Genomic DNA, 72,089 nt, shown 5'->3' with positions numbered 1-72,089 from the left:
TATTAGATTATACACTTTAGAAACTGCATTGCTAATGATATACTTGAGAACCAAGTGTCCACCTGCAGAATGAAGGAAGGTATTTGCAATGTGGTTTTCTCAAGAGATCCATATTCAAAATCAATTTGACGATATTTAATGGGGGGAAAGGCAACTGTCTTAGAAAGAGCAATTCACAAACAGGCTATAAATATGGTCAATCAATGTATCTAAAATTGCCCGATGATGTCTCAATTCTCCATGGGTAGGGAATAAAACTTCAAGCACATCCTACCAAGAAAGGGTCACTTCTGATTGTCAGTTTAAGTGGATTAATAAACACCTAAGGCATTTATGAAGCATCGTCAAATTGCTGGTGAAGGCATTTATAGAGCAGATTAACTTAAGAAGACTCACCCTGAATGTTGGTGACACCATCCCCCAGGATGGGGTCCCATTCTGAATAAAACTTGAAAAAGGACACTTTGAGTTGAGTATTCCCTCTTCTTGCTTCCAAGTTGGTACCAAAGCCAATCTGTTGCCCCCTCCATGCCTTTAAAGACATGAGGGGCTGCATCCCCCTCATTGTAAGTAAGAATTAACCCATTTCCCCTCTGGGTGCTTTATGTGAGGTATTTGGTGAAAATAAAGGGGGAAAAAGGAACTAATAGACACCACTAAGGTTAAAATGCAAAGTTTGAAAATTTTAAATGTTGGCATGGCTATGGAGCAAATGCAATCCTGATTCACTGCTAGTGGGAATATAAAAGGCATAAAAGATAATATCTAAATTAACAAAATTAAAGATGAAAAGAGGGGGTATAACAACATACACCTAGGATATCCAGAGGATCATAAGGACATACTTTAAAAATCTGTATTTCACCAAATTGGAAAATCTAAATGAAATGGATCATTTTCTTGATACAGGGCCAGATAGTTTTAGCATAGAATTCTATCAGACTTTCAAAAAAGTGTTAATGCCAATACTCTGCAAACTATAATACCTCCCCAAATAGAAACAGAAATAACATTTACCAATTTGTTTTATGAGGCCACAGTTATCTTAATACTCAAACCACAGAGTCACCCAATGAAGAAAGAGAATTACAGAGTGATTTGCCTTAAAAACATAGATACAAAAATTCTCAATAAAATACTTGCAAACCAAATCCAGGAACACATTAAAAAGATCATCCACTATGATCAAGGAGACTTCATCTCAGAGATGCAGGGATGGTTCAACATATGTAAATTGTTTGATTAATTCTGTGACTAAACTAGGATTTTTTCCCTCCTAAAGACAACATATACTCTTAATCATATTTCTCTATTTTTAAAATACAGGTAAATGAAGAACTGGGTCATAAAACAAAAGACTGTTTTTGGTTTCTTTTCTAATCAGCATGGTTCAGTGATCAAACGAGTTCTACCTGAATGGTTAAAAAACAAACAAACAAACAAACAAACAAAAAAAACCAGTTTCCATTATCCGAGCAAGGATGGGTTTTGCTTGAATGTTTGTTAATAGGAAGACAAAGACCTTGTCTGTCCCAACTTAGGAAAATTTCCCTTTGAATCTTTATCCAGGAAGTTGCTAGAAGATAGTCAACAGCAGTGTCATTCATATTTGGTGATGAGGATAAAGGCCATGTTAATTCCCTCCCACATCTTCTCCACTTGTGTCCACTAGAGTGGGCAGTAGATGTATCAAGTAGCTGGTTTACAGTTGAGAGCAATGAATGGATGTTATTATAAAATAAAAAATTACCAGGACTGTACTTTTATGGCAAAACATAGACATATCAATGTTCTTCAAGTCCAGTAAAGAATGTTAATTTTTCCATCACTGTTTGAATAATTTTTCAGCACCAGACCCGACCTATTCAATGTAGTCCCTTCTGCATTCCCTCCTTACAAATAAAGTATAGCTACCCTGCTGCCAACTGGTGACCTATCCCCAGCATTCCTGGAGGCCATCTTTCCTTGTCTGGCGTCCTCACCTGAAGAGAATCTCCCACACTGTGACAGTTCCAAAGCTACTTCCTATAGGGTCTTCAAGTGTTGACTGGATTCTATATATCACAAGGGAAAACAACGCAGTCATGATATTAGAACACAATGGTGGCTAAAAGGGGTGAAGAGAATTTCAGCTTTTATACCTGCAAGACTGATGCAACACTCCAAGCAACTAGATTCTGATGACTAAATTGATTTTGCTTCACAGCTATTCCCCAAGAAAGGAGGAAATCTTGAGAAACTTTTGGGTTCCATTTAGCATTCAAGGTAGATGGGAGAGAAACAGGGCTGAAACACAAGCTCAGTAAATCTCAGTCACCGTGTCCTTTAAGGAGTATCAGAAGCCTTTCCCAGCAGAGACAATTGACTTCACTATCTTAATGTATCTTACTGGTTGCAAAATGAGGGCACTAGAAAATCTACCTTGGTCAGTTAGCTTTATCACTTTACTCCAGATCTTGTCAATTCTGCCATGGTAGAGGGGTGACACAGGGATGCAATTATCTCAGAGAGTAGAAAGTAGATCTTTGCAGATTATGTCTGATGCCATCAATGACTCAGTGACATCTATTTCAATAATAGTAAGAATAACACTGGAAAGATCTTAGCAGGTATTCAGGGCTGTGCTGGTCTCATATTTGAAATAATCTTTTCTTTGCAGTCTTCCAAATGATGTACTTAAAAATGGTTTAATTGAAATGACAATAAACTGCTTATACTATAAGGGTATTTTAAATAAGTTCTTATATAGGTATATACCAATGAAGCCATAACTACAATCAACATTTCTCACCTCTAAAAGTACTGATATTCTCCATGATTCCTATTCATCTCCCATCTGTGTCTGATCATTGATCTTTTTTTCACAATGGATGAGTTCACAATATCTAGGATTTTATTTCAATTCAAATGCCACAGCCAATCACAGATATATGAGTAACAATAGATATTTTATTTTATAAACTATTAAAATTTAGACTTGATTTCTACAACAGTAAAAGATAACATATAGTTATATATGTCATAAACACCTGCATTTACACACCACACCACACACACACACACACACACACACACGAGTTATATATTCATGTGTATCTGTGGCTTTCTCCTTTATTCTGAACACAGTTGTTCAATATGCTAGAAAGAAATCACTCTTTCATAATTTCATAATTACCATTCATTTATACTCCTCTTTGTGTCTTGAATCTTAAGCTGAAATTAGTAAGAATACAGTGTAATTTGTTTCTATAAATTTAGGTTTTTTTAAATTCACAAAGGACTAGAAATTAAAAGAATAAATAAGTAGCTGACTTGTGAGGCAGAATCCATGGTGATCTTTGCAAGATTATGATGGAGAAATCTACGGTGACAGCTGAATCAAGCTCCTGGAAACTCATGAACTCCAGACTGGCAGTTGTGGCGCCTCCATGGGACCTAACTAGATATGTGGGAGACAGTTGTGAAGCTTGGATTATCTGAGAAGCCCCTGGCAGTAGGACTAGGATCTAAGCCTGGGGCATCAGCTAGCTTGTTGGAAACCATTCACTGTGAGGAGATACCATGCTCAGTGGCAGTAACACCATGATATAATCCTGGTACATAAGCTAGCTTATTGGAGCCCATCCCCTATAGTGGGATGCCATGCTCAGCCTTAATGTATGGGAGAGATGCTTGGTTCGACCCCAACTTAATGTGCCCGACTTTGTTGACCCCTCATGGGAGCCCTTTAACAGTGAGGAGGAGTGGATGGGGAGGCAGACTGGGGAGAAGGTAAGGGGGAATGGGAGGATGGATGAAAGGAAGATCTGAGGTTGGAATGCTGGTGTGCATGTGTGTATCAAAACACTGCAAAGCTAAGAAAGCCCATGTCAAGGCAGACTGAACCTGAAGTTGGCCAGGGGAGTCTGTTCACACGTTAAAGTCTTTTGAGTTCTGGGTAAAAAGCCGATTGAAAGGAACTAAAAATGTCTTTAGTTATTTCCCCATCTGTGTGCCAAGATAAGTAATTTCAGGGGAAGAAAGGTTTGTTTTCCTTCAGTTTCACAGACTTTAAGTTGTCACAATAGGCAAGGCACGGCTGTGGGAGTGCATCTGTAGACATGCAGCAGATAAGAAGCAGGGACCGCAAGCCTGGTGTGACTTTCAGAGGCCTATTCTGCATAGAGAAAGACCTCCTGCCTGGATGTCTAACCCATGAATGCTTCACAACCTTAAGAGCACTCAGATCTGAGGAGGACACATTCAAATAACAGCCTGTGAGGGACATTTCAGATGAAACAAGCTGACTCCAGATGTTTCCGATGGTTCCAGTTTGGGGTACCAAATTAAAGGTTTCCCCAGCTTTTGTGCAAATCCAACTCATTCCTGCATGTAAATTTGACTATCAAGCCAGTAGGGAAAAGTAGTGTAGTAAAGTTTCACTCTTTATTTTGTACTCTTTGCCACCAATCATCTTTTGTGTTCCTTTAATCCTAAGAATTAACAAACAATCCATAATATTAGAAACTTGAAATGAATTTCACTTTTAATTCTTCCTAATTATGCTTTCTATTAAGTTGTTTCTGTGTAGTTGGCCTGGACCTGAGGCCTATGAAGGAAGTGCTTGAATTCAAAGGAAAATGCAAAGCTATTGGCAAACTCTGGGGCGGGGTGTTAGTCTATAAATAGTCCAATTTCAATAAATCTAGCTTAATGGTTTTCTCTTTGAACCCCATTATATCCTTTAATGCAGCACAGAATTTAGTTGTTTTTATTTTTAGTAATCTCTCTGTGTGTTGGTGAATTAAATTTTCAGCCACTTTCAACCTGAGCCTCCAAATTAGGTTTTTGCTGTTGTTTTCTATTTTGGAGTTTAATTCGCTGACATAATAGCTGGAGCTTACTAAGTTTAGGTAGAATCTTCCCATGAATTATCCTCTGCTGCAAAGTAAATGATGACAATTTTGTTTGCTTTTCTGAGTGAATTTTGATTTAAACAAATGCCTTAGGAAAATAAACTGTGTTTATCACTGGCATGCCATCTACGCTTAGAGAAAAGTCTTTAATCTCTGGAGATAAGCTAGATAGGAATGTTTTGTTCCTCAAGGTGGAGATGTTCCATACAGTAGAGTTATAATAACAACAGGAGACTCCTCTCTGTCATTTTGTTTTCTTTTTGTTTTTTGTTTTTTGAGACAGGGTTTCTCTGTACTGTAGCTTTGTAGAACAGAGGCTTTCCTGGCCTCTAACTCACACAGAGATCTGTCTTCCTCTGCCTCCCAATTGCTGGGGTTAAAGGCATATGTCACCACCACACAGCTCTCTCTGTCATTTTCATCTTCTCATTCCAGCAACTTCCTTGAGAAAACAGTGGCATTCAGTTAAAACAAGGCACATGTTAATTTGAGCCCTATTTATAACAATACACTACTCTTCAAAGATAGCCACTGTGTGGCTACCTGGGGTCAGCAATTTGTAATAAAGCCCTTTTGTGCACACACACACACACACACACACACTGCACACATGCACACATATACCCATATTTCACACATACCCACCCACCCACAGAGGCACACATAAACATACACAAACACAGACACACACACACACACACATACAAAGGCACACATATGTACACTGCACACATGCACACATCTACCCATATTTCACACATACCCACCCACCCACAGAGGCACACATATACATACACACACACACACACACACACACACACACACACACACACACACCATATCACCCTCCTCTTCGAGGGTAAATTCCATGACTTTTCTGAATTGAGTTTTCCTAGCAGTAAGTTTGGGTACATATTGGTTGGTCTATTCAGGAGTAGAATATATAGGAGATTTCAGATCCTCTGACTTTTGAGGGAAGATTGTGAAAAAGCCCTACCTCCTACCTATAGTCGGACCACACAGCCCGAAGAAGCCAAATGTAAAGAAAACGAATGCTTTCCCTAGATGAAATCCAAACTCAGTTCCCAGCTTCCTCCTCTGGCAGGAAGCACAGATCATTAACAATGGTAATGTCCTTACTAAATCTGCTTGGAGAAAGTGACAAGTCTAATTTATACTGACAGTCCAGACTGCGAGTGTGTTTAAGATGCATTGCTCTTGCTCCTGTTGGGTTGCTATGTGGCTTCTGCAAGGCAGGCTAGGTGTTTGGTTAAATACTACCTGCATTTCATCTATCTGCTCTCTGAGTCTCCCAGAGGAAGAACTTCAGTTGCCTTTACTCTCAGCCTTCTTCTCCAGACCAGGTAATAGCCTAAGGAAGACAAGCATGCTGGTGTGCTGTGATTTGAATTTCTGATGCAGAGGAAGGACTCCTGAATCGAGTAATTGTCATTAATGATCAATAGCTTTCAACCTAACAAATAACTGTGAGTTATTCGAATGAGACTGAATCTGTTCTTTGACATATAAGTGTGTGAGGACTGTTTTCCTTAACTAGAAAATGTCTTTAAGGCACTCTTTGGATATCCTTTAGAGTGACTTTAAGTTGAAGGAGGTAGAGTTTGGAAACATGATGCAAACAGGGTCTGAGAAATGGGATAAAGTTCCTTCCTGAAGAAAAAGCTTAAATCAAAACCTGCGGGCTGAATTGATATTATATTAATCAACTAATATAGTGGGGGAGGGATGATAGGAGCCTAATGCCAAGCAAATGCAGAGCAATACAAGTAGGTTTTCAGTGCCACCTAGAATATTTAGACCAGTCTCAGGACAGACTTTGTCCATAGTGCAGGCACTTAAAGTCACAGGGGAGATGGAAGCGAGTGGGACACCATCTGACTCTACTGTGTGCCTCATTTCCAGCTGGAATCGAGTAAGGAATCCTAGAAAACCACTCAGGGATTGCTGGCAACTTCAAAAGTGGACCTTAGTTTCTAAAAATACCAAAATTAAAGTATCTTGTGAGATGTAAGTAAAATTTACCTTTTTCTTTTATTTCACATTTATTTTCCATTTAGTCTTACCCCATTGATTTCTCAATTTTTTTTGTAGAAGCTTATGTGCATACTCCTTGATTTATAAGGTCCAAAAGTTTATACTTACAGAAATGGAGTATAAACCATAAATAAGCAAGGCCCTGTCTTAGGGTTTCTATTGCTGTGAAGAGACACTATGGCCATGGCGACTCTTATAAAGAAAACATTTTAACTGGGGTGGCTAACTTACAATTTCAGAAGTTCAGTTCATTATCATCATGTTGGGGAGCATGGCGGCATGCAGGCAGACATGTGCTGTTTAGATCTTGACTTATAGGCAACAGGAAGTCGACTGAGACACTGGGCAGTATCCTGAGCATAGGAAAACTCAAATTCTGCTCTCACAGTGACTCACTTCCTCCAACAAGGCCATACCCACTCCAACAAAGCCATACCTAATAGTGCCTCCCATACGAGATTATGGGAGCCAATTACATTCAAACTGCCACAGCAGTGTGTGTTCCACATTAGGTGTAGCTTAAGAAAAGGAAACCTCAAAGCCCACCTCCACACAGACATACATCCTCCAACAAGGCCATACCTACTCCAATAGCAACACCACCTAATAGTGCCCCTACTATGGGACATGTATTCAAACACACGAGTCTATGGGAGACATTCCTATTCAAACCACCACAGTAAGCTACCACCAGAAGGTATGGTCCAGAATTAAGGTGGATTTTCCCACCTTAAAAATCCAATTTAAAAGAATCCCTCACAGGTTTGCCAGACACTTGGGCTTTAGTTAATTCCAAATGTAGTGAAGTTTACATGCAAAAATAGCCATTACACACGTATATGTTTAAAATTATATTATCCTATTTGTGGATCATTTCTTTAATGAATGTGAAGTGACTCATTTATTGTCACTAGTTTTGTTTGAAGTTTATTTTATCAGAGATTAGAATAGCTAGAACTGCTTCTTTCTTGGTTCCAATTACTTGGAATTTCTTTTTTCATCCTCTTACCCTAAGGTTGTGTCTAACATTGCTGGTGAAGTTTGTTTCTTATAGGTAGCAAAAAGATGTATTATGGTTTAAAATCTAATGTGCTATTCTGTGTCTCTTTATGGGAGAATTGAAACCACTAATATATTAAGGGCTATTACTGAGCAATGTTTAATTCCTGACATTTTGGCTTTTTTGAGGTATTTCCTAAGACTTCTTTTTGTTATGAAATTGTCTATTTCTCATGATTTCTTAGGTGTCTTTATCTATATTCTGAGACTAAATTATTTCTCCTAATACCTTCTTTTAGAGCTTGTAGTCAGTAGAAATTTTCATTTTCTCCATTTCAGTAACCTAGCCTGATAGCTGTGGTGTTTCAAAACTTGCAATATGTCTTTATGACTTCAATATGTTCTGTAGAATAGTTAGGTGTTCTTCTGTTGGGCCTGTATTTACAAGTGACTTGGTATTTCTCTCTTGTAGCCTTTAGTACCTTGTCTTTACTCTATGTTCTTAATATGTTAACTATAGTAGATTATGGGGAGTTTCTCTGTTGGTCCTATTTATTTGGAGTTTTGTAGGCTACTTGTATTTGGGTGGGTATCTGTTTCTCTAGGTTTGGGATTTTTCTATTATTTTTAATGAAAATAATACCTATGCCTCTACTGTGGTGTTATTCCTTCTATGCTCATATCTGAACATTAAATCTCATGCTTTTCCAGAACTCTACCACTTTCTGTTCATATACCTTTTAAAATTTATCATCAACATTTACTGAGTGATGTAATTCTACCTTGCCTCCCATTCCCAATTCTCTGTTTTTTAAATGGTCCATTCTGTTGGTGAGAGTTTATACTGAGGGCTTTATTTGGCTTATTGAGGTTTTAACTTCCAACATAATTTCAACAATTCTACCCTTATTTTTGTATCTTGAATTGATCTCTTTATTTAATTTATCTCTTCATTTTCTTCTATTGGAGTATGTTCATATCTTCTTTAAATTGTTTGAACTTAGTAGTCTCTCTTTTGAACTCTATGTTTGGAATTTCTTCTGTGTCATTTCCATTTGGTGCCATTATTATGGGATTAGAGATTAGTGAAGAACCATGCTGTCTTAGTTTTTCATATTGTTTCTATTTATGTGCTGAGACTTGAGCAGCTGAACTCAGCTGGTTGAAATTTTCTTTCCTTTGCGTGTGGCGTGTGTGTGTGTGTGTGTGTGTGTGTGTGTGTGTGTGTGTGTGTAATAGAGAAAGAGAGAGAGAATTTGCAAGATCAATGGAAGACTAATAATAGAGTTGAGTAGTTCTTTCCCTCTATGGGATTGTATTTAGGACTAAAGTCTCTTTCTCAAGTCTTTCTTGAGACTCAATTACTGCCCTATATTAGCTAATGAATACTGTCTGAGTCTTGAGTTTTCCCTGTGAGTTTTGTAACTATTTATACACTTATGAGCCTTATCCATAGTAAGATCTGGTCAGCACCATGATTTTTAGTGTCCCCCAGACTAGGTAGACTATGTGAAACTTCCCATTTGTCTGGGAGCCTAAAACTTGGATTTCAAATCAGCTCTTGCTGTAGGTCTGCAGCTTCACCAAACACTAATTGGTCTTACTATGGTTCAAGAGTGGTCCTACCATGGGTTTTCAGGTTCTGCTGAAACTGCTGGTAGATAAAAAGCTTGGTTCAGGCAATAGTGAATGGTATAGAGCATTGATGATACTGGTTTAGTAAAGAAGAAGAAGAGGGAGGGGTTCAAATGAGACTGATGTAAGATTGGAGTTAGAAGCTCAAGAGTTCTGGTATACATTATTGGCAAACTGTGTAGAATCCTGGGTCACAGTCTTTATTTGCATCTTTTGTGGGTCCAAACATAATCCTTGGTTATTTTTCATTTACCTTTATGTTAGAAGATTCAGCAACTTTAGCTTTTGTTGAATGCAGAAATTTACTGGTGGCATAAGCCCGATCGATTAATGGGTTCATCTAACTACTATACTGGAGAAATCTGTCTGGGTTTGAGAGTTTAAGTCAGAATACTTGTAGCCCTGTCATCTTAGTTATAGAAGATTTATGCATGTTACTATATTCATGGATTGGCCTGTACTATATCTGTGTAAATCAGCAAAGTCTCAATGTCCTTTTCCTTTCTACCAAAACTGATAACAGATCTGCCAATATTTGGATTAGAAGAAAGAGGTCATTTTTTTGGGAGGGGGAGACAGTGTTTCTCTGTATTGCTTTTGAGCCTGTCCTGGAACTCGTTCTATAGACAAGGCTGGTCTCAGACTCACAGAGATCTGCCTGCCTCTGCCTCCTGAGTGATGGGATTGAAGGTGTGCACCACCAACGCACAGCGAAAGAGGCCAGTTTAAAGGAGACAATAGTCCTTCGTTAGTTAGACATTCAATGGCAGAACACCATGCTGCAGGATTTTAGTTGTTTTGTTTTTTCCTCCAGGGCAGAAAGTATTCACATATTTCTCAACATGTTTGTGCACCCAAAAATTAGGCATAATCCATCTCCAGATTAATAGCTCTAAATAATTGATCTCATTGTCTTAGAACATAGTGAAGTTTTTGACAATGGAAGTGCTACTGCAAATGCTGAATTGGCTGTCATCTATGGCAATATTATAAGGAAAGACTCCATAATGGACTTTTCAATGAGCAGGTTTTGGATTATGTCAGACTCGACAATTACCTTCTGCTTCATGGCCTCCCAGAGCACTATGGACAATAATTGGACACTTACCACTATTTTAAAGAATTGTGGACATACTTACACATACACATATAATATCCATGTTAATATAGTTAATATATTATCATATATAGGCAAACAAAATTGAGTATAGTACGATATTAGAGAAAAGACATATGCTTTCAGGACCAGATTCTATCCAAGTACTAAAACTACTAATCAACATGGCCCCCGCTTAGCTTGTACAGTAGATAACACAGTGCTTATTCAACTGGTGTGAACTAGAGAGATTTTTCATGCTAATAAAACACTGCTAATATTAGTGCTCACTCTCACTATCGGCCTTACTTTTGGAGGTTAGCCTGTTGCTTCAAAAAAGGATTTGGTAAATATAGTTTACTTTAAAAGCTCAGATACTGATGGTAAATTCACTCTCTTCAGTTCTTACCTCATTGCAAATGCTGAGTAAACAGGTCAAGGCTAGGAATTAAAAGATTTATACATAGTCTTGGCTTGCACATCCACTAACCATGGAACCCAAAGTCAGTCATACTACATCTACAGATCTTAAACGGTAGATCTTTAAAATGAAGATACTTGAGGGAAATGTTCCAAGTTTCCTGTTTCTATTTCCTCTTAGACAAATACATGAATCTTATTTTGCAGAACTGTACTCCAAAATCACCCATGAATACCCTTGTGTCCTCTGGGGGCATTCTTCCAGGAACGTGGGGGCACTGGGGCTCTTCCAATTAAGGATCATATTTCAGGAATGAAAATATAGAGTTATAAAAAGTTGTTGCTTTAAAAGCTCACTTAAACTGTTGATGCCTTGCTGTGAGGTAAAACAAAAAAGTGACAACTAAAAAGCATTTACACCCTCTGGAGGTTTGATGAATCTTCATTCCAGTATTTGCTTCTTTATCTGTCACACATCAACATTCACATATCACCTTGTATATCACAGGAAGGCGTTCCCACTCGGTGGACTTAAATACAAGGACTGCCATCAGTCATGCTGCTTGTGTTTACCATTGGCCCTGCCCCCACAACTCTAGCTAAGTGGAGAGATGTCTGTTTCAGACAAGAGGTATAAATGTAGGTACGCTAGATGAGGGTCTGTTTATATTCACGGCACAAATTGGTGTGACTGTGCATACTAATAACAGCATTATTCAAGTGGTTTTTCTTGAAATGAGGACATACACTATGCACAAGTCATTTAGAGTTAAGTTGTGTGGAAAATATTTAGATAAACCTGAAGCAGAATTCTCATAAATGCAACATTGATTTTTAAACTATTCTAGTATTTACTTTAAATTCTAAGCTCCGAAGATTTCAACAAACAAACAAAACATGTACTGTGACTTGCTAAGCAAAGTGTTTGAAGAAAAGGTAGATTTAAGTATATGAGTAGTAGTCAGCAGCAGACTTGCCAGCTGTGGGTTTTAAAAACCCTGCCACAGAGTCAAAAGCATTACAGGAGGTCCAGGGGCAGTCTCCCTTGACTTTCTCTAATGTAGAAGCATGTCAGACAAGCATAGTGTCTGTGCTGATGCGAGGAGAATGAACCACCCCAAGGTCTAACTCTTGGACCATTAGTCTAATTTTTTATTTTTTTAATTATGTCTGTTGTTAAAATGTACCTTTTATAGAGGACCACATAAATAGCCAATTACTGATGACCATTTGAATATCATTTTAGAGTGATATTCTGTCTGATATGTGGTCTAAGATATAACCTGATTTTTTTCCTGCCCATACCAGGCAGTACGTATGCAGGCTCTGGAAACCATGTGGCCTTCAACTACCAACTAAACTCCACCAATGCAATGCATAAACAGCCTTACATGAGGCAAACATGCATTGCTGTGTTCCAGAAAAATCCCATCTTCCAAAGTAGGTAGCAGATAGTATTTGGCTTGAGAGCAGTAGCTGGTTTGTCCTATTATAGATCAATTAGCATCTCTCAAGATTTTGCGATTCAGAATTACCAAAAAGTCTTGATACACCATGGGCAGGTGGTCTTATTCTTAGAATATTTAAGAAGTCTGGGGAAGTGCTGGAGAATTTTTACAGAGACAAACCTCTATGCAATGTAGATACCCACTCAGGACAGAGGACTCTCCTCTGAGTATAAATGTACAGATCACTTCACCCAAACTAAAGTTTATTAGCATTAATTTTAATTAAAATTAATTAGTATTAGCATTAATTAACAGGAACATAAATAGTTCTGAGAGTCAAGAACTGCCATGCTCTCTGTCATGATGATAATGAAATAATATTGCTTCTGAAACTGTATAAACAAGTCACCAATTAAATGATTTTATGTATAAGAGTTGTCTTGGTCATGTTGTCTCTTTACAGCAATAAGATAGCAACTAAGACAGATGTATTTATTTTATGGTATGTGTATGAGTGTTTTACCTGCATGTACCTGTGTGTTCTATTTATATACCTTGTGCCTGTGGAAGTAAAAAACGGCACTGGGTCCCTTGGAATTGGAGTTATAGTTACTTGTGAGCTATGACATGGTGCTTGGAATGGAACCCAGCTTCTCTATGAGAGCAGCAAGTGTTCTTAACTACTGAGCCTTCTCCCAGTGCCATATTTATCATTGCTAACTTCATCTTACGAATAAAAAAAAACTGTAATGAGATACTATAGAAAGGATCACTAGATATCTTACGGTATGCCTACTATTCACCCATATTGACTTCAAAACTATAAAATAGTAATTATTTGACCTACAGTAAAAGTAACGGGGTAGGTATAAGGAGTTTTGTTTTGATTTTGCCTAGGAATATGGCTTATTTGATGTTAAACATGAAAGAGTTAAAAACATTTTTGAAGTTCCTCATCTGCTGGGTATCTTAGGTATATGTTGTGTCTGCTTGGAACTCAGAACTAACTGAGCACAACGTCCGCTGTCTCCAGAGCAGTGACATTTCTCTTTCCCTGGATTAAGAAGGAGGATGATGGTTTAGGTACAACAAGCATGGGACAAAAAAGAAAGATGAGTATAGACCAGAATGCCTACAGCAAGGGGGACTCAGTAGGGATGGATTGAGCAGCCCTGGATCGCCCAGGAAGGAGCAGGTGGAGAGATTCTCGGGGCCAGGGTTGTGCTGTGTGCACAACAAGGTTTGCCACTGCTTCGCCACATTTCAGGAGGCAGTAGATAAGGTCAGTACCTTTTTCTCTTGTGGTGACAGTAAACCTAAAGAAAAACAGACATGTTTCTGCCCAGCATATCAGGCAATTCAGCATCACATTTAAAATTAATGCAATGGATAGTATAATTTCATCTTGAAACTGAAACACAAAACCAAATAAAAACATCAAAACCGTCACTCTGACCTCCATCTCCCTTTCCATTTGGGGTGGCAGCAGCCTATTGGTCTCAGAAGAGGCCCTGAAATTTGGGGGTAGGATAGAATTTACATACCAATCACTTTTCACCTCATCTTTCTTCCTTTAGTATCTAGACTAAGGGTTAAGGTGCCTGAGGTTTTCTTGGATTTGGAGTTGAAGCTATGGCCCTGGAGTTATGGGGATGGTTCTGTACCCAAGGTTCATCAGAGGGATCTGAAAGATAAATACCAAAATAAAATATGAGAAGGAGGAGGAGAAGAAGCAGAGGCGGAGGAAAGATCATGAGGAAGAGGACAAAGATGAGGATGAAGATGAAGAAAAGGACTAAGAAGGAAGTATAACTGGACTGATTCACAATCATCATCAACTGACTCCGAGACCTGCCTCTGTCTCCCAGGAGCCACCTCCCAAAGACTCTACAACTTCTTTATCACCTCTAGCTGGGAACCAGGTGTTTATAGTCATGAACCTATGATGAACAGCTCAGAATCAAGCTGTAGTCATCATAGAATGAAAGGATACAATAAAAGGAAGCCATGCTAGGTTTTATGCATATGTAATTGAAGTGAAATTTGGTTAGTTGAATATCCTACCTTGGAACTTTTACTTTTTCAGACATCAAACCTAGGGATATTACTATGGTAGTGTCTAGCAAACTCATATAATTTGGAAAATACATACATACATACATATATATATATGTGTGTGTGACATTCTCAATTGTGTATAAGAAACAAATTCAAACAAAGAATAATGGGAAAATGACATGTTATTCTTAGTGCTAAAGGAACATGTTTGCCCATATGTTAAATAGGTTATTAATAATTCTCTTACACTGACTCTACTTGAGATTATTTTCTGTCCACATTGACACTTTGCAAAACAGAAGTAGAGCTGACTGTTAAAGATATGTCAATGAAATCATGGAAGAAAATCTGGAAAGGGAGGCTGGAAGTCAAGTGCTGAGAAGGGGAAAACATGTATTCGAGTTTTTGCAGATGTTCTCAGATCAAATTATGGTGTTGAAAAATTGTATAGTGTGTTCAATGGCGCATGTGAGATGAAAAGACAGATCAGTGGCTTTGTAATCTAGATAAAGAAAAGCCTTAGAGCTGTGCTTATGTAGGGTGTAATTCACAGGTTCAGAACTGCCAGTGCTGGAGATAATGACAAGGAAGGCAAAGCACTCAGCTATTTAAATAATTCTCACATAAATTTACATATAAAATATGGATAGTAGACCTTCCTGCTAAAATGCTTACATTTTACCTCGATACAGTTAATGCTAAATCTTTGACTTTCCAGAATCTTTTCAATCAGCCACTACATGTAGATACACATGGAATGTTTCAAATATTTGGTGGGCTTGAGTAAAAAACCTAGTTCACAGCAAGAATGGCTACAGCTAACAGTAATGTATTATATGCCTCAAAAATGCTAACGGTAGATTTTAAACATTCTCACAGCAAAGAAATAATGGATATGTTAATTAGCCTGGATTGCTTACAACACATTTTTACTCCACAAATAAATACAATTATCATTTGTCAAATAAAATAAAACAAAACAAAGGAAAATTTCTTGGATGAAGGGAAGATGAGTAGCAATTCAAAGAATTTCAGCATATGAATGATTCTAACATCACATAGTTTTTGTTCTTTTCAATACCACCAGAAGAGTAAGGTTGCAAACCACTCACTGTGAGTGCTCATTGGAAATTGTAGTATATATCTTCATGATGGAACTTGCAACTCTGAGTTTCTTAGGTTTGTGGCATCTCAGGAGAAGACTTTGGATATTTCAACCAGCATTCTGTTTGTTTGGTACATGTGTACACACACATGATTGGGGGTTTGCCTATAAAGCTGGAGCATTATAGATATTCTGAAATTGTTAGAAACCTGTATTGGGGAGGATATCATTCTTTGAATCATTGAACACATATTTATAGGCATGTGCTCTGGTGTCTAGGTCCTGGAAATATAGCGGTAAACAAAGCAGTGGAAGCTCCTGTCCTCATAGAATTCTTTCTTTTAATTAATTTTTATTTAAATTAAAAACAATCTTATTTTATATACCAATCCCAGTTTCTTCTCCTTCTCATTCTCCCATTCCCCCCACCATCTTCTATCCCACCCCCCATCTATGCCTCAGGGAGGGTGAGGCCTCCCATGGGGGATCATCAAAGTCTGTCACATTATTTGGAGCAGGATGTAGGCCCTCCCCATGTATGTAGGCTGAGAGAGTATACCTCCATAGGGAATGGGCTCCCAGAGTCCATTCATGCCCTAGGGATAAATACTGGTTCCAGTGCCAGAGGCTCCATAGACTGCCCAGACGCCCCAACTGACACCACGTTCAGGGGTCCTGGTTTGGTCTAATGCAGGTTCCCCAGCTGTCAGTCTGGAGTCCGTGAGTTCTTACTTGCTCAGGCCAGCCTCATAGAATTCTTATTCCCATAGAGGTGGGCAGCTAAGGAAATAAGGACTCAGAAACAATGCTACTATTGAGAAAAGTAAATGAAGAAATGCAAGGAGTAAAGTGGTATTGTGAAATTAGCTGATCAGTGTGTACCTTGTACAATGTCACCTTGATGATGGTGAGTGTTAACAGTCGACTTGACAAAATCTAGAGTTACCCGAGAGACAGTCTCTAAGTATCACTGATGTATTAGTGGAATGCCTGCCAACTATGGGTGGCCCCATCCTCCAGGCAGGGGATCCTGGGAAATAAGGTGAACAGAGAAAGTGAGCTAAGCGATAGTAAAGTGAGTATTCATTTGCCTGAAGATGTAATGTGATTAGCTATTTCAGTCCCTGACATCCTGACTTATCCACCATGACAGACAGTAACCTTGATCTGTGAGTTCAAACAAAGGCTTTCTCCTCTGTGTTGCCTTTGTCAGAGCATTTTACCCCAGAAGCAGGAGCAGAAACTACGACAATGATGCTTATGCAGCAGAGTGAAACAGGAATGGGAGTTAGCCACGTAGACCATAGTAGCTAGAACATTCCAGTCTGAAAGAAGAGCCTGCTTTACAAGATGTTGAAGTGTCCCTGGAATGTTTTATTTTTTATGACTTCAAAGCACACACCATTAAGATTGACTTTGAATAGTTTTCACATTAAGGGAATCATGAGAGTGAATGACATTTAGTGTCTTCACTGTAAAAGGCTAGAAAATTCTTTGAGGCTAAAGGCAAATCTTGCAAACTAAGTTTAGATGTACAAATGGCTTGGTAAAGTGTATAAATTTAATAAATTGGCTGTTTGAAGATGGTGTAGGGAAGCCTTCACTAGATTCATGTAAATTTTAGAGTTTTTTTAAATGCCAGCTTCAATCCGTGGACACATTTGGTGTATAAATTGGGATATTGCTTTCTGACAAAAATATGATATTCCTGTTTGATGTATCATAGCCAGAAGCAGATCCCTTTCAAAGAAATTAATAATTTGTTATTTCCAGTTCATAGTAGTCTAGAAATTATATTGATCAAAGATACTGTAAGCATTTTTTAGTATGCATACAAATCTTAACCTAAGTGTATTTTTAGCTGGGTTTCAAATCAGTTAGTTATCCAATAGCAAATGGCTAGCCCTAGAAATGTATATTCAGGTAACATTATACAGACTGAGAAGGTTATATTCATGAATATATAAATATAGGAAACTTAGAATAGCAAGTCTTGTGTCATGAAGTTGTATACTAGTGTCTCCAACAGTACACTCACAATGAGGGGCTTGCAACCTTACTTTTCTGGTGTTGTAGAAAAAGATTAAGAAGACCAAAATCTATGTGATATTAGAATCATTCATATGCTGAAAGTTTTTGAATTGTTACTCATCTTCTTTCCTTCATCCAAGAAATTTTCTTTTATTTTAATTGACAAATGATAATTGTACTTATACATATATGCATACAGCAACAAAATAGAAAGAGAAGCATGGATTTGAAAAGCAAGTGAGGAAGGGGGTATGGGAAGGCCTAGAGGGAGGAAAGGGGAAGGAGAAATTATGAAGTGGTATCAAAACCTCAAAAATAAAAGAAATAATAAAGTAAGCACAAGAGCAAATCATTTAAAATTTCTTCTATGTGAAGTATCTTTTATGAAAGGAAACAGAAGATCCAAACTGGAATAGAAAAGAGAAAAAGGCCTCTGCTTTATACAAATGATGAAACAGAAACCTTTGCGATGACCTAATTTTAATCACAGATGCAGAAGTATACAAGGAGGAAAGAGATGACCAGCGACTAGTAGACAGTTGACTGGGGTTAGGCAGCACCAAACGATCCTGCATTTAAACCCTGCTCTGAATCTGTCACTGTTGACCATACTGGTCAGTATCATAACCTGTTCAGGCATAAGCTTTTGGGTTGTTAATTCTAGCAATCAAGAAATGCAAATACTCTTATCTGTGAGTATTACAGAATATCATTAGGAATCATTTCATTGACTTTTTTTTTCTTTTTGCCAGTCTTGTTTGGTAATCATCATCAGAGAGGCTCCATCTAGGAACTGATAGGAATAGATGCAGAGACCCTCAGCCACACATTAGGCAGAGTTTGGGGATGCCGAGGAAGAGGGGAAGGAAGGCCTTTAGGAGCCTGAGAGATGAAGGAAACTACAAGAACACAGCCTATAGAATCAACTAACTAGGGCCTATAGGTCCTTGCAGAGACTGAAGTGACTATCAGGGAGCCTGCATGGGTGACTTAGGGACTCTGTATTTATGTATGGCTGTGTAGCTTGTCATTCGTGTGGGACTCCTAACAGTGAGAGCAGGGGTTGCCTCTGACTCTTTGGCCTGCTTTCGGGACACCTTTTCTTCTACTGTGTTGCCTCATCCAGCCTTGACATGAGAGTATATGCCCAGTCTTACTATGCATGTTCAGTTGATGTCCCTGGGAGGGCTGCTGTTTTTTGAAGGGAAATGGAGGAGGAGTGGATCTGGGGGAGAGGAAACGTGGGGGGAAGGCCTGGGAGAAGAGACAGGAGAGGAAACTGTGGTGGAGGGGCAAAATGTATGTCTTACACACATACACACTTCCTACACACACACACACACACTCTTCCTATATACACACACACTTCCTACACACAGCCACACACACACACACACATACACACACACACACTTCCTATTACTTCCTATTATAAGTTGTCACTTTATCTTGAAGGTTTCTCTATATCCGTAGTCTGCCCACTTGTCCATAGACAATGTGGGTTACAATGCTTTTATTTCTAGAAGTTTATGGAAAACATTCTCAGCTCTGACACTGTAGACATAGTACAACTGCTACATCCTTCTGAGCCCTGGGAGTTTCTAAACCAGCTTCTTCCCTATTCTGACTAGTATTTGCCATGATTCAATAAACACTTTACTTCAATCATTCCTTGGTCTCCAAGGTTTTGATTTAATACCTGTGTAGTTGCTGAGTGGCTCCTGTACATTAAAATACATTAAAGTGTGATTTAATTTGCAATTTCCAACTTACATTTCACTTACGAAATGCCGTCGCATATGGGGAAACACACCTTCAGTACTATAATGATGCACATAAGTTTACTGAGGCAATCAGGTTCCTTTAATAGGATGGAAATCTGATTAGTCTTGTGGCTGCATGAGGTGGTAGGAGGAGAAAAGCCATAGCAACGGATGCCTTCAGGAAAGGTTCTGAGCACCCTGGAATGATAAAGCAGTGCTGTGACCACTTTGCCTTTTGAAATGCCTAAAAGTTGGGACGAATGATGAAATCTGCTTTTGAAATGTTCCATCAGGTGACTAAACATCAACCAAGCTTTGTTATTATTTCCTGCATTTTAAAGAAAAGCCCATCAGTTTCCAATCAAGGGTGTTTCTGTAGAGACATATATGGAACAAGAAAGCTCCAGCATCACACAGAAGGATTCAAGACAATCTCCCATGACGTGTGACTTTCATCTCTTGGACCTTTTGTTTCCCTGTTTTCATTCCATATTACTGTTAGTATAAAGGGCTCATAAAATGTTGAGAACCATGGCTGGCATAACAGAAAAGCTTTAGTATAGTAGGATTATCATTATTATTATTATATCTCAGTCATAAAATAATTAAAATTAATTTCTATATGATTCTGTTGGTTAGTTAAATGCCTGATATGATATTCAGAAGTCAGAGTGCAGCGAGAGCAGAGTTCTCTATCCCTCACTGGATCACTTGGTGGAAAGAGCTCTTTATATTCTGGAATTCAGCTTCTTCATCTTCAGAGTGAAAGGTACCAATACTTTCCTTGCTGGACTATAATAAAGAAGAAAGATTAAGTTTTACTTCCAGCAAGAAATAGAATTACTCATGGATATTTAATATTATATAAGATTTTTACTGGATGTAGTTATGATACCAAGAAACAAATTATATCTTGTAGATCATATTAAGATGTGTAAAGGACACTTTTTGTAAATGTTTGAACGAATGATATTTCTAGAAGCAAAACCCTAGAAATCACTTAGTTCGATGTTTTTATTTATTTTGTTGGGAAATAAAATAAAAATAGAAAAAGGAATATATGCTTCCAAAAGTTGTTTGGTTTGTGTGTGACATATCCAAGACCACTTTACTGGCAAGCAGATAAGAGTTTGTAAAATTTTCTTTTGTGATCCAGTAAGATGGTTCACTGAGTAAAGGCACTTGCCTTGAAAGCTTGACAACTTGTATTCAATTCCCACACAGAAGTGTAAAGGGAGCACTAATAGTCAAAAGTTGTCCTGTAACCACTATTGTATGCACAACTTTCTTCCACAGTTATTCCTGGAATGCAACTAAGGCATACAGTTATTCATTTAATACAACCAAGGCATACAGCTACCCACCATTAAATCAACACGTTGCAGATATTCGATTCAATGGTACAAGTTTCCACACCTTATCTCTTCACTTCTTATATCTCTAGGTTTAGACTATTAGATTTCCTTAGTGGCATGCAGTTTTGTTTTCAGGAAAATGCCATGTGATGCATCTTTATGTGGCCCCTGCCTGACTGGGCCCAGGGTAGAGGAGAATTTGAGGAGGATGTAATTGCTCAGGGAAATGTCTGGAAATAAATCAAGGAGATTTCACTGTGCACTTCAGATGCTGTCGGGTGACATCCTTACACTTTGTACTGGTGGAAGCTGAGGGTGTATGTGTACATTCCAATTTTCCTAATCATTTTAATATTAGGAGCGAAGTCAAATGCAGAGGTGGACAATAAATGACTCTTAAGAGAGTTAAAGATGGGCCAGGATAGTTTGACTCTGGACTTACACAATCCATCTCTCTACACTCAAAGAAATTCTAATTAATTCGTCAGCCTTGTAGAAGCATTAACACTACTGAGCCTTTTATTTCTGGGAACTTCAATTTACATGGGATATAATGATACGTTCAGCTCATTGAATGGCTATGTGTTTTCTACAGCACCTGTTCATTTATTTACATAATATTCCTGTCTGCACTCAGTAACTAAGCAGCTCAGTTCAACAAAAAGAGAACATTAACTATCTTGATCATTCCTCCCACTCTTCTCCAGGAAGCTGAACTTATTTTATTTTGAAACTTCTTACTCAGGTAGACAACATTATACCTCAGTTGAAATTAGTTTGCTATGGTAATCAAAATTCTGATATGAATGACAGTTAATTTAAATTCTCTGCTTTACAAATCTAATTATTTTACAGGTCTGTTGAAGAGAGTACATTTGAATTATGAATTCTATGAAATGGTGAATATTGAAATTACTGGTATACTTTCAGTGCAACCATACACAGGTGAGTGTAGCACATCATGACCACATGCTATCAAAAAGCTTGTACATTCCAAGTATTGCATCATGTACATGTGATCCCAGTATATGAGAGACTGAGGCAGGAAGGTGATGAAGTATGATACCATACTACTTAAAGATAGAAAAGAGAATTGAATGAATTCTGAAAGAATTGATTGTCAATATTCCTCTATTAGGCATTTATTTTTGCTCTTGATTCTTTAACTAGAGTAATTTGCTCTTTTCAACTGAACGTATAGGTTAGATACAAGAAAAATATTTTCCTTATGAAAGTTATCAAGCCATGTAATGTTTGTTTGTGGAAAAAAACATTATACATTCCATTCTGCAGTCCTTTAAAGAAAGAAATGGACAGAATGATGGTGAGTTATTGTCATTTACTTGCAGGAAAACTGAGCCTGGGTCTCTGTTCTGTAACAAGCCAGTCCATTCCAAAAGCCTAATAAATGTTGAATTATAAGTAACATTCTTCCATAGCCCCTGGGTGAGGACACTTAATTCTAATAAAACTTATCTAACTCTAATTCGCTTGATTTGCTGCAGTGTAGGTAGCAGTCATGAATTCAACACGATGTATAAATGCAAAGTGTTTTGTGGTCTCAGTATATCAAAGATGGGATTCAATTGTTAGAAGAACTATAATAATGACTAACTAGTGCTTCTGGAATGGTTATCCAAAGACGGTCTATAGAACATCATATAGAGCGAGCATTGTGCTACTGTTAACCCGAGTTAATTTTAAGGTTAGATAGCTTGGAAAGTATGATGAAATAGAAATAAGAAAGATCATTATCTTCAAAAATGGAGGCTTCTGGAGAATTTATGATGGAACAAAAGCAGAAAGGAACAGAACTAGTGAATTAGGTAAAAGTTCAGTATATATCAAATTGGTCATTTGGCACTAGTAGATGTCTGCTGTAGACAATATACAGAAGGGCATAATGTGTATAGATGGTGGCATGGTGTGGGGGACTAGGGGAGGGCTTCAGAAACATTGAAGCAGAGGTGAGGTTAATGCATCTTCTGGATTAATTTGGTCATAGCATAAGTGATGCAAAGAGAGAGTAGGTCATAAATTGCTTCAAGGGAATCAGAGGCCAATAGGGGGCCCAGGCAGACTCTGAATAATAGTTCCAGAGCATCTGCTATGCAATATGGTTTGAACTTTTTGAAGCCCCTCTGCATCACTCACTTGTCACTTGGCTTGAGGAAGAGATGACAGATCGGCCAGGAACATTCAGGAATGCCTTTCCTCCCCAGGAAAGGAGATAAGCCAGCTGTTCTTGTGCTGATATTTTAACAAAGGCACCCATCTAAATGATCTGAATTTACCAAGTTTATAATGTTTCACAAACAAGAGAAGAAACAGTATTTGCACATGGGTAAGAGCCCTATAGGCACAGGATGAAATCTGGCAGAAGGATTTCCTTAGATAGTCCAAAGTCATTTTAAAGATTATTTTATCCCCCACGTTCTGCTCCATTGTCTTTTCTCTGAGTTGGCCTTCACCTTGTGAAAGGAATTCAGAAGCTTGACCTTTGCAGATTGTATGAAAGGATAATTTTGTTAATGTACCAGATGGGAGAAAATTCAGCATTTGTGGGGTTGGTGGTGGTACCTTGGCTCTATAATTTTAAACCTGAGAGATCACCCCCAAGTCACCCACTACCATCAAAGTGAGAGAAGGTAGGGAGATGTCATGTGTATAAGGAATCCATTTATGCTTAAAGTTATCTAAAACTCCTAGATTGTTGCTTTTTCTAATCTCTGCACTTTGCAATGCATTGAGTAGATTTTTCAACATAACATCTGGTTATATTAATAATTTTCTTTAAGATGTATTTAGATTTTTACTTTTTATATATGGTTGTTTGTTCTGCATGTATTTGTGTACACCATGTATATACCAGGCCTACAGATATCAGAGACATTAGATTTCGTGAAGCTGCGTTTAACTGCTGAACCATTTATCTAGACCTACTAATCTCCTCTAAAGAGCTGGTTATCTCTTGTCTTTAGTCCCCTGAGTGTGGATGCTCATGCCTGGGTTTGAGTCTTGTCGTTGTTCCTCCAAGAACTAGGCTCTGGCTTTGTGTGTGTCCTTAATTACTCATGTAATTTTGGTTGCATCCTCTGCCCTGTACACCCCAAATTTCTTTCATTTTGGTCAGATTAAGTCCTGCTTATCTCCTTTACCTCTTCCCTCAGCTCTGCCTTCACCTCTTCCAGGACAGCCTTCTGGAAGTCAGTATTGGTGGTTCTATTCTATAAATAAGTTTTCAGTGCCTTCTTCCTACCTAGCATTTGTAAAAACCACCAGAACAGCGATTTTTTTGCTAACCATCACTTTTATTGTTAGCAATCACTTTTCTTTCAATGTGGTAAGCCTGTTAAATTAAAAAAATCATATTGATGTTTGAATCCTTAAGCCCTAGCTTGTGGAACATATTAATATTTCTTGAATACTCATTGATTGTGCAAATTCCCTCAACCAAAGGTGTGAGGCTTACATTTGGAGATCTTGGGTACTTTTTAGCATTTATTTTCTACTATAAAGTCTCTCCTGCAGAATCCAGATGTCCACTGTAAATATCCTTTGTTTATGTATCTATGTGCTGATTTGATAAATACTTAAATCTTGTTTTATATAACTCCCATGACAAGTGCTTTAGATGATGCTGAATAATCCCTTCCATTTTGGGATCCAAATTCCCTACTGTTTTCCTGTTCCCATTTCTTTTTATAGATTTCAAATGCCAAGCACTATGAGTCCCTACTTGAAGACACACATATTCTCCTTTGTTATCTGGAGATGATCCATTTGCTTATTCATTGGGGATTTGTCACTGAATGCTAAGCATGCCGTTAAGGGATATAACAGAGGTCTGTCATCTTAAAGATTACAGTCTGTATAGGAGATGAAAAAAGTAAACTGACAGTGATGATACAATATGATGATTGCTCACATAAAGAAAGCAATGCTGCTGGGAACACACAGGTGCTAAGTTTTCCAGGACTTGGGGAATGTGCAGACACTTTCTTCAGGAAGTAATCTATGCAGAATGCTGAAGACCATTCAAGTCAAAGACAAGAGAAACATAAGACAAGGCCATAGAAACAAAGAATGTTTAACCCAGACTTTGGTAGACTATACTAAGACAGGTCCTAGAACTCAGCAGGAATATGACTTAACATGTCTTGAAAGCCAGTAAGGCACTTGAATTTACCAGCATGTCAAACAGCTATAGGATGGTGGAAAGTACGAATAATTAATATTTCAGAAATTTCTGTTGACCTGAACCTTGGAAAATGAGAACTGGGGAGGGATGCTAGAAAAACAGAAGGTCCTGGCTGGCATTTAGAATGCAAATGGAGTGGGAAGTAGGAAACTATGAGAAATACTTAGGGGTCAGCATGGTTCCCTTATCACTAGTTAAATAGAAGGAGAAGGGAGGAGAATAGTTGAGTATTTTGGCATTCCCAAAGATGCCTAGGCTTCTACATTGGGCAGATATGCAGAAAGTGACACTATTGACTATGGTAACTGAAAATGTAGGACTAGATTATGTGAAATAACATTTAGACACTTTCGAGGAGATGTGTGAATCTACAGCCCAGGGGTTGAACGTTTAAGTAGCCTTAGTACTTGGATAGAATTGAAATCAGGGGAGTCAGTGAGCTCTTCAGAGAAGACAAGCGGTCTTAGGACAGAACCACTGAGCTTGGGACAAGAAGGCACAAGGGAGACAAATGAGATGCAGAGGCACAGCCACAGACATCCATGTTCTGGAGTCTAAAAGTTCAACATATTTGGAAAGAAGAAAGTGGCCGCCACCATGCATTGATGCATATGCTAAGTGAGCATTTTGTAGAGGTGAATATTCAATGTAGTCTTAAGGTGGATTTGGTGCTAGTAGATGATGCAGACATGAGTCAGATAAGAATGGGATTAATTATGGATGCAAAATGATGGGTTGGATGTAGGAGGGGAAGAGTTTTGAGAAACTGAGTAAGGAATTAAAGTATAGGAGCCAAATTCTGGTTTTCACAAGTTTTGTGGCTACAAGACTCTCCAAGTTCTAACTACTTTGATTCTTTCTCCTGAATGTCCTTTAAAGTTTTATGGCCACTTAAGCCCCTGATTTTCAAAAACTGCAAGTTCACTCAGTCTAGGATGGGATTAGAAGCTCTATACAAGGCCCTGCAGGCACCATTTCAGATGTGTTCAAATGTCTTTTCAGTAACACAACTGCTTTTTTTATTCTCATGAATAATTCTAATATATTAAAAGTAGTTTGGCTTTGAGCTGTTCTGATTTAAATAAGTATGGAGGTCCTGGGGCCCAAAACTCAAATCCCCTAACCAAGTTTCTGAGGTACCCCTACACAAGTACCCTATGAATTCAGAGAGCTGCATTCAAAAATATCCTTTAACTCATAGGTTGTTTGGGCGAAAATAAACTGTCTGTTGACCTCTTGATTTTGAGGTTTTTATCTCACAGTCTTTTGGAAAGTTTCTGAGAAATGTCACTTGTCAGCAAATGTCTTGAGATGGAATAAAATATTGAAATTTTAAGATAGCATAGATGTTAGTGAAGGTTGACTTCAGCCAAAAGTTATTTCAATAGTGCACAGAAGTCAGATGTATTGCCTTTGTATGAAGGTCATTTTTACCGTATGTTTTGTACCATGCTTTCATGGCTGTCACTCTGCAGACCCTGGAAGGCCAGGACAGAAAATACTAGAATAGTGAGGTGAGGTCACCATGATGCTCCTTGTGGACTATGCAATACATTGCCTCCCAGCTTCTTCTCATACACTGAAGTATGCCAGAAGATGGATTTTGAATAGAATCCCCAGATTGACAATATAAGCTACATGGGATCCTCCAGGAATGGCAGTAGTATTAATAATAGAAAATAACATATTCATGCAGCTCAGATTATAAAAAAGAGCTGTTCAAAGTGAATGGAGCCAAGCATTCAGGAGTTCTTCCAGGCTATTAGCTGCTGACTGGCAAGAGGGAAAGTCAATGTGCCGGTGAATGAGCACAGACATGCATAACCAGAGGTGAGAAACCACTGCACACCAGAATGGTAGCATATGAAATGTCCTTACAGAGCTTATACTCTTCTTGGCAAGCACAGAAAAGCCCTGGAGGAAAAGCATCCTTTCAGAAGATTTACTATGTAGACACCATTCTTCTCAGAATGCAGACAGAAAAGTGAGGTGCTAGAGTAGTTGAATGTCATGCTCAGAGTCACAGAGCTCCTACAGGCAGGCAGAAGCTGAGATCTTTTTCCTCCATTGTTTCCAAACTACTCTCATTACAATGGTGAGGTTATAGATCAACACCTGTCAAGACTGTGTCTAACCACTTCCTGTGAGAACATAGACTATAGACTTACTCTTTTGTGAGTTATGCAAATAAATTCTTTTCCTTGTGTTGGCTAATGGAAATTTGGATTAGCTTGAGTTGTGTGTTATTTGTATTTTGTTTCATAATAAAAAGAATGAGTCACACATTTAAATGTCATAATTGGATAGGAGCTGTGCTAACCCCTGAATTTTTCAATTTTTGTGCATGTGCCATAGTAGTTACAATTTAACATCTAAACTCTTATGCAGTAATGTGAGGTTGATGGTCATATGGTAATATTTGTGTACAACCAGGATGAGTCTTCTGACACTCCCAGGGCCAAGCTAAGAATTCCAATTGTGTTGCCCATGTTTTCTTGCTGAAGGCTTGACTTTTAGCCCTTGTCTTTAAAAATACTCCAAAGGTCTCTTAGCAAATTCTCCTGACTAATATTTTGCTCATTTTAGTTGTACACATTTTTTTAAATCCTGGGTTGGCAACACTAAAGCCAAGACCAAACTTTGTATGACAGAAAATGAAGGGCTTAGATGGAACGCTACTACTATCAAATTTTGAAGATCCAAAATTTGTATATGAATAATTCACTGAAATACCTGGCCCTGTGATCATGGCAAATTTGGGTGACTCATCTCTTCACATATTTCCTTGAAGAATGTTTTTTAAAATGGTTATCTCCTAAAAAGTCACTCCCTATGACTGTTTTAACTGGAATTTGTCAAGGTGAAAATGTTGGAAGCCCATAGAAGCTATATGGAATGCCCTCCTAGATGTTTTTGGTTACAGGTATGGGGAGTTCTGCATCTCTCTCAGCTACAATTGCCATTGTCCAAGGTGCTGATACATTTCACTAGGACAATTGTGAACACCAAAACAAAGCCCTATGGGTTTAATCTAAGGCCACTTAGCTGAGATCATCTGCTCTAGTCTAAGCTGCCACATTCTTTTTGCCACATTCTGGTTATCATGCTACCAAAGTTAGAACTGTGAATGCTATTCAACAAAGATGATGCTCTTTTCCCTTAAGAGTTTCTCAGTTGTCCTCTGCAATGTCTTCAGCATTTCTGATTGCTTTAGCTGGGGTATTGGTCGAGGGTGAGAATACTACAGCATCTAGTGAGTAGAGACCAGAACACTGCTAAATGTCATGAACAGTGAAATCAAGGCCCCACCAAAATGAATCATCTAATCTAGAATGTCAGTATTGCCATGCTGATGAATCTTTTTCATAAATCCAAAACAAAAATGAAAACGAAAATGAAAGAAAAGGACATTGCTGTTTTCTTTTTTATGCCTCAAGAAGTCAGAAAACTTTGAAACAACTTTGGTTAAGAGTTTGAGCAATGAGCCAGACAGACTGAATTCTATTTCTTCTTTTTTCTCAGGGATAAACATACTCATTTTGTATAAAGTACTCTCAACAGACCTAAAGTGAGGCTGCTCCGGCAATGTCAAGGAGTAAACTCTACAATTAATACCATCTGGGTATCCTCCAAACCATTTCAGTACTGATACTACCTAGAGACAGAGGTACATCCTACACATTGAGAATTAGACCCTAGGATAGCTTCTGGCCTTGTCTACTTCAGGTACCAATTATGGGCTTAGTTTGCTTCACCTATTATTCTGACAAGCCAGTTATAAATCAAGGCTTCCCCATCCCATTCTAAGGTATAATTAATCTGCTAAGGAAGATCATAGATTTTGTGAAAATTCCTATGATGGATGATTTATTATAGAAGTTATTATCAAGTATACTAATAAACAGCTAACAAGGCAGAGTGTGGGGAGAGGTGCATGGAGCATTTACTTCCTTTCTTCATGTGAAGATCCTGATACTGTTTAGCTATCTTGAAGTTGTTTAATGTCCTTTAGGGTTTGAGTAATGCTTTATCTTTATAGAGGTATGTTTCATCAAATCACTGAGAGGTTTTATTTTTGCCTCTTACTCCTCTGTGAGTTTTGGATTATGGGCCATAAAGTTCAAACTTCAACTTCTGCTTTGGTATTTCTGGTGACCAGTTCTCATCCTAAAGCTACCTAGGGACTACTAGACACAAGCCAATTCATTAACATACAAAAGTCATTTGAATATTCCAAGTATCTTAGGAATTACAAACAAGAAGTGAGGACAATATATAGTTTAAATATCATATTCCCAAATTTGTCACATTTGTTATGAAGAATTATCAAATGTATGAATATACTTGGTAGAGATGCTAATAAACACAATGTATTTGCTATGGTGATAGTTAGACTTCAGTGAGTGCTTCAGCATCTTCCTGTGCTATGCACTCAAACAACAAAAATTAAGTCTTGATGCATTTAAGATCCATCAACAAGATAACACTTTTTAGAACATATTCTAGAATGAACCCATGCTTCTATGAATATTAATGAGTAGAGCCCAAGAATGCATACCCATATGACACTATCTGAAATGTTCTACTTTGAAAAGTCCACCTGAGCTTTTATTGTCATTGAGAAAAAGTCAATGCCTTTACCTAATATTAGTGGGGAGCATATGTTGAAAGGATTACAGAATAGGAAAATGTCTTCCTAAAGTTTTAGGTGTTATTTAATTGTTTACTTTAGGCTTGACATATATTTTATATATATATGTATATATATATATGTGTGTTATATGGTTATAATATATATGATATATGGTTATAATGTTTAACAAATGTTCTAACTTTCACTCAATAGTCCCAAAGATCTTAAGTTAGGTATAGGAAATTGGGTTTGGCTAGATAAGGGAGTGAGAGATTTGACAGGGGTTGCATCTTATAACTTCTAAATGCTAACATTTAATTAAGCAAGTAAGTCTCAAAGTGCTTATCATTACTCACTTAAAAAGAAACTTATACAAACAAACACACAAACAAACAATCAGGGCTTTAAACTAGCCATAAAACAAGAAGGTAAAGCAATGATAGTAAATACTTCTTGGCTCACAGATAAAAAAGCTAAATGGTTAACTCATGATACTAAATTTGGTTAGCTATTTCCTGTCTCAAACATTTACATTTTGGGGTGACACAGAAGAGCCTTTGACTGACTGCAAGTTAAACTGACAAAAACAGGGTCTGTTTAATTATTAATCTCTCTGTTGCATGAGGAACCAAAGTCCAAGTTTGGTACCCAAAGCTGATTTTCTGGACAGGGTGCAGTTTTCACACCTACTTCCACAGGGACATCAGTAATTAGAGGCTCAAAGTGGCTTGTTCTGGGTTATTTTTCTGGTTCACCTATCTTGAAAAGTGTATTAAACTTTCAGTGAATTCTGGTTCTGTTAAAAGCTCTGCATACTTCTTTCATATTCTTCAGCTTCTTCATCTTAGAGGATGCTCTAGGAGGATCCATCCTTATCTTAGGCACAGAGTCACTGACCAGTGATTTTTCTAGTCCTCTGATAGCAGTTAGTTGTGAATTCTTATTAAGAGGGTTGCAGGTAGCTCAAGAGACTTTTCACTATTGATTTTTGGTATCTCCACAATCATGAAGTTCTAACCAGGCAGCAAGAACTTCAACATTAATGTAGCTTTATCAGAGAAATTCAGTTCATACTAGAAACAAAATAAAAACAGATAAAATTCCAGAGAGATGAACTTCCATTGCATTTGCAAAAAGAATTGGCCTTCTTGGGGTGAGGGGACCTTAGAGAAGGTGGACTTGAAAGGGTAGGAATGATTTTTGGTGCACAGTGATCAGAGCAGTTGATCTAGATACTATGGCATGAACAATTAGTTACACAAAACCAGTTAACATCATGATGCATCAGCTATGGATCAGAGCATAAGGCTGTGGAAATAGGAAGAGACTGGATAGTAGTGGGCATGGACCTGACTTAGTTATTAATCTTACTGCATTTAGAACCTCCACCCAAACAACCCCATGGAGAAATTAGATGTTACCCTAGAGCTAATCATAGCATCCTCTGAGAGAATAGAAGAGAAAGAATTAGTCTTACCCTATGGAATGACTAAGTCTGAGGTCATTGCTCAATGAGAGGCATAGTAGCCAGAAATGGATTTTCAGGGAGATGTTGAAAGCCAAGAATGGGATCTGGGATGATAAATCAAAAGAAACTGAATAAATAATGAGGGAGCAAGAAGACTCATTTGAGACATTTGAGCTATGAATGTGGCACAGGGTTGGACTGCAGAAAATTTGCACCTCTGTTAAGGATATGACCCTATCTCTGCACTGAGCAGGAGTCCTGGGGAAGGTATGAGACAGGAGCAATATGGTGAGATTTGTTTGTCTAATACTGTCAGTCTGCCATCTCTAAGAAGGATGGCTGGAAGAGAATAAGGTTAGTCAAAAGGAAGCTAGCTTGGCACATATCAGTTGCTATAGCCCCAGGGAGAGAGGGCAAGGATGAAGGTTAACATTTTGTGGCTATAAAATTTACCTGACTTTGTGACTGGCAGGTTGTAGGAGGAAATGGAGAAGAGGATGGAAATGGAGATGATGCAGATATGCACTGTGATATTTATTAAATAGGCTCCAATATCAAAGGGCATGGATTCCAATATTAGCTGTATCACTTGCTAGTTACCACTTACATCAGGCGAGTTGCTACTAGTTTCCTCGTCATAAAAATATAAACACAACTTCTTAAGGTTGTTTCAGAATGTACTCTGAATAAAACCATAAAGCATATTGTATACGTGTGTAAATATTACATCATTTCATCCTTCTCCTTCTCATCCTTTCTATTGCTGTAATTGTTGCTTTTACCATATGCTTCAACATTACCATCATCACCATTGTTTTAAAAGGATTTTGGCTCAAATTGTAGGGTGCCGTTGTATTCTTGATGTCAACAAATGCAGTAGGAGGCACAAGTCAGAGCTTGGTTCTGGTCCTTTTCCAGGATAGCTGAAATCTGACCATCTGCCGAGTCCAGGCTGTAGTATGGCTTTCACTTGGTTTTAAGCTTTTTGGGAAGACTAAATTTGCCTCACATGTAATTTTGACTTTAATGAGTTCAGCTAGACACTCTTGAATAAGGAAAATAGCCAAGAGAAGGCTAGAAAGCATGGAAAGGAGGAACAATGATTGATAGTGGAGCTAGAGTAACCCACTCAGTAAATATTTGAGGCTGGGGTAGAGACAGAAAAGTGTTTAGCTACACAGACTGCCATTTAGTGTTAGCAGGTATACTCATGTACAAAGCATCCCTGTGTACAAACTGACTCTGTCATCTATGACCAAACAGAAATGGAGGTATCCTATTCAGGACTAGTGAAACAAACTTGGAAGATGATGCAGTTTCCTATAATGGATGTTATATTCATTTTATGAGATGATATTAGATGCTAGCTTTTGCATACAATTTATTCTACTCTCTATTAACCTTTGACTTTACCTGGGATTTTTTTTAATCCATATCTTTCAGTGACCCATTTTTATCCATTTTTTCTGCTTGAATATTCCTGCCACAAAATAACATTCAATGCATAGCTGTTGTGTTGAAGATATTCGTGTTCATGGTGCCTGAAGCAAGGTTATTAGACAAATATTCATGTTGGAAAGTAAACCAAAACCTACTTTCTTGCCACAAAAATGGAGATGATGCAGACTTGTCTTACAATGATTGTTAACACAGAATGCATTTGAATATTAGCTGTAACAGTTGCTGCTTCAGGAAACTTGGAACCAGTTTTCTCATGTTTGAACTGGGACTTATATTTAGCAATAGGCGTTTTGGAATGGAATGCAGGTGTTAGGATGGGTTGTATTAATGACAGCCCTGTTTAAACTTTCTTTTGTCCATCCCTAGCTCTAAGACTACAAAGTCTTACTGTCACAGCTCAAAACATTAGTAGATCTATGAAAATACAATGTTGGATAAGTACAAATTTCTCCATAATCACTATCTACTGGTAGTGATGCTTGTACAATTGTTCTTTCAGAGGCTTCAGTGGGAACACATAAAGGGTGGACCATCACCAGCTGAAGTTATATTAATCTGTTCTGGTTATGCTCAATTTGGTTCAAAGCAATAAACTGCTTCCCAAATGTCTGCCACCACTTCCTTAATAGACATAAATTTGATCTCTTGGGAGTTGCCCGCCGTTTCATGATAAAGTACACAGTTATCAGGTATCTGTCTGGTTAGTCAGTGGAAAGATGTGGTTTAGTGTTGCACAACTACCAGGTTCCCTAGCCCACCTCATGCTTTCCAGATGTGGTATGCTATGAGAAAAGTTTGATTTCTGAATATTGAGAAGACCAAAATATGTTTACCATGTAGGCCGCATGCATCAAAAAATGATGTGAACATTTCTTCAGCAAGGCTCATTGGTACCCTCTGTTGGATCATGGGCCTACAGCTTTAAGTCTAGATCTGCCTGTAGCTTGAGACACAGACTTAACAAGCACCCACTGTTTGGTTTTTATTTACCAAGGATGTAATAGCAATTTGTAAACAAATTTGCTTCCTTATTTTGGCACTGAATGTCTATCTGGAAACTGAATTATGACCAAGCACATAAGACCCCTTGAGAAAAGGGCTCTCTCCCTCCCTCAATCTCTCTTTCTCTGGCTAGTGTACTAACATGCATGTACACACACACACACACACACACACACACACACACACACACTTTTTCTCTCCTTCTTGTACTCCCCCATTGATAGTCTCTCTCCTATTGTGCCATGTTATCCATGGAGGCTATGTCTCCAACTCTCATGTTAAGCTAATAGTGCCTATAATTCTCTTCCACTGCAGGGTCCTTCATGCTGCCCCTACTATGATATACTTCCCACATAATGCCCTCTATCTTATTGTCCCATCATAGCTCCTATGGTATCAGAACTCTCTTTCCTAATAAATCTCATTCTTAAGAATGATTTTATGTCAGCTCCTGCTATGAATAAACCTTGATCCTTGATACCCTCAAAATACAGATACCTCTTCAAAACAGAAGGGCAGATTCCTGTTTTGTTTACTCTCTCTCTCTCTCTCTCTCTCTCTCTGTCTGTCTGTCTCTGTGTGTGTGCACGCGCGTGCATGCGTGTATGTGTGAGTGTGTGTGTGTGTGATAAGTGCACATATGACTCAGAGCACAACCTCAGTGGCATTCCTCATTTGCAGTCCATTTGTTTTTGAAGCAGTTCATCTCACTGGCCTGGTTTGCCTTGTCACCAGGCAAGAATAGGCTAGAATTACGTGTAGTCACATCTAAACTTAAAGCTTCCATGATGGAGGGAAGTTCCTTAAGACTCAAGAAGTTCTAAAGGGAAGTTAGGTAAGATTTAGGAAGTGAAAAACACACTAGCTTCCAGAAGTTCCTAAAACTGACTAGATGCACAAGACCCCTGTTTCCCTTTCAGGGTTATGTAAGTAGTCAGACTGCTGAGCAGTCTCAGACCTGACAAGCTGCCTGGAAGAAATCTATGACCTGTTGAGATGCCTGTATGTCATACAAAGAGCCCCAAGTTTCCAGCTTACATGAGCGATCACCTGTGCTAGGATGGGCTTTCCCTGGTGCAGCTGCATTTGTGTTGTCTCTGTTTCTGTAGGGAACCCCTCATCCATTCTCCTATAAGCAATCTAAATCAACTCACTGATTCACCAAGTTGCACTTTTGTGGTAAAGAGTAATTTGTCTTTTGGAAGGTTCCATATTAAGTGTTTAGGTATTTGCACTACGCCTTCTCAAGAAAAGTGTCACACAATAGCTGTCAGGTCAGCAAGCCCCAACCATTTGATCTTTCCACTTCTGAAACTCTGGGCTTATAAGCATGTATCATCACACCCTGCATGTATGTCTGTGCATACATGAGGTCAGAAGAGGCCACTGGAATTCCTGGAACCTGAGTTGCAATGCTTGCCAGCCACCATGTGGGTGTTGGCAAACAAACCTGGGTCCATTTCTTCAACTTCTGTTTCATATGTGTTCTGTGGACTGGAGTAAACTTCATACTCGAAAAGCTAACACTTTACTAAGTAAGCTATCCTCCAATCCTTGTTTACTTTTGTAAATTGAAGAATTAAAACACATGATTGGATTCAGACACCTCAGATGTTTTTCAGATTAACAAATTCTATCAATTTCATGTATAGTAAACAGCAATTATTCTTTGTGGATGATTCTTTCTCACCAAGTTTGGAGAATTACATTAATACTAAACCAGGTGATTAATTGGACTAACTGTGGGAACCCTCTTTCCAGCCCAGGTGGCTATTAATCAGGACTAGTTACACTTTTAATAGCATTGAAGTCCTTTGCTATATGATTTTGCTTGTCTCTGAGAGAGAGGTATCTTCATATGCAGTAATGCAGAGAATGGGCCTACAAGTTTAAATCAACCTTAGTCTGGATCATCTCTAGTGCTCCAGGAGAATGCATTGTGTCACTGAATGTGGGACTAGTCTTAAAGTTGTAGGTCTCTTAAACTGTTCACAATGATTTCCATAGGGGACAGATATTTGAATCATAAGCAACACACCCTGAAAAAATAGTAGAACATTCTTCTTTTTTTTGACTTTTATTTTATTTTATTTTTTCTAACTTTCTTTTTAAATTTTAAATAGCTTGTTTTACATGTCAATCCCAGTTCCCTCTCCCTCCCCTCCTCCCGCATCCCTCTCCCCACCCCCCCCCCATCCTCCCACCCTATTGCCAATTCCTTCCTCATAGGGGATATCTAGAAGCTATCATTTCATTCAGGGTAGAGTCCAGGCACTTCCCTATGAGTCCAGACAGAGAGAGCAATCCTCTTTGTGTTATGGACACACGATGTCTGTTAGTATTCGAGGGATAAACACTGATCCACTGCTCAGGACCCCATAGGTAGCCCAGGCCTCCTCATTGACTCTCACATTCAGGGGGTCTGGATCTGTCCCATGCTGGCTTCCCAGCTGTCCGTCTGGGGTCCAAGAGCTCCCCCCCTGTTCGGATCAGCTGTCTCTGCTGGTTTTGCCAGCCCATTCTTTGCCAATTTGCTCATCGTTCCTCGTTCTCTGTCACTGGGTTCCTTGGGTTCTGTGTAGAACATTATTCTAACTAAATAAGAATTAAGAGATTCAGACCAATGGGCAAAACATCAATAAGGAAATATCACATAGGCTATAAACATAATACAATAAATTTAAGTTGGAAATTGTCATCTATCATTTAACACCCTGTCTCAAAAGAAGTGCTTATTTTATGGTATAAAAGTGCTGTATTTTTTCCATTTCCAAGTCCACAGTGAAAGTTTGGAGAAGGAGAAATAAAGATAGTTTTGAAACTCTCTCTCATACATGAACACAGCTCACACGTACACAGACTACACAATGCACACATACACCTTACACATACACACTTTATAAACAACTCACATAGCTTACACAAACACACATTACATGTACAGCTACCTCACACACTCACTCACATCCCTCACCATACACACATGCACACACATACACACCTCACATGTACATATACTATACATAATGCACACATACCTTATCCATACACACACACACACACACACACACACGCCCTGAGGCAAGCATTATAATGCTATCTCCTTTCCCAGTATTTGCAAAGCTCATAGGAACAACAAACAGATTGTGGCTGGTGGAAGATGCTATGATGCTGTACCTTGTCTCCCCTCACTTTTTGAAAAAGAGAGCAAAGGTTTGTTATCAAAAGATACTTTGAAGCTATTGCAGTGAATTTCCTAAGACTTTAAAGGCAGAAAAAAAAGAGACTGATGATGGAGTAGGGCCTTTTAGGAGATAAAATTCTCTCAAGTAAATGGTAGGTTGGTGTAGAGCCAGGAGGAGCCCCAATGCATGCTGGAATCTATAGTACTTTTTGCACCTCCTCAGCTCCAAGCTGCTGCATCTAGTATACCAATTAACTGTCTATAGAGTCTGGGTGCTCTTTATGATTAAAATGTTGTCTTTTGTAGAAGAAAAATTGTCTTCCTTCTTTGGCTTCACTTGATGACAAAGTATCTTCCTCTTTTTGTATATGGAGATTCCTCATGCTATGATTCATATCTAGAATGTTCCTTGAAAGTTTATGTGTCAAAGGCTTGGCTCCCAGTGTAGTGTTACTCTGAGGTGGTAGAACCTTATTAGGTGAGTTCTAAGGTCACATAGACATGGTCAAAGGGAATTTTGGTTGGACTTTGATCTCTAGCGCCCTTTCTCTCTTTGCTTCTGACCACTGTGTGAGCTGCTTGTTCTATCCTGCATCCATGCCTTGATATGTCACCTCACCACAGGCTCAAAGCAACAGGGTTAATCAATATGGAATGGAACCTTGAAAACCATAAGCCTAAATAAATCTTTCATTATCTCAGTTATTTGTTACATTATGTGAAATCTGAGTGGCACACTTCATACTCTGAGAAATAATTCAGAAAACCACATTAACAATTAGTAATCAGTATGCAATCAGGAGTCACATTATTGCTATGTTACTTCAGCAAAGCATTAAGGAAGCTTTTTCCCTAAGCCCACGACCAATTTAGTCTCAGATTCGGTAACCTTTGCAGTATGAGTTATGAGTTCCATCTCATGGAGGGGGCCTTATATGTTAGCAAAAGAATGGTTTGCTACACCCTTAACTTTTTGCCACTATTTCATCTATATATCTTGAAGACAGGTTTCTGTTATAGGTTGCAGGGTTTGTAGTTGTGTTATACTGATGATTACCTGTTGGGATAATTTTTTGTATACTATGTGAAAAATGTGTCTCTATTTAACCTCACCCTCTAAGGCAGCTTCTGACTGCTTTAATAAAGACTCAAGCCACCAAGAGCTAGGCAGGAAATGACAGATGGAACTCCTGGGCTGAGATAGGAACTGTGGAAAAGAATCTGAAGAAGGAGATTCACCAGCCAGATGAGGAGTAAGTTGGATATAAAGTATTGATTAGTGGAAATTGGGGCACATGGCAGAACACAGACATATAAATTAGCTAATTTAAGTTTTAAGAGCTGGTTGGGAACAAGCCTAAGCTAAGGCCAAGCTTTCATAATTAATAAGAAGTCTCCATATCATTACTTGGGAGTTGGCAGTCCAAAGGAAGACCCATTATAACTGCCTTTTTCTTCCTGTAGTATGCAGAGCATCTTTCAGTACCATGAGTTAGCAGGAATGAGATTTCTAATTAGGCACCAGTTTGACTTCTCCATGTCTAATGATATGCTGCCATGTTTTTTTATTGATGTCACATGCCTGTACCCATAGATCAGTGTCTCTCCCAACCCACATCAGAGACTCCTCTTCTTGTAGTACGTGGGAATGTACACGGGGACCCACAAATGGACAATGCGCAGACAAGTGAGAGACTTGGACTCTGTCCTAAATGGGCATCATCAAACCCCTCCTCTAAGGATTCAGAAAGCTATGGGTAAGAAGAGAAGGAAAAATTCTAAGAGTCAGAGAAGATAGATGACACCAAGGAAAGAGTGTCTTTCAGACATAAGACTGAACTCACAGAGACTGTGACAGCACACATAAGCCCCATACAAGTTCAAGCCAGACAGGGTCCTAGCACTGAGAGAGAGAAGTGGACATGGGGCTCTACCCCTAATCAAGACACTGTCTGTAATGGATAATCATTCATAAAAGGAAAACCAGTTTTCTCCAGTGTGTCATCACTGGTTATATCAACTACACCCCAGGACAGGCCACATGCCCAGGAGTAGTTGCCCAACACAAAATTAATTCGATGTTATTTTTGTGAACTTTTTTTTTGCTTTCCTTTTGGGACGAAGTCATTTTTTGACTTTTGCTTTTTTTTTTTTTGGCTTCTATTTTGTGGGATTGTTTTATTTCTTGTTTTTTGACATTTTTTATTTTTATTTTTTGAAAGAGGGAGAGAGATAGAGGACATAATGTTGAGTCAGTAGAGAGATGGGGAGAACTTAGGAGTATTTGGTGGGGATAAAACATAATGAAAACAAGTGTATGAAAATTTTAATTAAAATAATAAAGAAAAAGCAATTAACCATTCACAAGAATAATACAAAGCATTTTTTTCTGTCAGTGGAAGAGAATGTTAAGTTTTCTTATTTTGTTTCCAATTCTGTTATTTTGCTCTTAGGTAAGGATCTGGACATTGGTAATAAGGTAGTGAGATTATACTATAGGACTGTTTAACAACTGCATGTAATGATACATGAGAAATAGTATAGCTCCCAACACACAAAACATCTCATAAAAGAATAATCTGTGGGAATGCTTAAGTCAGACAGAATTTTGGGCTATCCTATAAACATGGGCGAGTCATCAGATGTCTGATACGTCCAAGCAGAGAATTCAGGATGATGGGCGTTCATCAGCCAGGTAGTAGTGCATCCAGAAAGTGGGTATCACCTGAGAGCAGGTGGCAGGTGCTATATTTGTCACAGATCCTCATTAAAGTGAGCTGGGAATTTTTCTTTCTTTCACACACAAAAGGATAAACTGACCTTTGTGATCCCAATGACATCTGAGGAAAGGAAATTAATCTCTAGCAGTATGTGTAGGACACTTTCCATGACCCATATATGACCATCCTCCTAGGGAATGTTTCTGTTTATATCTGTAACAAATTGTTGCTTTGTTATGAAAAGGTATAATTTCTCTTTCTGTCATTGAAAACATGGTGTCTGTGTCTAAACTACACTGACAGTGTGGCTGGATAGTGCTTCATGTTCAGTGGTTTGAAAACGTTTTTGTGTTTGTTTTTCTTATTTACCATAAGTCTAGGTCAGGGTTCCTGGTCAGTGAGCAAGTCTTGGAGTGCCCTGCTACAGACTTTTTGTTGGAGACCTGGTTCCTAGCCTGTGCCTTTATAGGGAGCTAGGGAAACCTGTTGGGGCAGGATCTGAAGTGATAGGTCACTGCAGACTTTCCCTTGAAGGAGACACTGCGACTTTGCTGTTTTACCTCATTTACAATGGCTGCTCTTTAAACTACTAGCAGCCCAGCTGTTCAGGCCATAGCCTCATGGGGGGTGGGGGGTGTCTGTTCACTCAGACAATGGCTCCATTGCTGCCACAAAAAGGTAATTCTAACTAAATCTCTATCGTTCTACCAAAACTCGAAATTCAAAGGCTAGAGTGAAAACCTGTGAGCTAAGGGTTCCAGTAGCAACTGGTTAACTTCCTCTCTTTGTTGGTGACCCAGAAGCCACTCCCTTCCACACTGCCCCAACCATAAAAACAAACAAACAAACACACTAAGCTCCTCTCTGCTACTTCCTGTCAACCTGAGCCCAGGTTAATTTTATTTAATTAAGTCTGATGCAACACAGCTTTACATAGTTAATGAATGTAGCATGAACAAATGTCTTTGCTTGGCTAAACGAATATTTCACAACAGGACCTGGGCCCCTTCTCTCTCTCTCTCTCTCACGATTACTGGCTGTGAACAAACAACTCCTTAATCATATACTTCATACTGTCTCACTATAGGCTTGGAGCCATGAAGCTGTGCTAGAAAGCTTTGAGGTTATGAGGCAAAAACAAATCTTTTCCCTTTATTTTTTCTGGTTTTATTATGACGATGGAAAGCTGACTTATACAAACAGCGATTCAGGGTCTTCCTCCCCTACTCCCTTGAGGAAAGAACTTCCAACTTAGTAAGTTTCTGTGACAAGTGAATGGAAAGATCTCTGATGGGCTCAGGCTTTCTAACAGATACCAATTTGCTAAGACGGCACTATGCAAAACTACATTACCAGGGCATTTCGTGAGGATCAGATGGGACAGGTATTCTGGCACTTGGGAGTCACAGAATACTGAGTGTTACACAGCTCAGTTAGAAAGGTATCCTGGAGCTCGGAAGCCAAGGACTACCACAGGCTGCAGTAAGCAAGCATAGTAGCTTACAGCCTTGCCTCAGGGAAAGGCTTCTCCAATGTATCACTCTGCTCAGGTAGGACATGGTCTTCCAGCTGGGGATACTTGCCCAGTGTAGCAGTTTTGCTCCAACGGGAGAAGGTTTCCAGGGCAAAGTTGCTACAGGGAGAAGGTTTCCAGGGCAAAGTTGCTACAGTTCAGCTCTGCTCCCGGCTCTGCCCAGGGTCCTCTCTGCTCAGCCAAAAGAGATCTTCAACCAAAGCTCATCCAAGGGGTTAATTGGGAGGGAAGAATCCAGGAAGGTAGCAAGAACAAGCTGAACAGACACAGGGTTTCTACAGGGCTTCCAGGATGGGGATTGGTCAGATTTTAATCTCCTCCTCATGGATTGGCTAGTTTTCTGCATAGAGTTAGGGTCAGATTTGGCTCTGGTTTTAAGGCCTAAGTGTGCTTCTTTCTCTGGTCCTTTTTAGCCTTTTGGCTCTAGTTTTAGGGCTAAGATGTATTTCTTTCACTGACTCTGATTCCAGGAGCAAAGTATGTTTCTTGGGTCTGCTTAGGGTGTGTATTTTTGGCTGGATCCTTTTACCTTACATCTGGGAAATGTAGCCTAACTGTGCAACCATGGAGTCTGTTTTGATGATGTCCATAAAGGCCCAGGACAAGTCTTGCTGCCAAACAAGCCTGGGGTAGCTGAGGCTTTAGTGAGCATCATGCACATACAGTGTCACAGTTTCAGTGTCCCTCAGGATTCCGTGTGGGAACCTTAATGCCTAAATTCCATATATATGGTATTTTGAGGTAGGAACTTTCGGGAACAAAAATAGGTACAGATGGTCCCCATAGTGGGATTTAAGACAGAAGGCAGAGAGACGTGAGATGGCAGATAGCACGGTTGCTTTGTCTTACCATTCGAGAGCCTCCTTTGTATTGTGATTGACAACAAAGCCCTCATAGATGTAAGTACTTGATGGTGGATTTCCATCTGTAAGTGTGAACTAAGGAAACCTGTATCCAGAAGTTATAAAATCTGTAGCATCCAGCATATGTCTGAACCATATATATGTGTATGCGTACAAAGTTCAGATTATTAAGAATAGATACCCACACATACAAGAAATCCAATGACACTTATGGAAAATAGTTGGAGTCAGAAAAGTCATACTCATACTTCAGAGCAGACCATCCTGTGTATGAAAATTATTTACTCTAAGTATCAAAAATGTAAACAATGCCGTCTTTGATGGGGAAGAGACATGGTCTCCAGACGGACTGTGCAGGCCACAGAGAGAAAAGGGCACAGTGTGATTCACACGCTGATACTGTAGGAAACATCATCTCATAGAAATGCTGCATTGTGCTTTTTCCACACACCCGTATGTGATAAATGTTGCTTCAAGTCACTACCCGTGCTTGAACAGCTTTTGGTGGTGTATTTCACACAACTGAATACTCAGTATCGATGCTTCCCCTTAGACAACTTCATCTTCCTATGATAATTCTTCAGGGTTTATGTACCTTTATTTATATTTTTAATAAACCTCAGAATTTAACATATTGGGAAAAGTGATATCTGATGGTTTAAATCTCCCTCTCCAGAGAGACAAGGAATATTTCTCAATTTATTGAAGCTTCCTTTTATGCAACTTAATGTGGTTTTGACATTATTTTTATATCTATTCACATTTATGCACTAATACATTTAGGCATATCTCTTTATATTCAAAACTTTGCTTTTTTCTTGAGGGATTAAGATAAATACTATAGCTATTTGCAGTGTATTGAGTGTTAGGTGAGATAAGATTCACAGGAGCATTAGAATAGTGCCTGTCATAGTCATAATTGTTAATAAGTTATGGAAATGTATTAGCTGATAGTCATTTACAAAAAGTTTTACATGGATGTTCTAGATACATAAGGAATTTCTATATTCATTGGATTTATGATTTACTAGGTTATGAATATTTCTAGTAGTCTAGTAGGTGACCATGCTAGCTAGTTTTATGTCAACTTGACACAAGTTAGAGTCACTGGAGAAGAGAGAACCTCAATTGAAAATATGCCTTCATAAGATCAGGCTGTAGGTAAGCATGGATGGCATTTTCTTAATTAGTGATTGATGTGGGTGGCGCCATCCCTTGGCTGGTTGGTGATCCTGAGTTATATAAGAAAGCTGTTTAAGCAAGTCTTGTAAGCAGTACTCCTCCATGGTCTCTGCATCAGCACCTGCCCTAGGTTCCAGCTGTGCTTGAGCTCTTGTCCTAATTCCCTTCAGTGATGGACTACAATATGGAAGTGTAAGGCAAGCAAATCCTTTTGTCCTCAACTTGCTTTTGGTCATGGTGTTTCATCATAGCAACACTAAACTAAGACAAGTTGGTATCAGGATAGTGGAGTATTGCTTTGACAGACCTGACCATGTGTTTTGGATGGATTGTGGAAGGGCTTTCAATCCTTGGAGTAGAAAAGTCATTGAGTGTTGGGAGCTCAGTGGCATGTTCTTTAGGAGCTTGGAAGGTAAGAATGTTGAGAGCAGTGTGGAAGATTAAGGCCTGACTTGTGAAGCTTCAGAGGGAAGTATAAAGACTCTGTTGCGGTCATTTTGTTATTTTGAATTAAGAGTCTGTGGTTCTCAGAAGCAGCTGAACTGAACAGGGGGGAGCTCATGAACCCCAAACTGATAAATGAGAAACCATCATGGGACTGATCTAGACCCCCTGAATGAGGATGTCAGTTGGAGGTCTGATTAATCTATGGGGCCTCTGGTAGTGGATCAGTATTTATCCGTAGTACATGAATGGACTTTGGGAGCCCATTCCACATAGAGGGATACTCTTTCAGTCTAGACACACAGGGGAGGGTTTAGACCCTGCTCCAAATGATATGACAGACTTAGAAGATCCCCCCATGGAAGGCCTCACCCTCCCTGGGGAGCAGAAAGAGGCTGGGATGGGAGGGGTTCCTAGGGGGCAGGGGAAGAGGGGAGGGAGAGGGAACTGGGATTGACATGTAAACCAAGTTTGATTCTAATTTAAATTTTTAAAAAGGGGGAAAAAAGAGTCTCTGGTTCTGGTTAGCTGGGGCTGAAGATATTAACAAGATATCAGAATTACTAAAGTGACGCCTGTGCTTTCCTGGAACAATTGATGCTGGTCAGCTAGAACTGTGAAATCAGTGTTTAAGAAGAGATCAGCAAAGCTTGGGTGAAATCTTCTGGAAAGTGTCTCCCAAGAGTCAGCATGGAGAAGCTGTCTTCTATACATGGCCCGCCCAAGTTGAATCTTGTGCTGGCAGTCAAATTTGGTTATGTAAAAGTCACCCAGGTGGTTCTGGTTTTGAAGGTATGAAGTGATCACGGAGAGCAGCTGAGGCTTGGCACTGTGTAGCACCATCGAAGTCTGTGAAGAGAGCCCAGGAGAGGATGTTGGTGAAAGTGAAGCCCATTTGCATCAGAAGATCTCAGAAGTTTGGAGATGCCAGTGCCCTCGAATGACTTCTAAGAGCAGCAGCAGCAGTGGAGTGGAACCAGTCAGAGCCTTGGAGATACACTGTGTGTGCTGCAGAGGTGGGGCCAGAGAAGTAACTGAAAACCTTTGGAGGAGCACAAAAGAAGGTAAGTGAATCCCAGATAATGGGATATTGAATTTCTCACACGTCTGGAGTTTGGTTTTCTTTGTTCAGACTGAGACTTTGCACATGGTTCTTTCCTCTTGAAGTAAGAAAATGTTCAACTTAATTGTGATTTTTACAGGAGCCCATGGGTGAGAGATTTTGAACTTTTCAGAGATTGTAGATTTTTAGAGATACTGGGTAATTTAAAGGGACTAAACTTGTAATGTGTTTGAATCTGAAGTTATGTTTTTAATTCGAGATCATGGGGAACATAACAAACGAAATATTGTGGCTTAATAGTGATGTGTTTGTGTGTCAAGTTGACAAGAGGTCATTTGTACTAGCTATTTTTATGTCAACTTGACACAACCTAGAGTCACTGAGTAGGGGGAGCCTCAAATGAGAAAATGCCTCCATAAAATCAGACTATAGGCAAGTTTGTAGGGCATTTTCTTAGTGATTGATGTGGGAAGGCATTGCCCATTGTGGGTGTTGCTATTCCTCGGCTGGTGTGCTGGGTTCTGTAAGACAGCAGACTGAGCAAGCCATGAGGAGTAAACCAGTAAGCAGCACTCCTCCGTGGCTTCTGCATCAGCTCCTGCTCCCAGGTTCCAGGCCTGCTTGAATTCCAGGCCTGACTTCCTTCAGTGATGGACTATGACATAGAAGTATAAGTCAAACAAATCCTTTCCTCCCCAACTGCTTTTGTCATGGTGTTTCATCACAGCAATAATAACGCTGACTAAGACAGTGACTGGCTCAGTGTTTGAAATAGGCATGTGAAAGCATCATGAACATTTTTTTTGCTGAAGTTTCTAATACTCAGACTTTATTGACTTCTTCCATTATGGCATTGCTTTAAACTCACAGAATGGCACAGTCTAATGGCAAAGATTAACATGTGAGCCCGTCTCAATCTTAGGTCATAAAATATGACAGTTACTTTTTATATGGACCTTCTGGGGATATATGATATTTAGATAAGAGAGTAAATTTTGGGTTGGGGATACAGTAGGTCAGTGGTTGAGCATTTGCCTGCATCCACAGATATTACAACACTTAGTCTGAACCTGAGTTGAAAAAGAAAACAAAAAGTGAAAGATGTATCATTTGTAACTTCATATCATGCCTAATTACCCTGGATGGAAGATTTTCCTTTTTCCATCAGGAATTGATTGCACAGGTGGTTGGCTAGCAAATAGAATCACAGGGAACCCTTAAATAAGAAACAACATCTCCAGTCTCTGAAGCTGCCTCATTCCCATTTGCAATGGCTTTAGGGAAAGGTGGCAGTCATGTGATCCTACCCTGTAGGTTGACCTATTCTCCCTACCATCACCACTAACCAGCTTATAAGCGAGTCCACATACAAAGGTGACTATGCAGTGTAGCACAGACCATGTGCAAGTACAAGGGGACAGAGCAAAAGGGTCATGTGGATCATGATAGCTAGAAAGTGCAGACTTGATTGATTAGGTAAATCTTGGGATTTGGGGTCTAGAAAAATGGAGGGAAGTCCTGACAGGCACAGGTAGTACACATCCCTACAGCAATGCTGTGCAAACTGCCTCTGGAATCAAGGAATAAAAGATTTAATAGATGGAAACCAACTGTGAGTTTCTCAAAAGGAGAAGGTAAGGAGCATGACTGTACTTACACTGAAAAGGTGGAGGGAAATTATCAGAAGAAAGATGCCTGTAATTATTTATCTTTGAATTAAACTTCAAACAGCCCAGCTATTGATGGTAAATGTTGAAATGGTGAGTGTGGGCCATCTAAGAAAGATAGAGGGAGCAATTCAATAAGTTGTGTGCCACTTATGAATCAAATTCCAGCTTTGGTTTTCCTCAATGATGGACTGTAACCTGTAAGCTACATATACTTATTTCCAGGTTGCTTTAAGGTGTGTACCACAGCAACAGAAGGAAACCAGGGCACTTTCACTAACCTGAGTGGTATTTGGATGAGCTATTAAGAATTTGGGAATTGAACTGGGTGTTGGTGGCGCACGCCTTTAATCACAGCACTAAGGAGGCAGAGGCAGGAGGATCTCTGAGTTCAAGGCTAGCCTGGTCTACAGAGCCAGTTCCAGAATAGCCTCCAAAACAATACAGAGAAACCCTGTCTCAAAAAACAAAACAAAACAAAAAATCCCAGAATTTGGGAATTTAGATAAAAAAACAAGAGAGTAAGATCAAATAACTCTTGAACACAGCAGAATCTAACATGACTATGAATTTGCATAATAAAGCTGATTTCTGACAGTGGTTTTGCTATCAAAACTAGACCCCCTTCTTTATTCACCCATGCCTTCTTCCTTTTTCTTGGGCTGTGGACTCTAGTTACTCTGGCTTCTTGGCTGTTTAACAGGGCCCAAACTTTCTTTCCCAGGCTTCCATTTCATTTATTCTCCATTCAAAAATCCAAGTCCTTAGAATGTTGATTTTTACTGTCCTAGTTACTTTCCATTGTTGTGATAAACAGCTTGACCAAAAGCAACTTGAGGAGGAAAGGTATATTTAATCATTTTTAAAAAGATGTTTTTATTATGTATACAGTGTTATGCCTACAAGCATGCCTGCAGGCCACAAGAGGGCACCAGATCTCATTACAGATGGTTGTGAACCACCATATGGTTGCTGGGATTTGAACTCAGGACATTGGGAACTGCAGCCAGTGCTCTTAACCTCTGAGCCATTTTTCCAGCCAGGCTTATAATACATCAGGGCAGGAATTGAAGGGTAGGCCATGGTGGATTGCTGCTTACTGGCTTTCCCCATGGCTTGCTCAGCACACTTTCTTATCAACATATAGCCACTTGCTGAGAGTATCATTACCCACAGTGGGCTGGGTCCTTCCACATCAATCAATCAAGAGAATGATTAGAGACTTGCCTACAGGCCAAACTGATGGAGGCATTTTCCCCATTGAAGTACCCCCTTCCCAGATGGGTTATACTATAAAATTTAAAAAAAACCTTTTCCTCGTTGGAATTTTGGTGATGCTTATCACAACAATGGAAATTAAGCAGGACAGTAAGAAACCAACAGCCTAAGGATGTGGAATTTGAATGAAGAATAAATAAAATGGAAGTCTCTTCCAATTACTCTGAAATGTATTTTAAGTAAGCTGGATTTTGTAATGTGCTCTAAAAATGTTCCATGTAGTGCTAGTCTATGATGTCCAAATTGCACCCATCTTATATCTTATCCCATACTCTTATCATAAGGAAATTTCCTTTTCCCTTTGATTGAATATAAGTACTTCACTCTGAGTTCTTGAAGAGTTTTGCCTGCACCTTTTTTTTTTAAACTGGGGTTATCTTGTCTTCTCTTTCATTCTATTATAAAACCAAGACTGCCTTTTCCCCATCTCCATAAGGCTGCTGCAAAGCAAAGTGCCTTATCCATGGCTTCTGTCAATTTTTGAGCACCTGCTGATTGCCAATAGATGGTATAAGGACTGGATTAGCAATAAATCAATACTTGGGGCAGAGACTACTATTAATTCCACTTTAAGGATGAGGGAATGGTTCTCACCAAAAATAGATGTGATGGAGCTAGAAACCTCACTCCATCTCATCAGCAAATACTATGATGGGGCAAGGCAAGAGGAGCATTATCCTCATGAAAACATTAAGAATATCATCAGAATCTGGGAAACTCTGGGTATTTGGGTATGGATTTTGGAAATTATAGCATTCTTTTTATTTTATGTTTTATCTTTTAATTTAAAATAGAAACAATCTTATTTTACATATCAATCCCAGTTCCTTCTCCCTCCCACCATCCCATACCCCCAAACCCCCCATCCCATCCCCTTTCTGCTCCCCGGGGAGGGTGAGGCCTTCCATGGGGGATCATCAAAGTCTGTTACATCATTTCAGGCAGGGCCTAGGCCCTCCCCTGAATTCTAGCATTCTTTTCTCATGACTGGTTGTTTTTATTTCTGAGCTCAACACATCAGTGTGGTTTTCTGTCTTTTTGATGTATTATCCAGATTTGCCAATCGATCTGAGAAACAGTCCGTATGTCATTCAATTGAGTGCCTGGAAACTTTAGACTAGTCAACAATACTTGAGCAAGTCAATCATGGGACCAGGGGATGGGTAGTCAGGAAGCCTGGGCAGTCAACGTGTAAATGACATTTATGAGCATATTCTGGGAACATCACCACAAAAACACTTTAATGAGAACAGAGACTATTTGTTCTTGTCTGTTAACCACTTTCAGTAATTATATTTATGGTTGGTTTATATTGTGCCTGGCTTTTCTTTTCAGAGTCCAGAGTAGACATATATAATATATATTGCTGTATGGGTCACCTGGAACGGAAAAAGAGTTCATCAGAGCATCAGAATTTTGTATACTTGGAATCCATGCTAATCTTTTGAAAGTATTTAGCACATTTATTTTGCCATGTTGACATTGTGAAGGACATTAAATCTAAAATTTTTACTAGTGTATTCTGGCGAAGTGATTTTTTTCCTTTCTGTGGTATAAAGTAGGGCATGATTGTTTAGACAAAGTTTTTATTAAACATTCTGAGTTTATGCTGGCCATGCTGAGATATGAAGGTTCAAAACTACTCAGTTTATGAATATATGGATAAACTATGAACAAAATTTCCTTATATGGAAATTTCCCAAGTTCTAGGAAGAGATGGTGACTGTGTGAAACAATGTCTTTGATATTTAAATTTTGCTAGGAAGAAAATATATAATGCTGCTGGACATGGATGGAAAATGGCTAAATGGATATTATTCTTTGAATCTCAAATGTTAATCACTAAACCCACATGTTAGGAGGCTTAGTCCTTAGCTCTTGTTACTACTGGGAGATGGTGTAACTTTTAGGATCTAAGGGAAACTATGTTGTAATTTAAAATGCTATTTACCTTCCTCCAATACTATTTATTTAAAATCTATATAAATATATATATACATAGATGTATATGTATATAGTTTGATATGCAAATAAATTTTAAATATTTCTCAATGTATTTTGGATATAATCGAATACTTTGTACACTGTGGAAAAATGTATACTGTAGCAGGCTTTTTCTTGGGCTATCAATCAGTTCCCAAATCAAGACATGGAGACATTATTAGTTATGAATACTTGGCCTTAGTTTAGGCATGTCCCACTAGCTCTTGTAACTTAAATTAACCTCTTCTTCTACATTTTGCTCCAGGACTTTTTACCTTTCTTTCATTCTGTATGTCCTACTACATATCTGGCTGGCTGACCCTGGGTGTCTCCCCTTTTTCTCCATTCTCTCTCCTTACTAAATATCATCCATCCTCCAAGTACAGCTTTTATGACACAAATGCTATGCTAATTTATTTTATTTAATTGTATATTTGTCAAACATTAGTTGAGCATATTCATGTGTGTGTAAGTTCTCTATTTGGTTCCATTGACTTCATTTTCCACCAAAATCAATGCTATCAAGTTTTATTTAATCTTGTGTAATTTCTCTACATTCTACTTTGTCAAGGTTATTTAGCTATTTGAGTCCCTAAATTTAGACATTTAATTATAAGATGGCCCATGTCTATAAAATACCTTGCTGTGACTTTGATAAGAATAACATTACACTATTTCAAACTGCTTCATGGGGGATCTTCTGTGTTGTAACTTTAAAACAAAACAACAACAACAAAAAAACCAAACATACAAAAAACCAAAAAAGGTGCGTTTTTTTTTTCTTTTTTGAATTCTTCTAATCAGCATTTCCTGATTCTCAGACTACAGACCCTTTGCTTCCCTTTGCTTACTTGCTTGGTCTGTTTCTCAGTGATTTCAATCCCTATCGCATGCTTATCTTAATCTTGTTATCCATATGTGAATTGTTTGAATGCAGACATGTTATCAATTTATGTATGTTGATCCTAGGGTCTACAGGAACCTGGTTGCTATTTTTAGGACTTTTCTAGAGTACTCAACTTTATAATTAGTATACAAAGTAATTGATTTTGTTGAGCCATTTTTATACATAACTTTACTTCAGTGGTTTCTCCTTCCCTGATTCTCTCTACAATTTCCTGTTCCCCAACTTGTATCCCTCTGCCTTAGTACATTTCTACTTACATGTCACATGTATTCTGCCACCTTCCTCTTCCTATCTGATGCAGTTTCTAGTTTCATGGCACCCATATGAATAAAAATTAAAAATAGGATACTTACATGAAATAGAACATGCAGTACTTGTCATTTTCCTTCCTTGGTTCTTGGTTAATAGTATTTAAAATAATAATTTCCAGACCCATCAATTTAAATGCACATTTCCCTTTTTTCCTTTTTACTGAGGCTAAGTAAATTCCGTTGTGTGTATGTATCACATTTCCATTATCCATTCATCTACTAATAGACATCTGTTGTACTTGTTTTCTTCATAATAGCCCTTTTGACTGGAGTAAGATGAAATCTCAATGTAGTTTTAATTTTCAATTAAACCTCAATGTAATTTAATTTCCCTTAGAGCTAAGGCATTTGCACAATTTTTAAGAGAGAGAGAGAGTGTGTGTGTGTGTTTGCACATGTGTGCAATAATACATATGTATAAGAGAGGAGGGATGACTTATGGAAGTTAGTTCTCCAAATGCCTTCTGTGAATCAAGTTCAAGTAATCAGGCTTTGTGTCAAGTGCCCTTACCTGCTAAGCCATCTCCCTGGCTATGCACACTTTAAAAATATTTGTTAGTTGTTTATGGTTATTCTTTTGAGAACTATCTTTTCAATTCATTAGCCTGTTTATTTCTTTTCCAAGAGGGTTATGTTGTTTAAATTTTACAGCTCTTTATATGCTCTAGATATTAATATCTTATCTGATGTATACATGACAAAGAAATTTTTCTCCATTCTGTAGGTTTTTTCACTTTGCTGATAGTCTCCTTTGTTGTATGGAAGGAGTGGAACAAAGTGTCATGAAATCTCATCTGTCAATTCTTTGGGTCATTTCCTGTGTTGTTTTTAGTGTCATGAAATTTCATCTGTCAATTCTTTGGGTTATTTCCTGTGTTGCTAGAGTCTGATCCAGAAAGTTTTTGCTTATGCTGATACTGTAAACTGCCTTCTTCTATGTGGTTTATTGCTTCAGGTTTTAAATTAAATCGTTGATCAATTTTGGACTGATTTTTGGTAGATGAAAGATGGGAATCTAATTAACATTTTCCTGAAGATGGATATCCAGTGTTGCAAGCATCATGTGTGGAACAGACTATCTTTCCTCCAGGGTGCATTCTTGATCCTTTTTAAACAAATAGGTACCCATTGCCATATAAAAATATAAATAAGAAAGGGACAACTGGTCGACTCACATATGCCTTTATTTCTGGTTCTTTGTTTTTGTCCTATTTGTTTAAATATGTATTTTTTTGTGCCAGCTATGGCTGTGTGGTATAATTTGAGGTCAGGCACTATAGTACCTCAGGATACTTTGACTATTAGTGGCCTTTTTTCCATATGAGTTTTAAGATTGATTGATATTTCTTGTTCATTGAAAAATGACATTGAAGAATGAGTATTGTATTGAGTTGTAGATTATTTGGGTAATACAAAAGTGTTTGTGTGTGTGTGTGTGTGTGTGTGTATGTGTTCTGATACAGGATTTAACTATGTCAGCTGACTTTGAACTCTATAGACCAACTGACATAAAACTCAAAATTTGTCTTGCCTTCCCCCAATATTGGTAATTAAATGTGTGAGTTATGTATTCCACAACAGCATGGCTCTGGTATTAATTTTGCTAGTCTAGGAGCATGGTTGATGATTTCACATTTATAAACTTGTCAGATTACTTTATTCAGTGTTTAAAGTTATCCATCTCGGAGGTCATTCACTGCGTTGGTTGATTTTATTCTTACACACTCTTGTTGAAATTATTGTCATTAGGACAGATTTCTTAACTTATTTTTTTATTTGCTGATCTTTGTGTGTTGATTTTATACCCTACATCCATAGAGAAGCATGCTTCAGATCTAAATGCTTTCTTGTAAAGTTTGAGGAATCATTTTAGCAGTGTCACATCTGCAGTAGTTTGTTTTCTTCCATTCTTAATTGTATTTCTAACCTTTTTTGTGTCTTGTATTATTCCTTTAACTATGATTTTGAGTTCACTACTGAATAAGAGTAGAGAGAGTAGGCACCTGTATCTTTTCCTCATATTTTAGAGGAAATGCTCTCAATTTTCTGCACTTAGTTTAATGTTGGCCATTGGTTGGTCATTTATAGCTTTTGCTATGTTTCTTTAAAATTCTAAGTTCTTCAGATTTTCTTATGCTGACAGGTTGAACCTTGTAAAACATCTTTTCTGCATTTATCAAGAAAATGGTAAAATGTATGTGCTGAAGTCTCACTATATGGCTTATATAATTTTTTGATTGGTATATGTTGAATCAAGTTTGCGTCTCTGGAGTGAAAGTAACCTTGTTATGAGATACGATCTTTTTTAATGTATTCATGAATTTTGTCTGTTAGTATTGTGTTGAGAATATTTTAAAGATCTTGCAAACAAGAAATATCATATGGCTACATTAACACAGCCACTCAAACATGCTCTCTTTCAGACCCAAAATCTATACATTGCAATGACTTTCTATGCAGTTTGAATTGCCATTCTGAACCTGTGGGTCTTTACTTTAGGTTTTACATATTTACTATCAGTTACTTTTTTAGGCACTTTTCCACAAATAAAAATTTAAATTATCCATGACAGAGTTAAAACCACTAAGACAACTAACTTTAACTCTTCTTTCACAACTCGAGTCATTTTGTCTTTCCTTTCACTTAATATTTTCTCATTCTCCCTTTCACATGTCACATTATGTCTATGTATACATTATATTATAGGATTTGTACATGCGGGAGAATATGCATTTTTCTGAGGTTGGATGACCTTGCTTAATTATGCATTCTGACTTCATTCATTTTCCTGAAACCTCTGATTTCATTTTTCTATAGAGTTCAGTAGCATTACATTATATATATTTACATATATATATATATACATACATACACACACAGATTTTCATTATCTATGCATTTGTTGATGGAAAACTATGTTGGTTTCATTTCCTTGCTATAGTAAATAGAGCAGCAATAAACATGTGTATACAAATATCTCTGTGGCAGTAAAAAAGCTAAGTTATGTGGTAGTTCTTCCACTTAATTTTTTGAGCAACCTCCAAAATGATTTCCATAATGGCTGCATTAATTTGCATTCCCACCAGCAATGGATAAGGGTGCCTTTTTTCCATATCCTCTCAAATGCTTTATTGAGAATTTTCATGTCAATATTCATCAGAAATTTCTTTTGTAACTTTGGTGTATATCTATCTGGTCTCTATATCAGGGCAATTCTTCCTTTGTAAAATGTTTGGTAAGTATTCCTTCTTTCTGTTTCATTGCAACAGTTTGCAAGTGTTGCTGTTAGACCTTGCTTCTGCTTCTGGGTTGCTATACCAAGTAAGTTTCCCATGGTCCAGTAGATGGTCCTATAACCATGAACACATTGGCAAACATGGATTGGACTCAGTAAGAGAAGAGTAGGTGAAGTTGGGAGGATTAGAAGAAGATGAAGTAGAAGGACTGAAGTTGGATTTGATCAAAACTTGTGTGTGTGTGTGTGTATGTGTGTGTGTGTGTATGTGTGTGTGTATGTATCAGTGTTCCTGTAGGTCCTGAACCTCTATTTATGGGGAAGTATTTTCTTGCCTCTAAAGAAATTGTTTGAGAATTCTATAAAAGAATATAATGTGTTTAGATCAAATATATTCCTTCTCTAATTCTCCCCCTATATGTCCCCATCAGTTTCCCTTCCAATTTAATTTGCTCTTCTAAAACCAAAGACAAGTCAGAGGGAGAAGAAGAACCACCTTGCAAGTTCCTGGAGGGAAATATCAGTGGTTAAGAGTACTGTTTACTTTTTCAAATTACCAGGACTCACATGATGATTAACAATCATCTATAACCCTAGTCTCAGGTTATTTAACGCCCTCTTCTGGCCTATACACCTGGTGTAAAGTCAGCACATAGACATACATGTAATCAAAGCACCCATGCATATAATGAATTAAAAATTGAAAACAAGCAAAGAACTCCTATAAGTTCACATTGCACTACTGGTATGTACATGGGTACTGGACCATGGGTAGACTCTCAGTGACAGCGTCTCTGAAGAAAACTGACTCCCCGCACCACACACACCAACCCGAATATCCACCAAGTGCCAATAGGAATTTTATCTGACTGTGTGCAGATCTTTGACATGCAGTCATAGATGCTATTAGTTCTTGTATACAGCTCATCTATAACCTGTCTAAAAAGTGCTGTTTTGATGTATGTAATTATCTACTGGCTCTTATAATCTTCATACCCACTCTTCCGTGATGATCCCTCATCCTCAGGAGGAAGAGAGATGATATAGATGTCCTATATAGGGATAAACACTCCAGTCTCTTTTCTCTTCATTTTGACAAGCTGTGTGTCTCTGCTGCTTAGTTTTTTCTTAAACTTATCATAGACTAGAGTCATCTGGGAAGAGGGGACTTCAATTGAGAAGCTGCATCCATCAGACTGTCCTATGGGTTTATCTTTGGGACATATCCTTGCTTAATTATGGATATGGCAGAGCCTGGAACACTTTGAGCAGTACCACCCCTGAGCAGTCTTGCATTGCAAGAAAGCAAACTGAGTGTGAAAGCAAGCCAATAAGCTTGCTACCTTCAGGTCCTACCTTCAGTTCTTCCCTCAGCTTTCCTAGATGACGGATTGTTACCTGTAACCCGTAACCCTGCTTCAGTCAGGGTTTTCTCACAGCAGCAGAGAAATAAAGTAGACTGCCATCTACCTTGGACAGAGCTCTCTGATGAAAGCCGAGAGTTGTGCTGATCTGTGCGCATTAAAATAAGGTTTATGTAAATACTCTTTACCAAATGAAGTTAATTGTTTACCTCTAAATTGATGACAGAGGTAGTTTTTTTTTTAAATTATGGGCAATTGCTAACTATTTTCAAGTGCTTTTGCCTTGTCAGTTGAAATGATTTTCTATATATTCAGCTGATTTGTCAGTAGACCACCATATATACACTCCAACACTTCCTCCTCTCAGCCTCTTTATAAGGTTGTATAAGTAGTCAGGATTTGTGACATTTTCTTATTACTCATTGTAGATTTGCATGAATTTAATGTTTTTCATTTCCACTGTAACGTGAAGATCACTTGAAATTATTACATTTTCTAGCTAGAAGTGTACCTTTCTTCTGGGATTTCAATATTATACACCTGATAGTATTATAAAGGCTGTTTTCATGTTTTTGCACTGGAGAATGTATCATGAATTTCTGTGGGGCCGCCTATCTAGTCAAGCTAGGTGACTAAAGACAAGGTTTTTATTATCAAATTATGTACCTTTATAAATTTTATATATACTTTATATTAGTCAGACTATCTAGATCCACAATTAACTCTATATGTTTCATTGATCCCATGCCAAACAATGTAATTTAAAATTTCCCACATTGAATATATTTTTACATATTTATCAATGTATTTGTTACTGCAACTTTTAAATTTCACATATACCATATTGGTATTTTGCAATCAGATGCAAGGGACTTTAAGTTTTAAGCAGGTGAGTTCCCTGATTTGTATGTGCTGGTCTAGTATAAGAATCTAGCTTTATCATTATATAATAGTTTATGCAATACTTTTTCTGTATGGTATAGACTTTGTCTCACTTAACTGTCTCATATATTAGATTGGATAGCGGTTAGCTTTCCGTCTGGAAGTATACTTTTATGTCTGTTAATTTATCACTTTAACTTGTGTATTTTGCATGTTGTTTCTAATCCTCTCCAGTTGTCAGTACTTCCCTGTCCATCTTTTACCGCTTTATATGTTCCTCACACTCTGCTCCATGGTAACTTCCCATCACTCATTACCTGTCTTGTAACAATACTTAACATATTCACGTCTTATTTCACTAAGCTAGACCTTTGTAAAGTTTCTCAATAAGTGTCCATGTCATTATACTTCTCCAACTCTTGCTTATTGCTATTTTTCCTTTGGCTGAGTATAATATAATCAGTTAAAACTTTCTTGGTGGTTAGGTTTTTTAATGTTTTTTTTTTTGTATTCTAACTACTAACCCTCTGTCAGGCAGTATGTATATTTTCCCATTCTGTAGACTATCTCTTCAGTAAAATGATGGTGTCTTTTTCTGTATAGAAACCTTTTAGTTTCAAGTAGTACCATTTTAAATTATTGTTGTTGTTTTCCATATATCTGGGGTTTTGTTTAGAGAGTCCTTTCCAGTGTCCATAGGATCAAGAGTATTGCTTTGATACTATGCATGAGAAGAGAAAAGCAAATGTCTATTATGTTATTGCATCTGATACCCATCATTGTCATTGCATTCTCAAATACTGTTTGACCACAAAGTGTTTTATTGGCTAGAGAATTTTGAACCAAGAAGATTTAGGATGCTTTCTTCTTTGAGTATCTGATCAAGAAATTAACATAAAAAATCTTTTGCTTCATCTTTCCTAATGAAAGATGTGTCTGTTTTTTTCAGTTGGATCTGCTATCCTGGGGTTGGATGGATCTATCTGTCATCTTGGGTGTTACATCATATATAAAATGTGTGCATTTATTTCCTGTAGATTAAAAATACATACTGCTATCAACTTGATGACTTGGAAAGACAGATTCATTATTTCAATATTCTAGAAGCTAAAATAGGTTCCAAATAAGAGTATTGGCAAGACTGCATTCCCTCCTGGAGGCATAGTGGAGAGTCTGTTTAATGCTTTTTCTAGAATTTGGCTTTTGACATTTTTTGGATTCTGGCGTATCACTCCAGTCTCTCCCTCCATCTTTATCTTCTCTCCATCTCTCTTAGAAAGGCACGTGACTATATTTAGGTCCACAGAGTTAGTGGACAACTTACCAACTTTAGTATATTGAACTTACTAACATCTTGCAAAGATCCCCTTTTTATATTTACAGGTTTTAGTGTTTATGATCTGACCTTTTTAGGGGATACATTATCAGAATACCACACTATGAGCATCCCAACTCTAAAATCTAAGCAGTTGACAGGTAAACCATACTACTGCAGACACTATGAAGATTACCTCCCATTTATCTATAGCTACCAATGGATCTCACAAAGTTTTTCAAATGGAAGCACTTTGGGTTTCAATAAAGACATACAGCATCATATGAGCTAAGACAGAAAAATATAACTTAAAAGACAATGTGCAATCTTTCTCTTGTGACTTGTAGTCATTACAATTTAGTTCTTGTCTGGGATTGTCTATAGGGCAGCAGAAACAAGCACAAATGAAGTATATGCAAGTGATATTTGTTGAAAGTCATTTGGAGTCAATGCTTTGAGTCTAGAAGACAAACAGCTATGTCCAACTGAAGCAATTATGTAGTTTAATAAGGCATCCGTTTTCCTTCTTATTGACATCAAAGTGGAAATTGAGAATAACATAAAGCACAAAGCCATGTGACTTGCAGGTCCCTCAGATGAATGAAATTTGAATATCATTTTAACATAATTTTATAAGAAATTTAATTTATTGTATAAATGTAAAATTATGACCAAAGAATGTGCCTCTTCTGAAAGGAACTCAGAAGGAATACAGGGCATTGGGGTTTGTGAGGAGATGAAACAGATTGAGTTTTCATTAATAAGCAACAATGTCACTTATTTCTCTGCAAGTTATCTTTTTCTCTAACATACAGGTTTGAGAAAAGAACTACAATGAATTAGAAAATGTAATCACTGCCAATCATTCAAATTACTGTGACCGTACTATGATTCATAGCTTTCATCACATCATGACTAGAAGAATGAGCTTTGGGGCTTTGGATAGCAAATATGGGTGCAATATTTCAGTTTGTAGGGACTTCGAAGAGGCAATTGCATTAATTACAGATGTTATTTCTTCAACTGATTAAATTCCAGTGTTAATTGAGGTCAATAATGTGGGTTCAATTTCTCTAAAGGCCAGATGGCTTTGCTTAGTTAGGGGGCAATATATTGCTACACTGGTCCCCTAGCTACTCATCCCACTAATGTGCATCATTGATCCTGTAGGAGAGAAAAACAAAGTCAGGTCTCTTCCTTGTGAGCAAAAGGTCATCATCATTACAGAATCTAGCATTCACAGATTCCTGGGGTTGAAAGAAATTGTGTGACCTTCAGAAAAGAAAAATAAGTTTCATCATAATTATAGTGCTTTAAAAAACTAGTACTTTTTGGATTATTAATAACCCTGTATGTCTTCTTTAAGTGGGAAATTGCTTATGTTGGGGTATTCCAGTTAAGGTTTCATCAGAAAATCAAGATGGCTCTGGCTATTAAAAGTGGGTGACTGATTATATAAACAGCCGTATATGGCATTATACATTACATCTGTGTGGGTCTGGAGCAAGTGCTAATAAGGGTTAAGAGACGGGTGGATGCTGGAGAGAGCAAGAATGAGAGGAACCAGCAAAGTGAGTTAGAGCCTGCATCACCCTCCCACTCACTCCCTCTAAGCCTACAACTTCATTGGTGTGAATAGCCTCCTACAGAAGAAGATGGAATCCTTCTACCCAGGAACTGCACATGAGCCTGGCCAGCATTTGAAGAACTTGATTGATGAGGTCTAGTTTGAGGGCTCAGTCTGAGTCTGGGGGTTGAGCCACTACTGGGCCATGCTAAACTGGAGAGTTTGTTGACTACTGTAGACCAATGCAAGGGCCTATCTCTTTCCAGATCTCATACAAATGTCTTTTGTGCCCCATGCTAAACTAGTGTACAAGAAGGGCACTCTGGGAAATAGTTTTGGCTTAGCTAAATAAGTATATATAGAAGAGATTATCATTCTGAGTCCTATCAACAAATTCTATTTATGTACATATAGAATATGTAAATGTATATTAATGAATATTGTAGGTTGGATATGATTATGTAGGCATGTACTGCCTAATGACATTTCATGGATGATGGATCACATATGAGTGTGAGCATCTGGTGCCATCATAACTGTAGTCTGTGCAGATATATTCTATGTCTCTACAAGGGCATAATACATCCAAGAAATGATTTCTGAGCATGCATCCATGTCATTGAATAATGTACGAATATACATTCACATGTGCTTACACACACACACACACACACACACACACACACACACACTCAGCAGTATTTTCTCTTTGGGACTGCCAGCTCACAAATAATGACACCGAGACTCATTGTTTATTATGAAAGCGTGGCCTTACCTTAGCCTTGCTCCCTGCTAGCTCTTATAGCTTACAGTAACAATCTATATTAATCTGCATTCTTCCATGTGGCATTACCTTCCTTCCATCTCACAACTTCTGTTTTTTGTCTGTCTCAGTGGTAAATCTGCCTTTTTTCTTCCTGAAAACCCCACCTCTTCTCCTTGCCTGGCTGTTGAACGTCCAACTCTTTATTACACCAATCACTACATCTTAACACAGTGTTAAGAAAAAGTATATTGTTCCTAAGCATCTGACAGTTGAATCTCTTATCTGGGGCAGCTGAATAATTGGTGTATCCTGTTCATTTAAATAAAGCAGGAATCAGCAAATGATAATCAAGAGGCCAAAACTAATTCACTGCCTATATCTATAAAAATGGTTTATTAGAACAAACCAGCATCATCGACTATCTTACTTACTGCTACTTTTCTGTGTATATAGAATAGTACTTCAAACAAACACCATATTCTCTGCAAAGCCCATATTATTCATTATCTGATACCTTTGCAGGAAATTTCAGTGGACGACTACTACTTTGAAGTTCAACACAGTAGCCCATGGCTGTGAATGGTCCAATTCCAACTCTGCCCCAGACAATCCCGTTTGCCACGTTGATGGCAAGAAGTATTTCATGAAACAAAGCTCTTACTCCAGATTTCTGTCTCTTGAATTCAGCGATTTTTTTTTGCTACAGCTGAAATCTTCATGCTGAGATTAAAAAACATTTCCAGAAAGACTTGATAAAATTCCAGCAAACTACTGTTTTTTTTCTTCACATTCCTGCTAAAGGCGACTAGATTTGAGTAATCAAGTTGCTCACTAAGCATAGGCCTGAAGAAACAACAAAGAAGGGATACTGACATTGGAGGTGTAGGACTGTGAGTTGGTTAGTTTACTATTTGTTTGACTTGTATCTTGTGGCTGCCGTATGGAAAAGTCACTTCTTTATGTCACAGTTTTACTAAGGACAGGCTGCTATGTTTTGCGTGTTGGTTTCCAAAACGTATTTGAAGTGTGATTCCCAATACAATGGACTTGGATGTGGGTATTTTCTCATGATGTGGATGGATTAAAGCCATTATCATTAGCAAATCAGGCATCCTGAAAGCAAGATTGTTATAAATCCAGTCAGTCCTATCTCACTCTCCCCCTTCTTTCTGCCGTTTTGTGATGTTGAGGGCTCCAGCCTTCATGAGATGTTTGCCATCATGCCCCTTGACTTCCTAGGCCTGTCACGGCAACACAGAGTGAACTGAGAGACCAGCTCTGATGAGAAGAAACTGTTTTCTCTCACAGAGAATGCCAGCTACAAAAAATTCAGTCCAGTAAGACTCAGCATTGTAAACAACTTCTTCCAGCTTGTATCGGACCAAGTAAGTCAGGATGTCTGCACCCAGGCTAGACCTATGTCCACACATTTGACAGGTGATTCTTAACTCTGTCAACTTCTTGGTGTAATTGAGCCTCTAGGTGTTTGCTAAGGCTGGTTAGGTCACCAAGAAAGTCAATGGTCACTATTCTCTGCTTTCCTAGTGGATCTCTGTGACAGTTATTGTCATTACCTTCCTTTCATTTTCATCTCATTGGATATGCAGCATGGTTCCTTGTTTAGATATTTGAGTTTTGTTTTTGTAAATAGAAAACTTTATGAATAAGACATAGGTGAAATCTCCAGAGTGTGCCTCCTGGGAGGTGACATTCCATTCTGAGCAAAGTTAACAGCAGTAAATAAAGGCTATTTCTGGCCATAGGGCAAAATTAGAAAGAGAAAGGTGTTGAGTTAACTCTTGCAGAGACCATTTGCTGACTGTGTTTGCACAGCCTGATGCATGCTCAAAACTGCTTTGTGAGCAAGAATGAAAGTTTATGTTGCTTGGCTATGTAGCTCAATGTGTACATTGTAAGATGGCATTAGTTCTGCTACTTGTGTAGGATTTCTTAATCAGCCAGGTTCCTTCCACCTTTAATAATTACTCTTTCAGCATTCCATTCCCAACTGTTGTGATTCCCAGTCTTACACAAAACCACAGTAGGAAAAATGTCCCAGAACCTCTGCGACAATCTGATAACCTATAACAATGCAAACTCTGGATCTTGGGAGGTGAAAGGGCACAAAATCACCAAACTTTCAAGGATGCCACACTTAATCCAAACAATCCCAAAGCAATCTATTTGGAATTAATTATACTTCTTTGGAGGAAACTGCAATGTGCTTGTTTGTATTTAATTGCCTCTCCTTAGTATGTTTGTGTTGTGCTCATTTCTGACTTTGTTCCTAATCGAAAGGTCCCTTGTAGTATTTGATTTAGCTTTCCAGATTAACCTAAGGGATTGATTACTCTTGGATTCATACATAATAAGGCAATCCAGCCCTGATAGCGTGTATGTCAGAACTTATGTCATTTTCTAGACACAATCACTTTTCTTGGGCAGAATGCTAGAGGTGGTAAATGAACCAATCTTTTTTGTTATGCCACATTTCTCTCATCTTGTATTTAATCATCAACATGGAAGATGCTCAAGAAATGATTCCTTCTCTACCATGCCATCTGTAGCAGAGCAATACACACCTAATGGTTAGATTTTGGCCCAAGTTCTCTTCTTCTACAGCAGTAACAGTATTATTTATACTTAATTAGAAATGCCACATTTGCATATCACTCCTGGCAGGTTTGTTTGTTTGTTTGATTTCTCTAATGTTATTGGGTGAAGCTTGAGCCCAGGTGCTACTTCCAATTGCTGGGAAAATCATACCCTGTGTCTTGATTTTGAATTGTCTTGCTGGTGTGGAGAGATGAGGACATCACATTTAATAATAGCATTTTCTCCTGTCTTGTGCTTTAAAGTCATGATGGAATTGTAGCCTATTTCAACTATTTGAACATTACAAATGCTCTTCTTTTTTCCTGGTGTGTCCTCCCAGGTAATTTCTTTTTCTCTCTTAATATCCTAAAGATTTATTTATTTTATTATTTTGTGCATACCTGCTTTTGGCCTTTGTGTATGTGTCTGCATCATGTGCATGCCTGGTATGGGTCAGAAGAGGATACACTGCGACTGGAGTTACAGATGGCTATGAACCTTTATGTGGGTACTGGGAATTGAACCCAGGTCCTCTATATGGGCAACATGTGCTCTCAATTGATAAGCCAACTCTCCAGGCCTGTTCTTCAGTAGAAGAATTTTGTTGCCCCATCCTCCTGTTCAATAAACAGGTGGTAGACTCTGCTTCTATGTAAGTGTGACAACATTGTAGCTGCAACATACTTCCAAAATGAGAGGGGAAGACGCCAACAAGAGCTGTGTACTAAAGTCAAAATAGACACATGGGGCCATCTTAGAATTGGTTCACCTTGGGAAAGTGTGGGATATTTAAATTAGTCCTTGAATATTTATTTTCTTATTAATGAGAAGAACAATATGACCCCCATGAGAACTGAGCCCCACTCTTCTGCTGTGTGAAAAACAGAACAACTACCAGACAAGGAGATGAGAGAGTAGCCCAAGAAACAGAGAAAGACTAGGCCAGAGCTCTGGCTCAGCTGTAGTGCCGAGTCTTTCTCCCAGTGACCTCCTGAAGGTTGTAGAGCTTTGACTCCTATGCTACTTCTACTTATCAGAATTAATGAGAAGCAAAGCATGGAGGACACAGGGATTTTGACTGATTTCATCTTGACATCTTTTTGTCAAGCTAGTAGTAAGGCCTTACTTTTGGAAGGCATGACAAACAGCACAGCTGCTCATTTTCTCTACTAAAAATCAAGTTCTTTTTGTGCTCTGCATCAGCTTCATTCATGGTATCCCTTTCCTGTTTGCCTGTATAGCTATGGAGAAGGCAGTTAGCATAGTTAGACAAATGGCTAGTTGAGGGGGCACCAATCTGTCAGCCATAGGGTGATCTAAAGAGCTTATCAGGAGGTACTCAATGAAGAATTTGTAGAGAGGAGGGCAGGAGGGCATCGAGACAGGGAAATGGCTCAACCTCCTGGCATTATCTTCATCCTTTCAAGAAGCTGGTGAACCCATCTAGCATTTGTTCAGCTGATCTATGCTGTCCAAAAATCACCATCTTCTCCCCTTAGAGACAAAAGGCATCTCCCTATATCGTGTTTTCTTCTGACAGCCTCCTGTCAGACACTTGCAAAGCTCATCAGACACACTGACAGGAGCCTTTGACAGAACAAGGGTGACATTTCAAAGAAAGGATGATGATAGGATGCCTAACAGCGCACTATAGAAAAATGCAGCCTTGAAAGGTACAGAGAAAATTTCAGAGCATCTCAGCCTGATATTTTGCTATGTAGTGCTATTGCACCAAGTTCTTTCATGTAGCTCAACATGAGTCAAATTATGTAGAAGTTGCAAATGCCAAGTCACAGAAAGATGAATTTAAAATTCTTACTTTACAGTTTCAAATTAGTGTGGACACTTCCCATCAAGAAGGGCATTTGTTTCACTTGAATTCTTGGCACAAATATTGCTCTTTTATGAACAAATTGCTGCTGCAAAAGTGATGTTCCCCACAGGTAGGAGAAAGGATTGCTTTTACATTTCCAGTAACTAAATGAATATGTATTTTTGATAGGCACTTTAGAAATTCCTTCCTTGCAGGGTATAAGAAACTGTAGTTACCACTATTTGAAATACTCAGCCTTAAGTACCAAGAAATAGCTTGCCCTTTCTGTAATGCAGACTTGAGCAGCAAAGTCAGGTGCTGTTCATTTCTGGATTGCCAGTTTGGGAGGAATTCAGTAGTGTGCCTGAACATGATGAGGGCAGAACCAACTTCCTTGGTTGTTTGCTTCAACCTGGAGTGTAACTCTTGCAGATAGGCTCCTGTGAGGTGTTGGCACCATCATTCAGCAGGCTTCTGGTTGCACAACCATTATTATACCTGCTTCCTACCTTAGTGGATTCATACACATAGGGAATGAGCAGTCTATATACCATACATTTCCTTTCAAAAGGCAGGGTGGAGGTTTGAAGTTCAATCCCAGGGTCAAAGTATCCTGGAAAGTTTGCAGCTTAATTGAGATGAGATTCAATTCTTGAGCCAGAAAAGTGGAGAAAGATGAATGAACCCATATGTCCCATCATAGAACTATTCTTCCTTAAGGATTGTACCTAATAGTTATCAGTACACAAGAAGCCCTACTAGGTCATGACTCATATGCTCTGACAATAGTCCCTCTTCTTTTCTCTACTCCAAACATGAAGACCTTATTCATTTGTTTCAGGTTTGTCTAACACAAGCTTCTCTCTAGGATTTTATTTTTGCTATTCCTGTTTCCTGGGAGGTTCTTCTCCACTCCCCTCTTTTTTGAGAGTCCCTAACTATTGTCCCTTCCTCCTCTCTGATCCTTTATGTTTCCAGGTAGGAGATTATATATATATATATATATATATATATATATATATATATATATGAAAATAATATTTATATTAAATATTGCACCTTTAAAGAATGTATGCACACATGAATGCAAGAATGCATTTGATTTATTTATTCAGTGCTCTGTCTCAGATGAAGAATAATGCCTGGAACATAATAGGTGTGAGACAACACTTTAAATGGACATGTTTTTTTATTTAAATTAGAAACAAACTTGCTTCACATGTCAATCCCATTTCCCTCTCTCTCCCCTCCTTCCCCATCCCCCACCAGCTCCCCAAACAACCCACACAACCCCCACTCCGTTCCCCAGGGAGGGTAAGGCCCTCCATGGGGGATCTCCAGAGTCTGCCATTTTATTCAGGACAGGACTTGTCGAATATCTTTTATGAATTTAAACAACTGTTTTTTTTTAGTATATGAGGGTTTAAAAGAGACAAGTATAGTCCTTTTTAAAACAGGAGAAAAATGGGGTTTAAAAATGTTGATTGCATCACAGTTAATGAATATGTGGTCAGCTAGACCATGTCCACCATTTTATGAATCCAATTCAATTCTCTTGAAATTATGTTTTTTTTTGCCTCCCCAGTGCACAAAAGGTCTAGGGGATAAGTTAAATTTTGTCTTTGAAAACTACAAAACCATCAAAGTAATTCTACACACATTATGTCTCTTTTTCTCTCATTTATTTCTCTCCTTATTCTCTCCCTTTATTGTTGCTGTTTTTTTTTAAAAATGGGAACTCAAGTCTGAACTGGTTCTTAAAATTTACTTACTTTTATCCTGCCTTGATTTCAACAGGCATTAACTAAAGTATATCCCTCATCATGTCCTTTAGTAGGAGAAACAGTCTTCAAGTTCTACATTAATCCAAACATGTCCCTAGAAGTTGGATTTAAAATTAACATAATTAGAAAATCATTGTAACAAACAGTAAAACATAAAGATGAAGCTAGAATTGGCCATGGATTCTAACTGCATTTATGAATTAAAATAATAATAATTGTTGAATTAATTGTTCTGGAGAGTGCAGAAAAGCAGCCCACCACAAAGCATGGATAAAGGAATGAGGCCTCAATATCCTGATAGTTTTTACATCTTCTTTCAGTCTTGGTTAACCTATCTACACTTTTCTTTATTTTTCTTCTCTTTCTGTGATTTGACTCTTGGTGCCTTTCTTTCTGAGGGGTGGTCACTTTTTGACTACCAATTGACACTTTAAGCTAGTGCGATTTTGATTGTAGGGAGGAATTAAAGATGGTTCTGTCTTAAGATCTGAACAAAGATTGTTTAGTAGGGAAAAAGTGACAAAATTCATGCATCAAGGAGATTTATGTTCATGCATCCAAACTGAATTCTAGACAGGGTTCTTTCAATTGTTGGTCTCATGAAGAAATTATTTTGACACAGAAATTTAACTTTTCAGCATAGAAGGGGTTTCTTTTAGTTTCAGACTTGAAGGGAAGTATCACAAAAGAGCATTATATAATATGAGTCAAGACTACATTGAGCACACTCATTTTTATTTACAGGGCCCGATTGACCTTTATGTAGAAGACTTGACTTTCTCTTGTATTTATTTCAATAAAGATCCTCCATTCATCTTTGCTGTGGACTAGGAGCTTTAAAACATACTCTGTACTTTCCTGTCTGTGACTAGTATCTGATATTCCCTAAAATGCCTTTTGTACATAACTTCAAATGTTGAAAGTTTTTTTCATGCCATTAAATATAGTTCAAATACTATATTTTACAAACAGCCTACTCTATTCCCCTAATATGAAAAGGGTATTAGGATTTTTGCTACCCTAAGTTCTTGTATTTACCAATGTCTCTGAAAGTTCCATGTGTATTCATTATAAAACAGAAATTATAAATTACAATGTATTTTCATGTCCTCTATAAATTTGCAAGATTGTGGCTATGAGAGATCAGTTATACTTTTAACCTTTCATTTAGTGACAAATCCACCCTTCTCTGATGTTCCTTAATCCAAAGTCCGAACATCAGGACTACCATAGTGATGTTTACCACTTCCACAGGAAGCTTGCTTCTTTGGCATGGATTGGGAGGATTTCTGACATTAGTGTGAGCCAGGAATGGCTGTGTTCTATGGTATCAGAGCTGTAACAAGGCTTTTGTTTAGGGTGATTTGTTTAAAAAATACTAGTTTAACAATAGGACAGTGATGGACCACAAAAGGATTTTGTTCATTGACAATTGAAGGGGAAAATGTGCTATAATTACCAGGAACTCCAGGGAAAATTCGATTGTGGAAATGGGGTTTCGAGTGATTAAAGGATTTTTTAAAAAAATCATCTCTCCTTTTTCAGGATTTGGAACAGCTTAAGTGCATTGAGCAGGTTTTTATGAGGAGTTTCTTTTGGGGAATGACTATTGGGGCTACAGTCCCAAATGTTATTTTTAGCTATGTCTCAGTTCTGTGTTCTCACTGACCCTTTGTCCTAACACCTACCATCCTTTGTGGTAATTGCTTGTTCAGTGTGTATCTTCAATGCCAAACTATGAACCCAGAGCAGTCAGTAATCAAGGCTGCCTTGTCAATCACTTTATTCCCAAGGCTAGCAATTATCTGCAGATTGGATAAATGGCTGTGTGTGGTAACAGTATGGGGAGGGTTAGTTGGTATTTGGGGAATTCACGTGTTCTTTTCAAATAAAGGCTTAACAAGAAACATGATCTCCAAGTAAGATTTTTATCAGAACTAGTCTTTTTTCTCTGTTAGATGGGCAGTGTAAAATGCTACATTTTAAAACTCTGTTCATTGCATCTATTGATGTATTTGAGTAAACATCTATATGAAATTATGCCCATCACTAAAGTCATCAGTGACAGGATCTGGAAAAGAAGGTACAATGTGTAGCAGCGAAGGCTGAAACTATATAGGCATTTAGTTAGATGTTAATTAACATTTTTCCTAATAGCCTCCTAAAAATCATGAGGGACAATGAAAACATATAAGATGTGTTTAGGAAGCTCAATAATACAACCCAATAACACAGTGAATAATTGATTTGTTGATTAATTTTTTTGAGAGAACAGTGAACGGATAGATGCTACTGGAGTAAATATATTGAATTATTTATTCCTATGGTGGGAATTGATTGAACAAATATTGACTGAGTACTTATTAGGATAGACATAGTGATAATTGATTAATTTGATCTTTCCAGAGAGCCAATTTGTTTTGATTTTACAGATGAAAACAATTAAAGAACAATTATGTCCAAAATTTGTCAGAGCTGCAGTCTAGCTTCACTTATAATTTGTCTAAAACCCAAGGAGTTTTCCTGAAATCATCATGTACAGGGAAAGAACATAGAATGTTTGAGGATCAGGAAGATATATATGTGGTGTAGGTAGTGATGCTGGAAGATAGGAATGGGTATTGAAAAAGGTGAAGTTCAAGTTCATATCTGAGATTCTCCATTTGGTGAATATTGGTTGTTCATAAGAAAAAGGATAATGCTTCATGATACTTTTGGTGGATAGATGACTCTTGCTGCAGTGTCAGTAGTGGGATAACAAGTAAGAGATTAGAGACACTGAAATCTCATTCTACAGGGTTATTCATGTCACAAGGTAGGTGGAGATTTTTATTTTCCCTGTGGAAATTAAATATATGGACCTAGAAGGTAAAGGGACTGCAAAAGGCCATGTGAAAACTTGGTCTTAGGTCAAATGAGTTCTCTATATAGAATTTGTATATGGCCTGTGGTATTAAACCCAAATGGGTCCATCAAAATGAAATTATATGAAGAGGACATGAACATTTGAGCAGTTTAATTTTCTCAGAGGCACTGTGGGTCCTGATAAGCTATCTGTAATCTTAACATCTTCCTCAACTTGAACACATTTTCTGAAAATGTAGGAAAGGGTTGAATATAGAGTTCAGATCAGTTTCGATAGCAGGTGGTATTGCTAAGTGTAATTAACACATTCATGAGTTGGTTCTTGCCAACCACAAGAATGGCAGTCCCTGGGGACTGCCTGCAAACTGCTACAGAGCCTACCCTCCTGGCAGGAGCCACATACCCCAAATTCTTGGTCTGCTCTTCCACCAAAGGGACCAGGTAAACCAGGTCCTGTTTCTGGACCTTTCTTACAGTGCCTGGGGACTCCCGCAGAACCTCCCCTCCCAGCAGGAGCCATGCACCCTAGATTCCTGGTCTTCTCCTCCACCAATGGGACCAGGGGACCAGGTAAACTGGGCCCTGTATCTGGGCCTGCCTTACAGAGCCTGGGGACTGCCAGAGAGCCTTCCCTCTAGATGGGCACTTAATGCACCCCAGTTTCCTGGTCTTCTTCTCCACCCACTGGACCAGTGCCTGCAGACAGCCAGTGAGCTTTCCCTCCCAGCCTGAGCCTATGCACCCCAGTTTCCCTGTCTTCTCCACCCATGGGACCAGGCAATTCCAGGTCTGTTTCTGGGCCCGTGCTCCAGTGCCTAGAGACTGCCACTGAGTCTCCCCTCCAGGTAGGAGCCTATGCAGCCCAGATTCCCGGTCTTCTTCTCTACCCACAGGACCAGGACTAGGACCAGGAAGAGGAGAACTACCAGAGTATTGGACTTGCTTGCCCACCGAAAGGGAACTCTGGTCCATTGACCAACAGAGCAGTAAGGGGCTCTTTCTGCACCCACTAGAAGAAGAGATGGGAAAGAGACAATACAAAAACACACTCAGCAATAGAAAAACAAATATGACACCTCCAGATTCTAGAGGCTCCACACCAGCAAGACTCCAGCATTCCAATGAAAATGAAGCAGAAGGGAATGACCTTAAAACTACCTTCATGAAAATGATAGAGGCCCTAAAAGAGGATACAGGAAAATTCCTCAAAGAAATGGAAGAAAAAGCAAACCAAAAAATGTAAGAAATGGAAGAAAAAGCAAACCAAAAAATTTCAAGAAATGGAAGAAAAAACAAAGCAACAAATGCAAGAAATGGAAAAAAAGCAAACCAAAAAAAATGCTAGAAATGGAAGAAAAAACACGCCAAAAAATTTAAAAAATGCAAAAAGTGGATGAAAAGACAAAGAAAAAATTGCAAGAAACAATTCAAAGAGTGCCAGGGTTGAAAACTGAAATAGAGGAAATAAAAAAAAAAACACAATCTGAAAGAAGGCTGGAAATAGAAAAGCTGGGCAAATGGTAAGGTACTATAGATGCAAGCATAACCAACACAATACAAGACAGGGAAGAGAGAATCTCAGGTGTTGAAGATACACTAGGAGAAATGGATTCATCAACTAAAGAAAATCTCAAGTCCAACAAATCAATCACTAACACAAAACATCCAGGAAATATGGGACATCATGAAAAAACAAAACCTAAGAATAATATGTAGAGAAGGTGAAGAAAACCACCTCAAAGGTGCAGAAAAAAATTCAACAAAATCATAGACGAAAACTTTCCCAACCTAAAGAAAGAAACGACAATGAAGGTACAAGAAGCTTACAGAACACAAAATAGAGTGGACCACAAAAAACGTCCTCTCGCCTCACAATAATCAAGACCCAAATATACATAATAAAGAAAGAATATTAAGAGCAGCTAAGGAAAAAGGTCAAGTAGCATATAAAGTCAAACCTATCAGAATTACACCTGACTTCTCCATGGAAACTCTGAAAGCCAGAAGGTCCTGGATAGATATTCTACCAACACTAAGAGACCATGGATGCCAGCCCAGACTACTATACCCGGCAAAACTCTCAATCACTATAGATGGAGAAAACAAGATATTCCATGACAAAACTAGACTCAAGAAATACATATCCACTAACCCAGCCTTACAGAAAGTTCTGGAACAAAAACTCCAACCCAAGGAAATTAACTACAACCAGAAAAATATAGGCATTAGATAATCCCACTTTACCAACAGAAAAAAAAAAGAAAAGAAAGAAAGAAAGAAAAAAGGGATGGAATTCCACCAATAACAACCATTCCTAATCAAAGAAGAATGAGCAATCAATGGTCATTAATATCCCTCAATATCTCAATATTAATGGTCGTAACTCACCCATAAAAAGATACAGACTAATAGAATGGATTCGAAGAGAGAATCCTTCCTTCTGCTGTGTACAAGGAACACACCTCAGCCTCAAAGACAGACATTACATCAGAGTTAAAGGTTGGGAAAAGATTTTCCAATCAAATGGACCCAAGAAACAAGAGGGGTAGCAATCCTAATTTCTAACATATTAGACTTTAAAATAAAATCAATCAAAAGAGATGAAGGAGGTCATTACATACTCATCACAGGAAAAATCCACCAAGAGGAAGTTTCAATTTTGAACACCTATGCCCCAAATACAAAAGCATCCATGTTCGTAAAAGTAACACTACTAAAACTCAAATCACATAAAGTCCCACGCAACTTTTAGTGGGAGGCTTCAATACCTCACTCTCACCACTAGACAGGAATACCAGACAGAAACTTAACAAAGAAGTTATGACCTAATTGGGATTAACAGACATCTATAGAACATTACATCCAAATATAAAAGAATATACCTTCTTCTCAGCACCACATGGCACCTTCTCAAAAATAGACCACATACTTAGCAACATATCAAACTTCAACTGGTACAAAAAGTTGGAATAACTCCATGCATCTTATCAGACTACCATGTGCAAAAATTAGAATTCAACAACAACACAAATTGCAGAAACCCTACAAACTCATAGAAATTGAATAATACACAATTGCACCATTCCTGGGACAAAGAAGAAATAAAAAATTAAAGACTTCTTAGAATTCAATGAGAATGAGG

The 72,089-nt window shown here is 38.3% G+C and overlaps 1 long non-coding RNA gene across 1 annotated transcript; it reads left to right on the top strand.

Annotated features, from left to right (window-relative positions):
• Positions 1–21,715: 21,715 nt before the first annotated feature.
• Positions 21,716–49,053, top strand: LOC110340290. The gene is made up of 3 exons (XR_002382072.1): positions 21,716–21,805; positions 44,345–44,616; positions 48,896–49,053. It is a non-coding gene; the product is annotated as an uncharacterized LOC110340290 (long non-coding RNA).
• Positions 49,054–72,089: the final 23,036 nt, after the last annotated feature.

This window comes from Mesocricetus auratus, unplaced genomic scaffold, assembly GCF_017639785.1.
Source record: "Mesocricetus auratus isolate SY011 unplaced genomic scaffold, BCM_Maur_2.0 Super-Scaffold_100026, whole genome shotgun sequence".
NCBI lineage: Eukaryota > Metazoa > Chordata > Mammalia > Rodentia > Cricetidae > Mesocricetus > Mesocricetus auratus.
This window is presented reverse-complemented; position numbering and strand designations above follow the sequence as displayed.